The sequence below is a fragment of the Magallana gigas genome, chromosome 10 (genome assembly GCF_963853765.1).
Source record: "Magallana gigas chromosome 10, xbMagGiga1.1, whole genome shotgun sequence".
NCBI lineage: Eukaryota > Metazoa > Mollusca > Bivalvia > Ostreida > Ostreidae > Magallana > Magallana gigas.
Window position 1 is genome coordinate 15,100,282 of NC_088862.1, and position 72,089 is coordinate 15,172,370.

At 32.5% G+C, this 72,089-nt stretch overlaps 2 protein-coding genes and 4 long non-coding RNA genes across 8 annotated transcripts; all 6 read right to left on the bottom strand.

Annotated features, from left to right (window-relative positions):
• Positions 1-2,645: 2,645 nt before the first annotated feature.
• LOC136272117 (uncharacterized) lies at positions 2,646-34,145 on the bottom strand. 3 transcript variants are annotated; one of them, XR_010710020.1, is made up of 6 exons: positions 34,026-34,145; positions 7,804-7,862; positions 7,379-7,516; positions 4,468-5,067; positions 4,021-4,079; positions 2,646-3,632 (listed from the first exon to the last, which is right to left on the bottom strand). It is a non-coding gene; the product is annotated as an uncharacterized lncRNA (long non-coding RNA). The 3 variants fall into 3 exon arrangements; XR_010710022.1 differs by lacking the exons at positions 7,804-7,862; positions 34,026-34,145 and adding exons at positions 14,019-14,077; positions 14,273-14,400; XR_010710021.1 differs by lacking the exons at positions 7,804-7,862; positions 34,026-34,145 and adding an exon at positions 14,019-14,261.
• On the bottom strand, positions 9,590-11,233 carry LOC136272116 (uncharacterized). The gene is made up of 4 exons (XR_010710019.1): positions 11,028-11,233; positions 10,572-10,626; positions 10,215-10,273; positions 9,590-9,783 (listed from the first exon to the last, which is right to left on the bottom strand). It is a non-coding gene; the product is annotated as an uncharacterized lncRNA (long non-coding RNA).
• LOC136272327 (uncharacterized) lies at positions 26,438-29,570 on the bottom strand. The gene is made up of 3 exons (XR_010710306.1): positions 28,861-29,570; positions 27,574-27,632; positions 26,438-27,283 (listed from the first exon to the last, which is right to left on the bottom strand). It is a non-coding gene; the product is annotated as an uncharacterized lncRNA (long non-coding RNA).
• A 1,044-nt stretch (positions 34,146-35,189) lies between the features above and the next one.
• LOC109617754 (uncharacterized) lies at positions 35,190-36,868 on the bottom strand. The gene is made up of 4 exons (XR_010710023.1): positions 36,667-36,868; positions 36,209-36,262; positions 35,819-35,877; positions 35,190-35,383 (listed from the first exon to the last, which is right to left on the bottom strand). It is a non-coding gene; the product is annotated as an uncharacterized lncRNA (long non-coding RNA).
• Positions 36,869-44,038: 7,170 nt separating this feature from the next.
• LOC105321167 (protein AF-10) lies at positions 44,039-55,384 on the bottom strand. The gene is made up of 16 exons (XM_066073110.1): positions 55,173-55,384; positions 54,989-55,068; positions 53,894-53,948; positions 53,348-53,460; positions 53,073-53,176; positions 52,555-52,648; positions 51,749-51,856; positions 51,049-51,259; positions 50,129-50,405; positions 49,606-49,788; positions 49,012-49,206; positions 47,735-47,823; positions 47,063-47,271; positions 45,004-45,058; positions 44,663-44,721; positions 44,039-44,239 (listed from the first exon to the last, which is right to left on the bottom strand). Exons 1-16 carry the CDS (start codon positions 55,279-55,281, stop codon positions 44,138-44,140), a joined length of 2,043 nt encoding a protein of 680 aa, XP_065929182.1. The 5' UTR covers positions 55,282-55,384; the 3' UTR covers positions 44,039-44,137.
• Positions 55,385-65,267: 9,883 nt separating this feature from the next.
• Positions 65,268-68,758, bottom strand: LOC117682974 (uncharacterized). The gene is made up of 4 exons (XM_066073822.1): positions 68,528-68,758; positions 66,850-68,205; positions 66,531-66,681; positions 65,268-66,181 (listed from the first exon to the last, which is right to left on the bottom strand). The coding sequence occupies exons 1-4, from the start codon at positions 68,546-68,548 to the stop codon at positions 65,610-65,612; spliced, it is 2,100 nt and encodes a 699-aa protein (XP_065929894.1). The 5' UTR covers positions 68,549-68,758; the 3' UTR covers positions 65,268-65,609.
• Between the last annotated feature and the right edge of the window lie 3,331 nt (positions 68,759-72,089).

The window sequence follows — 72,089 nt, forward strand, 5'->3', positions numbered from 1 at the left end:
TGACATAAGAGTCGAGACCGACAGATCCAAGACTATTGTTCTTTATCCTGTGAGCTATATATTTAGACGAAATGACATACATACATGTAACAATTTAACATTATTATACTTTTTTATTTAGTCAAAACACTTTTTATCTTAAAAATAAAACAGTTAAATGCAAAGACAACTCAGTTATTAAGAAGTATAATCCTACCCAAATGCGTCCTGATCTTGTAAATTATTATTGCATATTTAATTATTCCCTTTGTTTTATAACTATAACAGCATTAATTGTCTTTTTTTTTATCAATTTCTAGGACTAAAAACCACGATATCGGTTTATAATGTTGTATGTACGTCTTGCGGATTTTTTTTTTTATTAGATTTTCATTTTTTAGAGCGAGAGAAAATTGAACAAATATTATGCATGATTTATGAATCCAAAATTGACTTTATTTATAATGTTTAAATAAGATGGAATTTCTATACCAATTTTGTTTTGAGTTGAAACGATTATGATGTCTCGTTGATATCTCATCTGTAAACGATTTGATTATTTTGTTTTAGCGAATTATAATCTCGTTGAAATGAATTTGTGGTTTGTTTTTTGTTTTTGTTTTTTGTTTTTTTTTCTCTTTGGTTATAAAGAGATAGCATAGTCATTTTGAACAAAGGGTTTAATAGAATAATATGAAAGGGAATAAATCTGTACTGTTCCATTAAATATATATGCGTTGCCCTAAGTTTCCATTTGAAAGCGTTTATCCTCTTTCGCCTGCCAGTACCTTCTGTGGTCAAAAGCATGAGCAACATTCGTTTCTCTATGTTTCAGGGCGTAGAAAAAAGCGCTAGCTTTATATACGCTTTAGTATTATAGTAAATGGCAAAATGATTAGGCAATAATATATATTATAGATTTCGTCCAAACATTTCTACAAATGATGTATAGCGCCTTTTCCCATTATTTCGCCTACACCTCTGTTTGGACGAAAAGTACCTGTTACTAAAAATAGCTTCAGGTACTTAGCGTTGCAATATGATATTCGAAACCTGGATTAATCATACACTCTACTGATTTTACAATGGTGTCTGTAACAACTGATTTGTTTCGGGAAGCTCTGTGATAACAGTAGTTGATATTCTAAACCGTGCGAAGTTCAAACAAAGTGCAATGGATCTTAGTGTAAACAGAGTACATGTACAGTGTTAATGAAGAGATCTGTTTATATTGGGTGTATTCATACTCAGACTGAATAAAACAAGATAATTTTTAAAAATACACCAAAAGATTAGATATGTTTAAATATGTGTAACTTAATCTCTCTATTCTGTTCATGTTTCAATTTAAGTGAAAAAAAAATACTACTCGATCCAGCGACCACAAAATCAAAAAGACCTCCGCATTACCACTAGGCCACGCATCTAACATTTTCAACAGATGCATTTTCAATATATATGGCTATAAACATGATTTTATTAGAAAAGACACTTATTGGTTCACTTAAGTGGTTCAAATAGTCAAATATCCCATTTCTTATCGTTTACTAACCAATTTCCTATATATCCCTAGCTAAACCTGAATATTTTAACGATGTCGTGTAAGATACTTAAGACTCTTAGAGCCTGGTGATTGTGTGATTTGCGTTTCTTTGAATATATTTAAACTAAATATTTATAATATTGAAAATGTCTGATGTTTGGAAAAGGCTATACATGTATTTGAGGCCAAATCGTATGTTAAGTGCGCTATACAGCTATACCTCTTTATGCCATCTCCGTACTGATGACGGAGTGCATTTAACCTCAGGTAAAATAAGATAATTTGCGTTTGAATTCATCGACCTCAGTTCATTAAATAACGTCGTTTTGAACCGTATTCGTACTGTTGTAAATATATATTTCCATATCCTTTAATTATATTGTTTATCATCTACATTAAATGTCTCTGTTTTTAATTTCATAACTTTATAATTATGTTCATGTATATAATGAAAAAAAAACACATTCACGTGTGAATTACTTGTAACACTGTTTTCTGACAGTTAAAGTGTATTGCGAATATAATTTAAACAATGCTGGACTTACTGGATGACTTTACTGTACATCCAGAAAAAAAAACTGCAATATTCTTTTGAACAGTTACACTCTTATGTGCATTTCCATCCATAACTTGGATAGACACACTGCCTGCTGCAATTAAGGTCTGAGTATCCAATTTTACACTCTGAAACAAAAGCACTCCTCTTTTATTATATTTCATATTTGGAGAAACAGCTTAAAAACAAGGTTTTTTTCAAATTTCATTTCAAAATCTGCTGATGATTTGGAATCTGTATATATATATATATATATATATATATATATATATATATATATATATATATATATATATATATATATATATATATATATATATATATATATATATATATGAAATATATGAAAAATCATGGAAAGTAACTTGCATAAAAATGCGTGTAATTTGAACTGTTAACGTAAAATATTACGTTTACAAGTAAAACACATTGTCTAAAAAACAGAGTGGAACAAGCTACATTTATTTGATTTAAAACAGGTCAATTAATTGTAATCAACCCCATTAGCAACCTGTACAGTTCCCTGTTTCTCTATTCCGTTCGTAACCAGGACAACAATCACCCTCGTATCTACAGAAATAATGTCTGTTTTAAGCAGTAAAAAAATAGTTGTATCTTTTATCAAATCGATGCATTGGATTTGAACTGTTCAACTACGCATTTTCTCTTCATTTCTGTAATTATCCCGAACATGTACAATGCAATTGCCTTACAAGTGAATTAAAACTAATTAAAATTATAACTGTGTATTTGTTTTAACCTTACCTGTAACAGTTTTCATCTGAATAGGAAACAGAAGTGATAGATGTATATCCCAAAAGTATTAGAGCATATGTCAACATCATTTTCCTCTATTCTCTATTTCATTATGAGACACAGACTGCTATTGCTATCTGGGGTAGATTGAGAACGTTTTAATTTCCTTCTTTCAGTGTATCACTAATTGGTCCCTAGTACAAGTTCTAAGTGATTTTGTTATGAAGGAAACTGTCATTCATGAAGTTGGTGTCATTCATATGTTGTTACAGTAAAGTGGTTTACTTATATGTGGTAATGCAATTGACTTCAAATTTGAACTCAAAATGAACGCTATTCTCATTATAAGTCATTATAGTAAATAAAGTAATTTTTTATAATGTTAATAATGAAAACTCACCTTAAATAAATGTAAAAATATATTTGTTCAACATGACTTAAATTGGCAAGGAAATTTTAATTATGGAGAGAATAGAATTCACAATTTTCAAATTCTTTGTAACACTATTCAAAGACTTTAAGTCGACCTTAGAGTCAAGATCCACAGATCCAAGACTCTTGTGCTTTCACATGTGAGCTATATATATTTAAACAAAAATGACATACATGTAACAATGTTTCAATTTTTATGCTGTGACCTCCTGACAAAAATATATAAATTAAAACAAGAGTCAATGGTACAAAAAGAAGTAGAGTTCATGTCACATCTGGTTTGCTTTTGTCCGGCGTTGATGATGAGGGGAGGGTGATCTCCATTGATGTTGGCGTACTGTCCACAGCCGACAGAGTATTGGATACCTGCAACATAGATTATCTGTTGGTCATGTATGCTTGTGTTAAGTAATGGATAATAATTACTTGACAATTTTAACCTCCACACTCAATTCATCGGACGCGAACAATTCATAATTCTCTCATGGAAAGGATATTTGAACCTTATGTTCAAACACAGAATATTTCTTTCTCTATACATGTACATAAACTTAATTTTTTCACAGGGGGAAGGGGGTGTTACTGGTTTTTTGTAACATTTTTTGCGGTAGGTACAAGTTACTATTTGTCAAAAGAACAAATAATCTGTGGGCATTTTTTTGTGAGGATGAAAGCTCATGGGTAACTGGTATTCACCAAATATTTATGAACATTAGGAAGTGGCAGAGTTAAAGTATTGGACAGCCATACTCACAGATGAGTTGAGTACTGAAGTCATGGGAGGCAGTGATGAGACACAGGGAACTGCTGGAACTGTGAGAAAGAGGGCACAACTATGTTCTTATTAAATTCATTCCTTAAACAATATCTATGAGTTTCTCTCTTTTTCTTTCTCTCCCCTCTCTCAAAATTTAAATGTTTTCTTTCATAAATTCATTCATCTCTCTCTCTCTCTCTCTCTCTCTCTCTCTCTCTCTCTCTCTCTCTCTCTCTCTCTCTCCTCTTATAATAATCATACTATATTACTGTTGCATGTATAATATATAATCTTCATAAAATTAGCAATGTGTCTTCATCAATATCCATAGAGTTTGAGCAATAGAGGTAAAAGTTGTTTTATGCCACAGATTATTCTTTTCATTTGCTTTTGAAAATGTTTCCTTTGCAGGCATTTCCTTTACCTGGATAGGTGAAATCTTACCTGTGGTAGAGTCTCCTGTCTGCACAAGATTATCAGCTGTTAAACAGGCCACATTCTACAGAAGAACACAGCAAATACTCCACCGTACAAAACTAACATGGCAATATCAAGAACCGGATTACATTTTCCTTAGTTAAGTCTTGTTCACCTTAAAAACACTTTGTCCGAAGTATAAATGTTACTTGTAAAGTAAAATCACTACTGCACCTACTTATTGTTCAATGAAAACATAATTACTTTTCGTAAACTTTTAATTGAAACCAATTCTTAGATCTGAATCAATGTTTTAATTGAACAGTAACAGGTGGTGGAAAATCGCATTCCATCTATCTAGTAAATCTTAACACGGAGAGTGAAAATACATTTTTTTTCTTGCATCAGATATGGCTCCGAGGTCTTTCCGTCAGTGGGTGTGTCCGATGAATTAGTTCGAATGAGGAATGAGTCCGGGCAGAGGGGTAGAGAACGGAATAGACAACCGGTCATTGACCGCCAGTAAGTGGACCCGCCCGCGTGACCAGCGACTTGATGTGACACCCCCCCCCCCCATTCGTTGGTTCTCCGATTTTAGCTGATGCAGACAATGAAGCAAGGAGGCAACTGAAGAAATTAAAAAACATACAGGAATTACTTTTAAAAAATGTTCATGAACTGGCCTTTAATCTACCGGTATTAGAGCGATACTATCATCAGAAGAAAAACGTTCCAATGTGAAATTGTTTTTTTAACTATTCTTAAAGTTATAATTGTAATAAACATCTGAATATCTTATTGAAAATAATGTTTACAATAACGATTCATGCAGTTGATATGTTACATCATTTCCAGTAAAGTATAAACGTAATATGCAGTACTTGTATAAGGAAAATTCCCATATTTTGACATATTTTAAGTTGATGCTTTGAATGTTAGCTAATCTGAGAGACAGAATCTGATATCAAAATAGCTGAATTATAATATCTAAAATTGCAGTCAAATATCTTTAATGCATCTTTACCACATCATGATAATGTATTTCCTCTTCCTGCCTTCATAACAAGAGGGATAAACATGATCATGAAATATGAAATATTTGTTAGTCATTTATGCTTAAGTGTTGAAAATTGGATCATAATTGATTATTCATGTTTATTGAACAATTTTGACCTCCATAATCAATTTATCAGACTAAACAATTCATATTTTTCTCATAAAAGGAAGATTTAAACATTGTTTTCAAACACAGCAACATATTTTTCAGTATACCTGTACATACACTTCATTTGTAAAGGCAGTTACTGGTTCATCGGGACAATAATTTTTGGGTAGGTACAAGTTACTATTTGTGATAGCGAAATATAATCTGTGCATTTTCCTGTTCATTCTTCCATTTGTAAACAGGACCGCAACATTTTTTTTCCACTTTTGATTAAATTAAACACACATTTATACTTTTTTTGTATTTCAGCGGAACATAGTTAATTAAACTGTTAAAGAACTATTTTTTCTTTTATTCATTTCTTATTACCACAATCATATTAATTATCATATGCACTCAAAACTATGGTGGCAAAACAGTTATCGAAATCATTATATATACTTCACAATTTTTTCATATGAATAGGATAAACATGTATAGCTCAACAGAAGTGGGGGAAGTAATTAAACTATTTCACTCTATCATTTAGGCTATATACCGTAAATTAATTCAGGCTGTTCCTGCAATCAAAATAGGATTCTCGTACATGAAAAACCACTGTTTAGTGTGCTTGTTTGTGTGTTAATCATTATTTGATTAAAACACTTTTTATCTTGAAATTAAAACAGTTGAATTCAAAGACTACTCAGTTAATAAGAAATATAATCCTTACCAAATGCGTCCTCATCTTGTAAATGATTATTGCATATTTGATTATTTCCTTTGTTTTATAAGTACAACGGCAACATTTATTGCTATTTTTTTTACTGAACACTTAGCAATTTCTAGGAGTAAAGACCACGGTAACGGATTCTCATGTTGTTTGTACGTCTCGCGTTTTGTTTATTTTTTTTTTCATATTCTCATTTTAACATTAATTTTACGAGTGATATGGTTAAAAGCGAGCGAAAATTGTGCAAATATTATGCATTGATTATGAATCCAAAAATGAATTTTTTTATTATGTTCATATAAGATGGAATTTTTATACCAATCTTGTTTCGAATTGAAACGAATGCAATATCTCGTTGATATCTCATATTAATCTATAGGTGATTTGATTATTTTGTTTTAGCGAATTGAGATTTCGTTAGAAGGAATTTATGACTTCTCATTGTAAAGAAATAGCGTAGTCATTTTGAGCAAAGGGTTTAATTTGAAAATATATTATGGATTGAATCTGTGCATATTCTATCAAATTGTGTGTTGCCATAAGTTTCCAAGGCGTTTTTCCCTTTCATCTGTTCGCATTTTCTATGGTCAATGGCGAGAAAAACATTTGTTTCTTTATGTCTCAGGGCTTAGCAATAAAAAGCGCACTTGCTATAAATACGATTTAGTACTAAATGGCAATGGCAAAATGATTAGGCAATAATATAATTATATTAAAGATTTCTACAAAACGTATCCCATGTCCTTACAGGTGACAAAGTGCGTTTAACGAAAATGAATTTATGTTTGAATTCATTGACTTCAGTTCACTAGATAACGTCGTTTTGAACTGTCTTCGTAATGTGTATACTATGAATGTATTGCCGTATCCTTTCATTGTATTGTTTACCTCCTATGCATTAAATTGTTTTGTTTATTTTTAAATTTCATAACTTTATAATTATGTTCATGTATATGTTGAAGAAAAAAAACACATCCACGTGTGCAATGCATGTAACTTTGTACTGTTGATAAACAGTTACAATGTATTTCGAATATAATTAATGATACTGTTTGACTTACAGAACGACTTTACCAGACATCCAGAAGAAAAGTTGCAATATTCTTTTGAACAGTTACATTCCAATGTGCATTTCCAACCATAACTCGGATAGAAACATCGCTTGCTGCATTTAACACCTGAGTATCCAATTTTACACTCTGAAACAAAAGCACCCTTCTTTAATAATAGCATTGCTCCTTATCAAAACAGCATAAAACCTGCTGATGATTTAGAAACTGTATGAATTAGGAAATATGAAAACATATGGAATATACGAAAAATCATGGAAAGTAATTTGCATGAAGATAGTTGTAACTTTATCTGTTTAGGTAAAAATGTTGCATTTACAAGTTATACGCAATGTCTAAAAATTTAGATCATGGGACAAACTAGTTTTATTTAATTTCAAACAGATCAATTGATTGTAATAAAACCCATTGACAACCTGTACAGTTTCCTAGTTCACTATTCCATTCGTAACCAGGACAACAGTCACCTTCATATCTGAAAAAAGAAAAGAACATTAAAGAAAGTTTTATTCTTTTTTCTATTGAATCGATGCATTCAGTTTTGCATTGTTTAGCTATGGTTTTTTTTCTCACTTCTGTTATTATCATAAAACAATGACAAAACAATTGCTTCACGAGCGAATTTAAACTAATCAAAATAAATACCGTTTCTTTCTTCAACCTTACCTTGAACAAATTTGATCTGAATTCAAAACAGATGTGATTATTGTATAGACCAGAAGATTTAAAGCAAGTGTTGACACCATTTTCTTGTATTTCAGTATAATTTCAAGACCTAGACTGCTCTTGCTATCTAAAGTAGGTTTGAGGAAGTTTTAACTGGGTTTTTTTTGTATCATTAATTGGTTCCTAGTACAGTTTCTAATGAGGCGCATTTAAGGAAACTGTCATTCATTAAGTTGTTGTCATTCCTAAAGTTATTATAGTAAAGTGGTTGACTTATATGTTGTAACGCATTGACTTCAAATTTGTTTGGAATGTTATTCTCTTTATAAATAAGTATATTAAATAAAGTATTTTTTTTCAAAATAATGAAAATGAAAAACTCACCTAACACATATGTTAAAATATAATTGTACTGCTTGACTTAAATTTACATGGAAAAGTTGCACTTATCGAGAGAATAAAAATCGTAAATTTCTTTGTACAGGTAACGCTATTCATAGACTAAGTTGACTTAAGAGTCGAGACCGACAGATCCAAGACTATTGTTCTTTATCCTGTGAGCTATATATTTAGACAAAATGACATACATACATGTAACAATTTAACATTATTACACTTTTCTGATAAATACTGAAATCTGATTGGTTTAGACGCAGTTGATAATCCGTTCTATTACTCTCATCGTTAGTAACACACTTGACAACGGGTTACACTATATCAATAGTGCCTGTTTGGGAGGGTAACTGTTGAAATTGACACCCCGAGGAAACCAATGTCAACCGACGGGAAGCGTCGGTTGACAATGGTTTTCGAGGGGTGTCAGATTCAACAGTTACCCTCTCAAACAGGCACTATTTATTTTATTATACTGAATGTCTGAATTTTAAAGAGAATTTTAGTGCTTTAAAATAGAAATTAAGTGAATTCTACGGCGAACCATACGCGCATAATTTACGCGCATGTAACAATTCGTTGTGTTACCCGTTGACAAGTGTGCTGCTAACACTGAGGGTATAAGAACGGATTACCAACTGCGTCTAAACCAATCAGATTTCAGTTTTTAACATGAAAGTATAAAACAACATATTGTTACATGCGCGTAAATTATGTGCGTACGGTTCGCCATAGAATTCACCTCATACTTATATAAAAGCTGTGAAGTTTCCTTTAAAATTAAGACATTCAGTATGCAATAAATAGTGCCTGTTTGGGAGGGTAACAGTTTAAATTGACACCCCGAGAAAACCATTGTCAACCGACGCTTCCCGTCGGTTGACATTGGTTTCCTCGGGTTGTCAATTTCAATTCTTACCCTCACAAACAGGCGGCATTTACATAATGTTTCATTATTCATGCTGTGACATCCTGAAAAAATATTTACAAGTCTTATCTTGAAGAAAACCTTATAACTTAGACTGTAATAGCTTTGGGCTCCTTCCCTGGCATGTCTTTATGAACCAGGATTTGAAATTGCAGCCACAGATCCAACATATTTGATTTTTTACGTTAAAAAAATCAGCAAATACCATATTTTTGTCAACTTTTTTATTAATACTTTAACATTAGTTCTGTGTATACATATATATATCTAGTTTAAAACAAGAGTCAATGGTACAATAAAAGTAGAGTTCAGGTCACATCGGGTTTGCTTTTGTCCGGCGTTGATGATGGGAGAGGGTGACCTCCATTGATGTGGGCGTGCTGTCCATAGCCGACAGAGTATTGGATACCTGCAACATAGATTATTTGTTGGTCATGTGTGCTTCACTGTTAAGTAATGGACTATAATTATTTATTCATGATTACAGCACAATTTTGACCTCCACAATCAATTCATTAGACTGAAAAATTCATATTTCTGTCATGAAAAAGATATTTTTACCTTATGTTCTAACACAGCAACTTCCTTTCAATGTACATCTGTACAACTACTAAAACTTCATTTTTAAAGAGGGAGGGAGGAGGTGTTACTAGTTCTCTAGAACATTATTTTGTTTGTAATTACATGTTTTACTATTTGTGATAAGAACAAAGAACACGTGGGCATTTCAAGAAAAAAGTTTTTCTGAGTATTTATGCTCATGGGTAACTGGTATTCACAACTATACATCTGTACATTGGCGATTGGGGCAAGCTTGAATGATTGGACAGCCATACTTACAGATAAGTTGAGTACTGAAGTCATGGGAGGCAGCGATGAGACACAGGTTACTGCTGGAACTGTGATAAAGAGGAGAAAAATATTTCTCTTCATAAATTCATTCCTTACAACAGTATCTTTGAGTCTCTCTCTCTCTCTCTCTCTCTCTCTCTCTCTCTCTCATAATAATCATACTATATTACTGTCACATGTATAATATATAATCTTGATAGAATTGGCTTTGTGTCTTCATTGATATCCATAGAATTTGAGCGATAGAGGTACACGTTTATTTTATGAAAAGATTCTTCTTTTCATTTTCTTTAACAAATGTTTCCTTCACAGGTATTTCCTTTACCTGGACAGGTGAGATCTTACCTGTGGTAGAGCCTCCTGCCTGTACAGGATTATCAGCTGTTAAACAAGCCACATCCTACAAAAGTACACATCATGTACTCAAGCGCACAAAACTAATATTGCAATACACAGACCTCTCTATCAAGAACCGGATTACATTTTCCTTACTCAAGTTTTATTCACCTTAAAAATACTTTGTCCAAAGTAAAAAAATATTATTTGTAAAGTAAAATCACCACTGCAGAACCCGACTTATTGTTCAGTAAAAACATTCATTTTTTGTAAAAAAAATAAAAAATAAATAAATAAATAAATTCTTAAACCAATTTCAAAATCAAGAAGTTTCTTTGAAGCCTTCACTGAAAAGCATTCTAAATCAACTTTCTTAATTAAAACAGTATCAGGTGGGAAAAAACAGCATTCCATCTAGCTAGTGTATCTTCACACAGAGAGAGAAAGTATATTTATTTTTATTACCTGCATCAAAGATGGCTGCGCGGTTTTTCCGTCAGTGAGTTTGTCCGAGGAGAGGAATAAGTCCGGGTGAAGGGGGAGGAGAACGGGATAGACAGCCTGGCGTTGACCGCCAGTAAGTGATCCCGCCGCGTGGCCAGCGACTTGATGTGACCCTCCAGTCTTTGGTTCTCCGATTTCAGCTGATGCAGACAATGAAGAAGGGAGGCAACTCAAGAATTAAAAAAAAAATACAGTAATTACTTTTTTAAAAATTTCATGAACTGTCATGACTTTTTATCTATTAGAGCAGTATTTTCACTGAAAGAAAGGCATTTAAATGTGAAATTGTTTTTAAACTATTCTTTAAGTTCTATTTGTATTAAACATCTATATATCTCTTTGAAAACAATGTTTGCAATAGCGATGCATGCAGTTTTAATAACTTTCACATCATTTCAAGTATAGTATAAACGTAATTAATATGCACTACCTTTATAACGAAAATTCCCATACATCATATTTTACGTTGATGGTTTGAATATCAGCTAATCCGAAAGACAAATATCAAAATGAATGTAACTGAATTATAATATTTAAAATTGCAACCAAGTATTTTTAATGCATCTTTACCACCTCATGTTAATGTATTTCCTCTTCCTGCATTCATAACTAGAGAGATAAACATGAAACATGGATTATTCGTTAGTAATTCATGCTCATGTGTTAAAAATTAGATCATAATTATTTACTCATGTTTATTGAACAATTTTGACCTCTATGATCAATTCATCAGACTAAACAATTCATATTTCTCTCATAAAAAGAAGATTTGAACCTTGTTTTCAAACACAGAAACATTTTTTCCGTATACCTGTACATACAATTCATTTTTGAAGGGTGTTACTGGTTCATTGGAACATTAATTTTTTGGTAGGTACAAGTTACTATTTATGAGAGAGACATATAACCCGTGAAAATGTAACAAAACCTAATCTGTGCATTTTCTTCTTCATTCTTTCATTTGTAAACAGGATGACAAAAGGTTTTTTTCAACTTTTGATTAAACACACATTGATACTTTTTTATTTTATTTTAGCGGAACATTGTTAATCAAACTGTTAAAGAACCATCTTTTTTTCTATCATTCATTTTTCATTACCACAATCATATTAATTATTATATGCACTCAAAACTATGGTGAGGAAACAGTTAAAGAAATCATTATATTTACTGCACAATGTTTTCATATGACTAGGATACACATTTTTAGCTCAAAAGAAGTGGGGGAAAATGTTTAAACTATTTCACTCTATCATTAGGGTTACATGCCTTAAATCAATTCAGGCTGTTCCTGCAATCGAAATAGGATACATGTACATGAATATCATAGTTTAGTGTGTGCTTTTGTGTGTTAATCATCATTTAATCAAAACACTTTTTATCTTGAAATTAAAACAGTTGAATTCAAAGACAACGCAGTTCTTTAAAATGATGATCCTTACCAAATGTGTCCTCATCTTGTAAATGATTATTGGATATTTAATTACTCCCTTTGTTTTATAATTACAGCAATTATACAGCCACATGTTTTGCCTTTTTTTAACAAAGACCTTTATCAATTTCTAAGACTAAACACCACGTTATCGGTTTATAATGTTGTTTGTATGTCTCGCGTTTTTTTTTTATCAGATTTTCATTTCAACATCAATTTTATGATTCATGTGGTTAAGAGCGAGAGCAAATTGTACAGATAGTATGCCTGATTTATTAATCCAAAAATGACTTTATTTATAATGTTCAAATAAGATGGAATTGCTATACCAATTAATTTTGTTTCGAGTTGAAACGAATGTGTTGTCTCGTTGATATATCATCTGTAAACGATTTGATTAATTTGTTTTAGCGAGTCATAATCTCGTAAAAATGAATTTGTGTTTTTTCTTTGTAAGGAGATAGCATAGTCATTTTAAACAAAGGGTTTAATTTAATAATATGAAATGGAATAAATCTGTACTGTTCCATTAAATACATATGTATGGTTCCAATGTGTTTATCCTCTTTCACCTGCCAGCACCTTCTGTGGTCAATGGCAAGAACAACGCTCGTTTCTCTATGTCTCAGGGTGTATAAAAAAGCGCGCTTGCTTTATATACGCTTTAGTAATATTTTAAATGGCAAAATGTTTAGACAATAACATGTATTAAAGATTTTGTCCAAAACATTTCTACAAAATTTATCCCATCTTTGTACAGATGACAAATGCATTTAACCTCAGGTAAAATAAAATAATTTGCGTTTTAATTCATCGACCTCAGTTCATTAAATAACGTCATTTTCTTCGTACTGTCGTAAATATATTTCCATATCCTTCAATTGTATTGTTTATCTTCTACATTAAATGTCTCTGTTTTTAATTTCATAACTTCATAATTATTTGCATGTATATAATGAAAAAAAAACCACATTCACAAGTGCAATACATGTTACACTTTTTTACTGACAAACAGTTAAAATGTATTGCGAATATAATTAAAACAATGTTGGACTTACTGGACGACTTTACCAGATATCCAGTAGAATAATTGCAATGTTCTTTTGAACAGTTACACTCCAATGTGCATTTCCATCCATAACTTGGATAGACACACTGCCTGCTGCAATTAGGGTCTGAGTATCCAATTTTACACTCTGAAACGAAAAGCACTCCTCTTTTGTTATATTTCATATTAGGAGAAACAACAGCTTAAAAACAAGGTTTTTTTCAAATTTAATTTCAAAATCTGCTGTTGATTTGGAATCTGTATGTATATATATATATATGGAATATATGTAAAATCATGGAAAATAACTTGCATAAAAATGATTGTAATTTGAACTGTTAACGTAAAATATTACATTTACAAGTAAAACACATTGTCCTAAAAAATTGTCTAAAAATTTCACAGAGTGGAACAAGCTACATTTATTTGATTTAAAACAGGTCAATTAATTGTAATCAACCCCATTAGCAACCTGTACAGTTCCCTGTTTCTCTATTCCGTTCGTAACCAGGACAACAACCACTCTTGTATCTACAAAAATTATGTCTGTTTTAAGCAGTAAAAAAATAGTTTTATCTTTTATCAAATCGATGCATTGGATTTGAAATGTTCAACTACGCATTTTCTCTTCATTTTTGTTATTATCCCGAACATGTACAATGCAATTGCCTTACAAGTGAATTAAAACTAACTAAAATTATAACTGTTTATTTGTTTTAACCTTACCTGTAACAGATTTCATCTGAATAGGAAACAGAAGTGATAAATGTATACCCCAAAAGTATTAGAGCATATGTCAACATCATTTTCCTCTATTCTCTATTTCATTATGAGACACAGACTGCTATTGCTATCTTGGGTAGATTGAGAACGTTTTAATTTCCTTTTTTTGTGTATCACTAGTTGGTTCCTAGTACAAGTTCTTAGTGATTTCGTTATGAAGGAAACTGTCATTCATGAGGTTTTTGTCATTCATATGTTGTTACAGTAAAGTGGTTTATTAAGGTTTTCCGCTGGGAGCGGAAAACCTTACTATTATTCTGAAAAATTTTCAAATTTCTTATTATTTTTTTTTTCTTCTAGACGCCAACTTTGATCCTTAATATCTCGCTCGTTTGTTCACCGATTGTTTTGAAATTTTCAGGACTGATAACATGCCGCGTGATGTTGTCGTTGCATATTTTAGTTGAGAAAAATCCCTATCCAGTTTTGAGTTATTCCCCTTTTAGTAAAATTTAACGACTTCTTTTGTCCAGGGGGTTTAGCTTTAACGACGACTGGCAGAGTCTCAAACATGGGATGGTTTGGAAGCTAATACATTGAATTTGTGCGAGATATATTTTATTTATTATTTAAATGCAAATAAAAGGGGTGGTATAGATGTTGAAAAAAAGGTAAGAAAAAAAATCAAAAAAAATTCGCGTATTTTCCGTGTTAGTTTTCTACCTGATAAAAAATTGTTATAACATGTATTTTAAAAGTTCTTGGTCTTACTCAGACCTTTCATTCGGTATGCCGAAAAAGGGCTGGCCCTTATAATTAGGGAGTTAGAGGCGTCCAAAGTTTCATGTCAATAACTTAAAAAGGAATAAAAATTTCTAATGCATTATTGAAGCAAAGTTGTAAAGAAATTAATTTTGAATCCTTTTATAGTATTCAATTTAATATTTTCGTAATTTATAGTCAGTATTTGCAGAAACAATTGTTATCAGTTCGGTCCATTTTTGTGGGGGTGCGCACGTTTATGAGGTTATGAAAGGGCTTCTTGTAATGCACTAACTGATACATGTAGTGCACAAAAATAATTCCACATAAAATTCCCAAATGTTTTTATTCATATGTACATTTTCATTTCATAGAGATGAACCTCTTTGACCTTATTTTTGTTGTTTGTTTCATAACTGTGCCCCTGTCTATATTTAGATGCATTACGAGACTCAGGTAACCGATCGATAGGAGAGTCGCTAGCTGTATTCAGGCCGTCGCCTAGACGATAGTGCATGTGCTTGTAGAGCTGGACGTACACGTTTAACGCCCCACTGTGTAACTGTAACAGAGACATTTTGAATTGTTTCAGTACCGGGACATATGTGTTAATAAAATGGTTCCAATGCATGGTAATTAAACTCAACTTTTCTACAATACGTATACACGGCCGTCTTATAAAGCACAATGTGTATTACTGACATGACAAATGTACGCTGGCAATTTAAACGAACGCGGGATTGCTCCCGATAGAACAATTCTTTTAGAGCAAGAAAAAAAATACTGATTTGCGATGGATATAATATAATTATCATCGTGGAGATGATTTTAAAAAGTGAACTTAATATTCGTATACGATAATATTTGAATCCAAAGCCGCTAGTTTTAAGTTACGGTTATTAGGGATATTAATTATGACTTGCCCCGCGTTTCAGGTTTTTTACTTGCAAAACATCTACAAACGAAAATACCAAACAACCTTCAGCAGCAACTTATAAATCATTTATTGCATACACAATTCTAAAGAGGTAATTAAATAGATTTTATAAATGCTTTATACTTGTATACATTCGCCATCTTCCATGGAAAAAAGTGGCATGGAAAAAATGTTCAATGTTCATCAAATACGCTGTAGCCTTAGCAATCGAAAATAATTAATAAACTGTATATTGATAGATTGACATATCAACAAACATTCAGACCCGCAATGTTTTTTTCTTTTACAAGTTCTATAAAATGTAGACTCAATGACTGAATTCTTTACCGTTTTCTGTTTTGGTTATTTTGAATCACGTGTGTACGTTATGTGTAGCCATATAGATGAACACTTTAAGTGTTTAATTTTTAAACGAAATTGTGTACATGCAGAGCAATACAATGCTAGGACAATTAAATTCCAACAATGTATACGGTGAGGCCGGTCAGACTGATACTGGTTCTGCTTGTTCTACAAATAGCGAATGTAAGACGAAGTATTTGGGTGTTATATTTTAAACAAATATAAGTATTGCTTTTTTAAAAGCTTGCATTACTCAACAAAGTATTTTATTGGAATCATTCTTCGTTACCTTAACTGCATATATGTACCACTCGGTCTGTATCCCGGAAAAATTGACTACCATCCGAAATTTTTCATATAAGGTCTACAGACTTGCAGCTAACATTACCTTTAAAAATACATTTTAGAATTTGCCGCTGTTTATAAATTCATTAAAAAGACGCGCAGAATCAAGTGGTAATATGTCGTTTGATATGGGATTTATGACGTCTATTTATATTGTTTTCATTAAAATTATTTCATTATTTCAACCTTGTGGGTGGAATGAAATCAGTTTCACATGTTATATGACATAAAGATGTTCTCTCCCCACTTTTTCTCGCAGCAGCTATTTTTTTTAAATTTACATAAAAAATTGAATTATCATGGAGTTGCCCCCCCCCCCCCCCCATTTTTGTACCATGTAAAAAAAAATGGTATGAAAATCATGAAATTATGATTGAAATTTTGAAAATTTTGGAAAATTCTAAAAAAAAAAATTCTATATTTGCTTGTCAAGATTTGTTGGATGAGTTCCCCCCTTCAAAAACGATGCTACGTGCTTGGAAATTACTCATTTCTTTATTCCCCTCTTTAATAAACAAAACAAACTAACAAACATAACCGATCCAGATAAATATAATTACATGTATCAAAAATAAACTTCAAAAATAAACTACACATTCATCCTTCACCCACAATATTGCCTTTTCAATATTTGTCATCGTTGTAGACCCTTGTAACAATCTGTTACATTATATATGTAAGTAGGTGCTTGCACGACAAAGAACCCCTTGCTGATCTACATTTTCATTAACGCATACAAAGAAAAAATATATTTTGATTTTTGAATTTCTTTTGATGTAAAAAAAAAAAAGAGAAGAAATTGGTTCTCAGTCTCTCTTTATGGCTGTTTGTTAGCGGTTAATCCAAGTTCATTTTAAATATCCTTTTGTAATTTAAAAAATGCGATGTAAATTTTTTTTCATGCAATATTTCGGATAAAGCAATGAAGAGTTGTTTGTTGAAATTTTATTAGACCATAAAATTGTAAAATGCTAACATTGAAAATTGTGCCCGATTTCTTTCTTTTTTTTAAGGTAAAACTTTATTGATTTAAAAAGATGATTCTTTGAGACAAACAAATTGACATAATCAATAAGAGTTTGACAATCTCTAACTGCAGGTCTGTAGCTTTTAGTCAGAAAAAGAATCGGATGGACGACCTAGGACACAGAACATCCATCCGAATTTCTTGAAAATTGCCATTATTTTCGTACGCGGACGCAATACTCACCGAGACTAAATGATTCGTATTTTAAGTTTTAACTGCTTTGAAAGGTAATATTGGTTTTCTAATAATTATGAACATGAATAATTAAATAAAAATGGTTAAATTTATAGTAAAATTACCGGCATCGGTCTTCTCCGTGCCGGATCTAGAAGGGGAAGGGTTCCAGACCCCCCCCCCCCAGCGAAATTTCTTTCAATTACGTGTACATTATAAACTTACCAAATATGCCTCGGACATCCCTTGGCAAACTCAAATAACCGTCTGACTTTTCAACCCCCACCCCGGAAAAATTTTCTGATCCGTGCATGTTCCCCCTCCTCGATATACAAAATTATTCTTCAAAACCCCTTGTAAAATTTCCAAAATCTCCGCATACATACTAAGAGATTCATTGGCGCTTGCGTTTGATAAAAATGCGTGTAAAACGTTTGCCAATGGTATTTTTACCTTCCTACCGGGCATAACCACAGTCCCACTCTGTGAATAAAATGCGGCGAATCAAACTAGAGACAACGTGTTAAGATCTGTATTTGCTTACAAACATGTAGTATCATCGTGCAAAATGCACTGTTCAATTATAATTTTTTTTTTACTTTACTTGTAAAATTCGTAATTTTTTCTCACAGTTTATTTCTTACAAAGTTACTTTTTTATTTAGTGGTTGACACTTTTCAGACTTTATATGTGATTTCAAAGAGACAGAGTGTCATGTCTCAAGGACTGTTAATCTCTTAAAACAACATTGTGCAATTATCAGATTTTCATTTCTTGGACATCAAAGACTCATTGAGTTTATTTAATTATTTTATATCTGTGAACCTTTCAATCAGCTTACTTATATCATTACCTGTCAATTTATACTCATTGTTAAGATTCTTATAAATAGTTATGTACAATTGTCAATGCGCAGTCTGGAATACGGCGGCCAGCCCCGGCCACGTCCGACTCTCTCAGAGTCTTGAGTCCGGAGGCCACTACTGGCCATATCCGAATTGTTTGTAACATGTCTGTTAAATTGTTTTAATGTTGCCATCGTTGAGTCTCGTCCAATAATGTGGAATCCTGCATCAATTGCCTGTTTATTTCTCTGGAACTGTATACTGGTGGACCTTCAGGAATACGGCAAACCTACCCTTTGTTTTAGCTTACGGCCCCCAGCGCGCCACAACCTTATACCTTATACACTTTACGCCAACATTCTTTCACCCCGTTCGTACTGCACACGACCGATGCAGATCCAGACGAATTCTCTATCACCGTAAAATCTACGCGGTCACAGAAATATAATACTTTGTTTCTCAGTGTTTACACATCTAAAATTGTACTATGGTCAGCTATCAATTTTTTGTAATACGTCACAAGTATGACGCAGCTGCGACGGAAAACCTAATCGTTGCTTGCAACGAGCTCGTCTCTAGTTTATATGTTGTAATGCAATTGACTTCCAATTTGAACTCAAAATGAACGCTATTCTCATTATAAGTCATCAAAGTAAATAAAGTAATTTTTTATAATGTTAATAATGAAAACTCACCTTAAATAAATGTAAAAATATATTTGTTCAACATGACTTAAATTGGCAAGGAAAGTTTAATTATGGAGAGAATAGGATTCACAAATTCCAAATTCTTTGTAACACTATTTAAAAAGACTTTAAGTCGACCTTAGAATCAAGATCCACAGATCCATGACTCTTGTGCTTTCACATGTGAGCTATATATATTTAAACAAAAATGACATACATGTAACAATGTTTCAATGCTGTGACCTCCTGACAAAAATATCTAATTTAAACAAGAGTCAATGGTACAATAAAACTAGAGTTCAGGTCACATCTGGTTTGCTTTTGTCCGGCGTTGATGATGAGGGGAGGGTGTCCTCCATTGATGTTGGCGTACTGTCCATAGCCGACAGAGTATTGGATACCTGCAACATATATTATCTGTTGGTCATGTATGCTTGTGTTAAGTAATGGATAATAATTACTTGACAATTTTAACCTCCACAATCAATTCATCGGAAGCGAACAATTCATAATTCTCTCATGTAAAGGATTTTTGAACCTTATGTTTAAAGACAGAAACTTTCTTTCTCTATACATGTACATAAACTTCATTTTTTACAGGGGAAAGGGGGTGTTACTGGTTTATTTTAACATTTTTTGTGGTAGGTACAAGTTACTATTTGTCAAAAGAACAAATAACCTGTGGGCATTTTAAAAAACAACCAGTTTTTTGTGAGGATGAAAGCTCATGGGTAACTGGTATTCACCAAATATTTATGAACATTAGGAAGTGGCAGAGTTAAAGTATTTGACAGCCATACTCACAGATGAGTTGAGTACTGAAGTCATGGGAGGCAGTGATGAGACACAGGGAACTGCTGGAATTGTGAGAAAGAGGGCACAACAATTTTTCTTATTAAATTCATTCCTTAAACAATATCTCCGAGTTTCTCTATTTTTCTTTCTCTCCCCTCTCTCAAAAATTTTTTCTCAATAAATTCATTCATCTGAGTCTCTCTCTCTCTCTCTCTCTCTCTCTCTCTCTCTCTCTCTCTCTCTCTCTCTTTTCAATTATACTATATTACTGTTGCATGTATAATATATAACCTTCATAAAATTAGCAATGTGTCTTCATCAATATCCATAGAGTTTGAGAAATAGAGGTAAAAGTTGTTTTTATGCAACAGATTATTCTTTTTATTTTCTTTTAAAAATGTTTCCTTTGCAGGCATTTCCTTCACCAGGATAGGTGAAATCTTACCTGTGGTACAGCCTCCTGTCTGCACAAGATTATCAGCCGTTAAACAGGCCACATCCTTCAAAAGTACACATCAGTTACTCAACTGGACAAAACTAGCATGGCAATACAAAGCTCTCAATATCAAGAACCGTATTACACTTTCCTTAGTTAAGTCTTGTTCACCTTAAAACACTTTGTCCGAATTAAAAATGTTACTTGTAAAGTAAAATCACTACTGCACCTACTTATTTTTCAATAAAAACATAATTATTTTTCGTAAATTATTAATTGAAATCAATTCTAAAATCAAGATATGTGTTCTGAATCAATATAATTTAATTGACAGTATCAGGTTGGAAAAAATAGCATTCCATCTATCTAGTAAATCATAACACAGAGAGTTAAAATACATTTTTTCTTGCAGCAGATATGGCTCCGAGGTTCTTCCGTCGGTAGGTTTGTCCGAGGAATTGGTCCGAATGAGGAATGAGTCCGGTTGGAGGGGGAGGAGAGCGGATAGACAGCCGGGCATTTGCATGTTTAAATAACGATGCATGCAGTTAATAACTTTCACATCATTTCCAGTAAAGTATAAACGTAATAGGCAGGACTTGTATAAGGAAAATTCCCATATTTGTTTTAATTTAATGTTGATGCTTTGATTGTTAGCTAACCTGAAAGACAGAATCTGATGTCAAAATAATTAAATTATGATATCTAAGATTGCAACCAAGTATTTTTAATGCACCTTATCACATCAATTTAATGTATTTACTCATCCCGCCTTAATAACAAGAGAGATAAACATGAAACATGGATTATTCGTTAGTCATTTATGCTCAAGTTTTCAAAATTGGATCATAATTGATTATTCATGATTATTGAACAATTTTGACCTCCATGATCAATTCATCAGACTAATAAATTCATGTTTCTCTCATAAAAAGAAGATTTAAACCTCGTTTTCAAACATAACAACAGCTTTCAGTATACCTGTACATACACTTCATTTTTAAAGGGTGTTACTGGTTCATTGGAACAATAATTTTGGGTAGGTAGAATTTACTGTTTGTGATAGAGAAATATAACCTGTAAAGATGTAAGAAGCAATCAGAAAATCTATGAATATAACAAAACCTTACCTGTGCATTTTCCTCTTCATTTTTCCATTGGTAAACAGGACGGCAAACATTTATTTCTCAACTTTTGATCAAATTAAACATATATTTTGACAAATCTGTTATTTCAGCGAAACATTGTAAATCAAACTGTTTTTAAGAACTAATTGTTCTTTTATTCATTTGTCATTATCCCAATCATGTTTGCTTTTATATGCACTCAATACTATAGTGGCAAAACAGTTAAAGAAATCATTATTTTACTTCACAATGTTTTCATATGAATAGGATATAGATGTATAGCTCAACAGAAGTGGTAGAAGTGTTTAAACTATTTCACTCTATCATTTGGGCTATATGCTTAAATCAATTCAGGCTGTTCCTGCAATCAAAATAGGATTCATGTACATAAATATCACTGTTTAGTGTGTTTGTTTGTGTGTTAATCATTATTTGATCAAACACTTTTTATCTTGAAAATAAGAAAAAGTTAAAATCAAAGACTACTCAGTTATTATAAGAATTATAATCCGAACCAAATGCATCCTCCCCTTGTAAATGATTATTGCATACATGTATCTAATTATTTCATTTGTTTTATAAGAACTACGGCAACATTTATTAACAATTTGTTGACCGAGCACGGAGTAAAAACCACGGTAACGGTTTATAGTGTTGTTTGTACGTCTCGCATTTTTTTTGTTGTTTTTTTTTGATATTTTCATTTTAACATTAATTTTACGAGTGATGTGGTTAAGAGCAGGCGAAAATTGTACAAATATTATGCATGATTTATGAATCCAAAAATGAATTTATTTATTATGTTCAAATAAGATGGAATTTTCATACCAATCTTGTTTCGAGTTGAAACGAATGCAATGTCTCGTTCATATCTCGATTTAATCTGTTGATGATTAGATTTTTTTTTTGTTTTAGCAAATTATAAATTCGTTCAAATGAACTTATGTCTTTTCGTTATAAAGAGATATCATAGTCATTTTGAGCAAAGGGTTTAAGTTGAAAATATAATATGGATTAAATCTGTGCGTATTCTATCAAATATTATATGTGTTGCCATAAGTTTCCAAAGCGTTTTCCCCTTTCATCTGTCCGCATTTTCTGTGGTCAATGGCAAGAAAAACATTTGTTTCTTTATGTATCAGGGCTTAGCAATAAAAAGCGCACTTGCTATAAATACGCTTTAGTACTAAATGGCAATGGCAAAATGATTAGGCAATAATATAATTATATTAAAGATTTCTACAAAATTTATCCCATCTCCATACAGGTGACGAAGTGCGTTTAACGAAAAGAAAATGAACTGATTTATGTTTGAATTCAGTGACTTCAGTTCACCAAATAACGTCGTTTTGAACTGTCTTCGTAATGTGAATACTCTGAATTTATTGCCGTATCCTTTAACTGTATTGTTTACCTCCTATGCATTAAATTGTTTTGTTTATTTTTTAAATTTCATAACTTTATAATTATGTTCATGTATATGTTGAAACAGATAAGTTGAGGACTGAAGTCATGGGAGGCAGCGATGAGACTCAGGTTACTGCTGGAACTGTGAGAAAGGACACAAAATATATTTTTCTTATTAAATCCATTCCTTACAACAGTATCTTTGAGTTTCTCTCTTTTTCTTTCTCTCCCCTCTCTCAAAAATATTATTCTTAATAAATTCACCCAACTGAGTCTCTCTCTCTCTCTCTCTCTCTCTCTCTCTCTCTCTCTCTCTCTCTCTCTCTCTCCATTCAGACTTCATTACTGTTGAATGTATAATATTTAACCTTGATAAAATTAGTAATGTGTCTTCATCGATATCCATAGAGTTTGAGCAATAGAGGTAAAAGTTGTTTTTTATGCAACAGATTCTTCTTTTCATTTTCTTTAAAAAACGTTTCCTTTGCAGGAATTCCCTTTACCTGGATAGGTGAAATCTTACCTGTGCTAGAGCCTCTTGTTTGCATAAGATTATCAGCTGTTAAACAGGCCACATCCTACAAAAGAACACATTGAATACTCTACCAGACAAAACTAACATTGCAATATACAGACCTCTCAATATCAAGAACCGGATTACATTTTCCTTAGAGAAGTCTTATTCACCATAAAACACTTTGCTGGAAGTAAAAAATGTTACTTCTAAAGTAAAATCACTACTGCACCTACTTATTGTTCAATAAAAACATAATTACTTTTCGTAAACTTTTAATTGAAACCAATTCTTAAATCTGAATCAATTTCTTTAATTGAACAGTATCAGGTGGGGAAAAAAAATAGCACTCCATCTATCTAGTAAATCTTAACACAGAGAATGAAAACACCTTTCTTTCTTGCATCAGATATTGCTCCGAGGTCTTTCCGTCGGTGGGTTTGTCCGAGGAATTAGTTCGAATGAGGAATGAGTCCGGGCAGAGGGGTAGAGAACGGAATAGACAACCGGTCATTGACCGGACCGCCAGTAAGTTTACCCGCCTGCGTGGCCCGCGAATTGATGTGACCCCCCCCCCCCCACCAGTCGTTAGTTCTCCGACTTTAGCTGATGCAGACAATGGAGCAAGGAGGCAACTGAATAAATTTTAAAAAATACAGGAATTACTTTTAAAAAATGTTCATGAACTGGCCATTAATCTACCGGTATTAGAGCGATACTATCATCAGAAGAAAAACATTCCAATGTGAAATTGTGTTTTTTTTTACTATTCTTAAAGTTATATTTGTAATTAATAAACTTCTGAATATCTTATTTAAAATAATGTTTGCTATAACGATTCATGCAGTTAATAACTTTTACATCATTTCCAGTGAAGTATAAACGTAATATGCAGTACTTTTATAAGGAAAATTCCAATATGTTGTCATATTTTAAGTTGATGCTTTGAATGTTAGCTAATCTGAAAGACAGAATCTGATATCAAAATAACTGAATTATAATATTTAAAATTGCAATCAAGTATTTTTAATGCATCTTAACCACATCATGTTAATGTATTTCCTCTTCCTGCCTTCATAACAAGAGGGATAAACGTGAAACATGGATTATTTGTTAGTCATTTATGCTTAAGTGTTGAAAATTGGATCATAATTAATTATTCATGTTTATTGAACAATTTTGACCTCCATGATCAATTCATCAGACCAAACAATTCATATTTTTTCTCATGAAAAGAAGATTTGAATCTTGTTTTCAAACACAGTAACATACATGTATTTTTCAGTATTCCTGTACTTACACTTTATTTTTAAAGGCAATTACTGGTTCATTGGAACAATAATTTTTGGGTAGGTACAAGTTACTATCTGTGATAGAGAAATATAACCTGTGAGAGTGTAAATTGTAATCACAAATTAAATTACTATAATAAAACCTAACCTGTGCATTTTTCCTCTTCATTCTTCCATTTGTAAACAGGACGACAAATGGTTTTTTTCCAACTTTTGATTCAATTAAACACACATTATTTTAGCGGAACATAGTTAATTAAACTGTTTAAGAACTTTTTTTTCTTTTATTCATCTCTTATTACCACAATCATATTAATTATTATATGCACTCAAAACTATTGTGGCAAAACAGTTTATGAAATCATTCTATTTACTTCACAATGTTTTCATAAGTATAGGATAAACATGTATAGCTCAACAGAAGTGGGGGAAGTGTTTAAACTATTTCACTCTATCATTTAGGATTATACCTTAAAGGGACTTGAACACGATTTGAGATCAAAAATTGTATTTTTATTTTTTGTGTATAAAATGGTTTACTTGTGCATTCTAAATGATTGACCAAAATATTAAATGTTAAAATCAAGTTACAAGCGAGATACAGACGAAAGAATTGATAGTTATGTAAACAAAGCTCGAGTCTTATATAGTTGTTTACAAAAAATGAAATATAGAATTTCATCATTTCTTAGACAAAATGATATGTAAAAAACAATTTAAACTAATTAAATATCTTCATAAATACTTTTATCAACAAAAGAAAGTTACATTTGATTAAAACTTACACCAATACAACACATTATATGCAAAAATGGCAATATTCGAGCTTTGTTTACAAAACAAAGAATTATAAACTCTTTATTTTGCTTATAACTTGATATTTGAGTTTCAAATTTTGACATAGTATTATAAACTTCTATATTTATCAGTATAAACATTGAAAGTGGAAAAACAAAATAGGATTTATGTACATAAATATCACTGTTAAGTGTGTTTGTGTGTTAATCATTATTTGATTAAAACACTTTTTATCTTGAAATTAAAACAGTTCAATTCAAAGACTACTCAGTGATTAAGAATTATAATCCTTACCAAATGCGTCCTCATCTTGAAAATGATTATTGCATATTCAATTATTTCCTTTGTTTTATAAGTACAACGGCAACATTAATTGCCATTTTTTAACAAAGACCGAACACTCAGAAATTTCTTGGGGAAAAAACCACGGTACCGGTTATAAAGTTGTTTGTACGTCTCGCTGTTTTTTTTTTTTTTTATCATATTTTCATTTTAACATTAATTTTACGAATGATGTGGTTTAGAGCGAGCGAAAATTGTACAAATATTATGCATGATTTATGAATCCACAAATGACTTTATTTATCATGTTCAGATAAGATGGCATTTTTATACCAATCTTGTTTCGAATTAAAACGAATGCAATGTCGCGTTGATATCTTATATTAATCTGTAGACGAATTGATTATTTTGTTTTAGATTATAATTTCGTTAACATGAATTTATGTCTTCTCCTTATAAAGAGATATCATAGTCATTTTGAGGAAAGGGTTTAAGTTGGAAATATATTATGTATGTGCGTATTATATCAAATATAATGAAAATATATTATGTATGTGCGTATGCTATCAAATATAATATGCGTTGCCATAAGTTTCCAGGGCCTTTCCCCTTTCATCTGTTCGCATTTTCCGTGGTCAATGGCAAGAAAAACATTTGTTTCTTTATGTCTCATGGCTTAGCAAAAAAAGCGCACTTGCTATAAATACGCTTTTGTACTAAATGGCAATGACAAAATGATTAGGCAATAATATATTAAATATATTAAAGATTTCTTACAATACATTTCTACAAAATTTATCCCATCTCCATACCGCTGACGAAGTGTGTTTAACCAAAATGTTTGAATTCATTGACTTCAGTTCACTAGATAACGTCGTTTGAACTGTCATCGTAATGTGAATGCTCTGAATGAATTGCCGTGTCATTTAATTGTATTGTTTACCTCCTATGCATTAAATTGTTTTGTTTTATTTTTTTTAATTTCATAACTTTATATTTATGTATATGTTGAAAAAATACATCCACGTGTGCAATACATGTAACATTATACTGTTGATAAACAGTTACAATGTATTGCGAATATAACTAAAACACTGTTTGACTTACAGAACGACTTTACCAGACATCCTGTAGAAAAATTGCAATTTTCTTTTGAACAGTTACATTCCAATGTGCACTTCCATCCATAACTTGGATAGACACACTGCCTGCTGCAATTAGGACCTGAGTATCCAATATTACACTCTGAAACAAAAGCACTCCTCTTTTGTTATATTTCATATTTGGATAAACAATAGCCTAAAAACGAGGTATTTTTAAAATTTCATTTCAAAATCTGATGATGATTTGGAATCTGTATATATATATTGAATATATGAAAAATCATGGAAAGTAACTTGTATAAAAATTTGAACTGTTAACGTAAAATATAACGTTTACAAGTAAAACACATTGTCTAATATCAAAGAGTGGAACAAGCTACATTTATTTGATTTAAAACAGGTCAATTAATTGTAATCAACCCCATTAGCAACCTGTACAGTTCCCTGTTTCTCTATTCCGTTCGTAACCAGGACAACAACCACTCTCGTATCTACAAAAATTATGTCTGCTTTAAGCAGTAAAAAAATAGTTTTATCTTTTATCAAATCGATGCATTGGATTTGAAATGTTCAACTACGCATTTTCTCTTCATTTCTGTTATTATCCCAAACATGTACAATGCAATTGCTTTAAAAGTGAATTATACGAGGGTTGTCCCAAAATAGCGTAGACAAGTGGCGTTATTCAGTTAATCGAAGACAAAGGAAGATGAAATTTGTGCCACAAAGGGTTCAAGAAATTTGCATTCAAATAATGTTTTAAAATCGAATATTGTTTGAGATTAAATTAGTGAAATGAAAGCATGTTAGATCAGAAATTCTACATGCGGCGCAACATAATGAATTGAAAATTGGGCGGAAAAGTACTTTTCGAATGAAAAAATTCAAATAAAATATACACCGATATTTGATAATAATTATATTATTTACTCTGAAAATGTTTTGGCGATAACAAAACTTTTAAATATTTTATAACGCGTTTTGTGACAAGTTGAAAATTAAGTGGTAATAAAATGACGTTTTCAGCGTTTAAGACGGCGCAGCAGTAACTGATACAATTTTGTAAAGACCATCAAATAAATCCTAAGCGGCTTTGGAAGTAAATGAAATTAACAGAATCGATGAGAAATGCGTTTTGTGAATTAGTTAAACAATATTGAAAATATTTAAACAAGTATGATGACCATAAGTGGAAAAAAGAAACCCCGAACGATATCAATGGACGTCAAAATGTTGAACGACACATTTCGGTAAGACGGACGTTAGACAACAAGTAATACAGGGCAAGTTTGGAGCCGACAGATCGTTTGTACTTAGAAAATATTTAAAAACAAAACAAACTAGAAATATATATTGAATGTGCACGCAGAGTACATGTTCAAAGATAATATTTTTCTAAGACATTTTCGGAAATAAAACGTAAATGTTGTCGTGAACGATGTGGAGGGTTTAGCAACAACGTAAAACTGGAAATTTTTGACGTCGCACATTGCGCCGCCTGATAAAACTTGTTGTTACTAATTATTCATTTTCTCGAGAAATAAATAAAGTACAGATTTGAACTTTTCAGCATTGTTTGCCAAAGGGTCATTGAAGAAAACATAGAAGTCTAATGAAATTGCAGTGAACAGATTATAAATTATGTGTCCTGTCTACATTTTTTTGGGACAACCCTCGTAACTAATCGAAATTATAACTGTTTATTTGTTTTAACCTTACCTGTCACAGTTTTCATCTGAATAGGAAACAGAAGTGATAAATGTATATCCCAAAAGTATTAGAGCATATGTCAACATCATTTTCCTCTATTCTCTATTTCATTATGATTTATGAGACACAGACTGCTTTTGCTATCTTGGGTAGATTGAGAACGTTTTAATTTCCTTCTTTTTTTTGTATCACTAATTGGTTCCTAGTACAAGTTCTAAGTGATTTTGTTATGAAGGAAACTGTCATTCATGAAGTTGGTGTCATTCATATGTTGTTACAGTAAAGTGGTTTACTTTTATGTTGTAATGCAATTGACTTCAAATTTGAACTCAAAATGAACGCTATTCTCATTATAAGTCATTATAGTAAATAAAGTAATTTTTTTATAATGTTAAAAATGAAAAACTCACTTAAATATGTGTAAAAATATAATTGTTCAACATGACTTAAATTGGCAAGGAAAGTTTAATCATGGAGAGAATAGAATTCACAAATTGCAAATTCTTTGTAACACTATTCAAAGACTTTAAGTCGACTTAAGAGTCAAGATCCACAGATCCAAGACTCTTGTGCTTTCACATATGAGCTTTATATATATTTTAAAAAAATGACATACATGTAACAATGTTTCAATTTTTATGCTGTGACCTCCTGACAAAAATATCTCAAGATATATCTTCAAGGAAACCTAATAACTTAGATTTCAATGTCTTTGGACTCTTTCCCTGGTATGTCTTTATGAACCATGATTTGACACTGCAGCTTCTGATCCAATATATCTGATTTTTACGATAAAAAAAACCCAACAAGTATCATATTTGTGTCAAAATTTTTATTCATTTCTTAACATTTATTTTGTGTGTGTGTGTGTGTGTGTGTGTGTGTGTGTGTGTGTGTGTGTGTATATGTATATATATATATATATATATATATATATATATATATATATATATATATATATATATATATATATATATATATATATATATATATATATATATATATATATATATATATATATATATATATATAATAAAATACTTTTAAAACAGTTTCAAAATATTTCGGCCGTGTTCATATATATATATAACCTTATGTTCAAACACAGAATATTTCTTTCTCTATACATGTACATAAACATAAACCTTTTTTTACAGGGGAAAGGGGGTGTTACTGGTTCATTGGAACATTTTTTGCGGTAGGTACAAGTTACTATTTGTGAAAAGATCATTTAATCTGTGGGCATTTTTTGTGAGGATGAAAGCTCATGGGTAACTGGTATTCACCAAATATTTCTGAACATTAGGAAGTGGCAGAGTTTAAGTATTGGAGAGCCATACTCACAGATGAGTTGATTACTGAAGTCATGGGAGGCAGTGATGAGACACAGGGAACTGCTGGAAATGTGAGAAAGATGGCACAAAATTTTTTCTTATTAAATTCATTCCTTAAACAATATCTATGAGTTTCTCTCTTTTTCTTTCTCTCCCCTCTCTCAAAATTTTTTTCTTAATAAATTCATTCAACTGAGTCTCTCTCTCTCTCTCTCTCTCTCTCTCTCTCTCTCTCTCTCTCTCTCTCTCTCTCTCTCTCTCTCTCTTCAATCGTACTATATTTCTGTTGCATGTATAATATATAACCTTCATAAAATTAGCTATGTGTCTTCATCAACATCCATAGAGTTTGAGCAATACAGGTAAAAGTTGTGTTTATTCAACAGATTATGCTTTTTATTTTTGTTTCCTTAAGTTTACAGATATTTCCTTCACCAGGATAGGTGAACTCTTACCTGTGGTAGAGCCTTCTGTCTGCACAAGATTATCAGCTGTTAAAACAGACCACACGCTTCAAAAGTACTTATCAATTACTCCACCGGAAAAAACAAACATGGCAATACAGAGCTCTCAATATCAAGAACTGGATTACATTTTCGTTTGTTAAGTCTTATTCACCTTAAAAACACTCTGTCCGAAGCAAAAATGTTACTTGTAAAGTAAAATCACTACTGCATCTACTTATTGTTCAATAAAAACATAATTTTTTTTCGTAAATTATAAATTGAAATTAATTATAAAATCAAGATATGTGTTCTGAATCAATTTCTTTTATTGACAGTATCAGGTAGAAAAAAAAACAGTATTTCATCTATCTAGAAAATCATAACACAGAGAGTTAAAATACATTTTTTTTCTTGCATCAGATATGGCTCCGAAGTTTTTCCGTCGGTAGGTTTGTCCGAGGAATTGGTCCGAATAAGGAATGAGTCCGGGTGGAGGGAAGGAGAATGCATAGACAGCCGGGCATCTGCATGTTTACAATAACGATGCATGCAGTAAATAACTTTCACACCATTTTCAGTAAAGTATAAATGTTATATGCAGTACTTGTATAGGGGAAATTCCAATATTTGTTTATATTTTCAGTTGATGCTTTGATTGATATCTAACCTGAAAGACAGAATCTGATATCAAAATAATTCAATTATGATATTTAAGATTGCAACCAAGTATTTTTAATGCATCTTTATCACATCAATTTAATGTATTTCCTCATCCCGCCTTCATAACAAGAGAGATGAACATGAAACATGGATTATTCGTTAGTCATTTATGCTCAAGTTTTCAAAATTGGATCATAATTGATTATTCATGATTATTGAACAATTTTGACCTCCATGATCAATTCATCAGACTAATGAATTCATGTTTCTCTCATAAAAAGAAGATTTAAACCTCGTTTTCAAACATAACAACAGCTTTCAGTATACCTGTACATACACTTCATTTTTAAAGGGTGTTACTGGATCATTGGAACAATAATTTTGGGTAGGTAGAATTTACTATTTGTGATAGAGAAATATAACCTGTAAAGATGTAAGAAGCAATCAGAAAATCTATGAATATAACAAAACCTTACCTGTGCATTTTCCTCTTCATTTTTCCATTGGTAAACAGAACGGCAAACATTTATTTCTCAACTTTTGATCAAATAAAACATATATTTTGATAAATCTGTTATTTCAGCGAAACATTGTAAATTTAACTGTTTTTAAGAACTAATTGTTCTTTTATTCATTTGTCATTATCCCAATCATGTTTGTTTTTCTATGCACTCAAAACTATAGAGGCAAAACAGTTAAAGTAATCATTATTTTTACGTCACAATGTTTTCATATGAATAGGATATAGATGTACAGCTCAACAGAAAGGGATGAAGTGTTTAAACTATTTCACTCTAGCATTTAGGCCATATCCCTTAAGTCAATTCAGGCTGTTCAAAATAGGATTCTCGTACATGAATATCACTGTTAAGTGTGTTTGTTTGTGTGTTAATCATTATTTGATCAAAACACTTTTTATCTTGAAATTAAAACAGTTAAATTCAAAGACTACTCAATTATGAAGAATTATAATCCTCACCAAATGCGTCCTCATCTTGTAAATGATTATTGCATATTCAATTATTTTTTTTGTTTTATAAGTACAACGGCAACATTTATTGCTATTTTTGACCGAACACTTAGCAATTTCTAGGAGTAAAAACCACGGTAACGGATTCTCATGTTGCTTGTACGTCTCGCGTTTTTTTTTTTATCATATTTTCATTTTAACATTGATTTTACGAATGATGTGGTTAAGAGCGAGCGAAAATTGTACAGATATTATGCATGATTTATGAATCCAAAAATGACTTTATTTATCATGTTCAGATAAGATGGAATTTTTATACCAATCTTGTTTCGAGTTGAAACGAATTCAATGTCTCGTTGATATCTTATATCAATCTGTAGACGATTTGATTATTTTGTTTTAGAGAATTATAATTTCCTTAAAATGAATTTATGTCTTCTCCTTATAAAGAGATATCATAGTCATTTTGAGCAAAGGGTTTAAGTTGAAAATATAGTATGTATGTGCGTATTCTATCAAATATAATGAAAATATATCATATATGTACGTATTCTATCAAATATAATATGCGTTGCCATAAGTCTCCAAGGCCTTTCCCCTTTCATCATTTTCTGTGGTGAATGGCAAGAAAAACATTTGTTTCTTTATGTCTCAGGGCTTAGCAAAAAAAAGGCACTTGCTATAAATCCGCTTTAGTATTAAATGGCAATGGCAAAATGATTGGGCAATAATATATTAATTATATTAAAGATTTCTTCAAATACATTTCTACAAAATTTATCCCATCTCCATGCAGGCGTTTAACCAAAATGTTTGAATTCATTGACCAGTTCACTAGATAACGTCGTTTTGAACTGTCTTCGTAATGTGTATACTATGAATGTATTGCCGTATCCTTTAATTGTATTGTTTACCTCCAATGCATTAAATTGTTTTGTTTATTTTTTAAATTTCATAACTTTATAATTATGTTCATGTATATGTTGAAAAAAAAAAACACATCCACGTGTGCAATACATGTAACATTGTACTGTTGATAAACAGTTACAATGTATTGCGAATATAATTAAAACAATGTTGGACTTACAGAACGACTTTACCAGACATCCAGTAGAAAAATTGCAATCTTCTTTTGAACAGTTACACTCCAATACGCATTTCCATCCATAATTTGGATAGACACATTGCTTGCTGCAATTAAGGCCTGTGTATCCAATATTACACTCTGAAACAATAGCATTGCTCCTTATCATAACAGTATAAAAAAAACGGAGATTTTGCATGTTTCATTTCAATTCTGCTGATAATTTGGAATCTGTATGAATTTGTAAACATGAAAACATATGGAATATACCAAATAATCATAAGTAGTTTATATTTATAAAGATACGTGTATCTTTATCTGTCGCCGTAAATATGTTACAAGTTAAACACAATGTCTAAAAATTTAGATCATGTGACAAACTCTTTAATTTAATTTGAAACAAATCAATTGTAATAAAACCAATTAACAACCTGTACAGTTTTCTTGTTCATTATTCCATTCGTAACCAGGACAACAACCACCTTCATAATTGATAAAAGAAAAGGATATTAAAGGAATTTTTATTCCTTTTTTATTGAATCGATGCATTAAGTTTTGCATTGTTTCACTATGTTTTTTCTTCTCATTTCTGTTATTATCATAAAACATGTACAATAGAATTGCTTCACGAGCGAATTTAAACCAATCAAAATAAACACTGTTTCTTTTTTCAACCTTACCTTGAACAGTTTTCATCTGAATTCGAAACAGATGTGATTAATGTATAGGCCAAAAGAATTAAAGCAGATGTTGACACCATTTCCCTCTATTTCAATATGGTATGAAGACCTAGACTGCTTTTGCTATCTGAAGTAATTTGAGGAAGTTTTCATAGGGTGGTTTTTTTTTTGTATCACTAATTGGTTCCTAGTACAGTTTCTAAGAGGTTTTTTAAGGAAACTGTCATTCATTATGTTGTTGTCATTCCTATGCTTTTATAGTAAAGTGATTCACTTGTATGTTGTAATGCATTGACTTCAAATTTGTTTGGAATGTTATTCTCTTTATCAATAAAATAAATAAACTTTAAGTATTTTTTTTTTCAGAATGTTGAAAATGAAAAACTCACGTAACACATATGTTTAAATTTAATTGTACTGCATGACTTAAATTTACATGAAAAAGTTGCACTTATCGAGAGAATAAAAATCGTAAATTTCAAATTCATTGTAACGCTATTCATAGACTAAGTTGACTTTAGAGTCGAGACCGATTGTACTTTATCCTGTTAGCTATATATTTAGACAAAATGACATACATACATCTAACAATTTAACATTATTATACTTCTCTGATAAATACTGAAATCTGATTGGTTTAGACGCAGTTGATAATCCGTTCTATTACTCTCATCGTCAGTAACACACTTGGCAACGGGTAACACAACATATTGTTACATGCGCGTAACTTATGTGCGTACGGTTCGTCATAGAATTCACGTCATTCCAATACAAAAGCAGTAAAGTTTTCTTTAAAATTAAGACATTCAGTATAATGAATTACATAGTGCATGTTTTAGAGGGCAAGAGTTGAAATTGACACCCCGAGAAAACCATTGTCAACCGACGCTTCCCGTCGGTTGACAATGGTTTCCTCGGGGTGTCAATTTCAATTCTTACCCTCCCAAACAGGCACTATTTACATAATGTTTCATTTTTCAGGCTGTGACCTCCTGACAAAATATTTACAAGTCTTATCTTGAAGAAAACCTTATAACTTAGATTGTAATAGCTTTGGGCTCCTTCCCTGGCATGTCTTTATGAACCATGATTTGAAATTGCAGCCATTGATCCAATATACTTGATTTTTACGATAAAAAAAATCATTAAGTATCATATTTTTGTCAATCTTTTTATTAATATCTTAACATTAGTTCTGTGTATACATATATATATCTAATTTAAAACAAGAGTCAATGGTACAATAAAAGTAGAGTTCAGGTCACATCTGGTTTGCTTTTGTCCGGCGTTGATGATGAGGGGAGGATGACCTCCATTGATGTTGGCGTACTGTCCATAGCCGACAGAGTATTGGATACCTGCAACATAAATTATTTGTTGGTCATGTGTGCTTCTGTGTTAAGTAATGGACTATAAATATTTATTCATGATAACAGCACAACTTTGACCTCCACAATCAATTTATTAGACTGAAAAATTCATATTTCTGTCATGAAAAAGATATTTTAACTTTATGTTCAAACACAGCAACTTCCTTCCAATGTACATCTGTACAACTACTTACATTTCATTTTTAAAGAGGGAGGGAGGAGGTGTTACTAGTTCTTTAGAACATTATTTTGTTTGTAGTTACATGTTTTACTATTTGTGATAAGAACAAAGAACACGTGGGCATTTAAAGAAAAAAGTTTTTGTGAGGATGTATGCTCATGGCCATGGGTAACTGGTATTCACAACTATACATCTGGACATTGGAGAGTGGCAAGCTTGAAGGATTGGACAGCCATACTTACAGATAAGTTGAGTACTGAAGTCATGGGAGGCAGCGATGAGACACAGGTGACTGCCGGAACTGTGATATTTAAGAGGAGAAAAATATTTTTCTTGAAGTTCATAAATTCATTCATTACAACAGTATCTTTGAGTTTCTCTCTCTCTCTCTCTCTCTCTCTCTCTCTCTCTCTCTCTCTCTCTCTCTCTCTCTCATAATAATCATACTATATTACTGTCACATATATGATATAAAATCTTGATAGAATTAGATGTGTTTCTTCATTGTTATCCATAGAATTTGAGCGGTAGAGGTACACATTTATTTTATGCAATAAATTCTTCTTTTCATTTTCTTTCAAAAAATGTTTCCTTTGCAGGTATTTTCTTTACCTGGATAGGTGAGATCTTACCTGTGGTAGAGCCTCCTGCCTGTACAGGATTAACAGCTGTTAAACGGGCACATCCTACAGAAGTACACATCAAATACTCAACCGCACAAAACTAACATTGCAATATACAGACCTCTCCATATCAAGAACCGGATTACATTTTCCTTAGTCAAATTTTATTCACATTAGAAACACTTTGTCCATAGTAAAAAATATTATTTGTAAAGTAAAATCACCACTGCAAAACCCGACTTATTGTTCAGTAAAAACATATTCATTTTTTGTAAAAAAAAAAAAAAAAAAAAAAAAAAAAAAAAAAAATTCTTCAACCAATTTCAAAATCAAGAAGTTTCTATGAAACCTTCACTGAAAAGCATTCTAAATCAACTTTCTTAATTAAAACAGTATCAGGTGGGGAAAAGATTGCATTCCATATAGCTAGTAGATCTTCATTCAGAGAGTGAATATACATTTTTTACCTGCATAAGAGATGGCTCCGAGGTTTTTCCATCAGTGGGTTTGTCCGAGGAGAGGAATGAGTCCGGGTGGAGGGGGAGGAGAACGGGATAGACAGCCTGGCGTTGACCGCTAGTAAGTGATCCCGCCGCGTGGCCAGCGACTTGATGTAACCCTCCAGTGTATGGTTCTCTGATTTCAGCTGATGCAGACAATGAAGAAGACAGGCAACTGAAGAATTAAAAAAACATACAGTAATTACTTTTTGAAAAATTTCATGAACTGACTTTTTATCTATTAGATCTGTATTATCACCAAAAGAAAGGCATTCTAATAATAAATTGTTTTTAAACTATTCTTTAAGTTCTATTTGTATTAAACATCTAAATATCTTATTGAAAATAATGTTTGAAATAGCGATGCATGCAGTTTTAATAATTTTCACAGGATGAATGACCATCTTTAAGTCCTCCTTAAAGATAGCTTAAAGGTGTTTAAAGGTAGCTTAAAGACGATCTTTAAGCCACCTTTAAGCTACCTTTAAGCTATAAGTATTGCTTAAAGGTGGCTTAAAGAAAGCATAAAGATGGCTTAAAGGCAGCTTAAAGACTATCTTTAAGCCACCTTTAAGCCACCTTTAAGGACAACTTATAGGTCCTCAATGTCCAAACTTCTTTAAGCCACCTTTAAGCCACCTTTAAGCTACCTTTAAGCCACCTTTAAGCCACCTTTAAGCCATTAAAAAAAATTTAATTCAATATTGTGCTTAATTTCCAACAAAATGTATTAACTTTATGAAAGAAAAGGTATTAAAACGGTTTTTGTTCTAGAAAGAAAAATGAAAAAAAAACCCACAAAAAACCGGCCACGGCGAGAATTATACCCGGGACCCTTAGTTTACTAGCATCTCCACACATCCTCTGCGCCACGGCAACTTACATATAAATGAGCGTTTTTATATCCTATATATCAGTGGATATTGAATCACTGTATTGAATGTGTTTACTTGAAAAGATTTTGACAAACCATTCAGTTTGTAACAATCAATTATATCTAATTTATAAATTACATGCATGCATGTATTTAGAATGAAATACGGAACTTGGTCTTCAGTGAACAAAAATATATTATACCTAAATGGAAACCGTTAGGTTCACTATAGTAGGCTTTCTTAGTTAATAAATTTAAACCGAGTAGATATACGTTCATCTAATTTATAACTATAAAAATGTAGAAAGAAAATGAAATCATTTCTTTTATTAAATGCATTGATACTATTAGGGTATTTGTTCAATTTCCCGCAATTTCCCGGTTTTCATGATCGCGGCGCCGTTCCAATATGTTTAAATATTTACATGTAATTGTATGTACATGTACATGATTTTTAAACTATCAATTCTATAACAAACAAAATTACCAATTACCGGTGACGTATTTACTGCATGTGGCAATTGCAAATGACTTGTACATACAATTGAATGATGTGCCAGGCCGGGTATATTTGACATATTTACCCTTATACATATATTTAAATAATCAACCCCTATTTATGATCACCGGTACATTAATTAATTAGCCTCAAGATTTTACTCTTACATACATGTATCGTTAATTTGTAGACGTAACATCTTTGAAACCCAGAGCTAGGAAATAATACTTTGAAAATGAATTACAAATGTAAATTAACTTTTATTCACTAGACTTATCGTATACTCGTACATACTAAGATTCAACGCCTTTAGAAACCCTGACGTGCACCTGGGCACACGACACACCTGTTGTGTATATCTTGTATATTCTGTGTTAGTTCCAGGGGTTTTCTTAAGTTGGACAAACAATAGACTCTAATTAGATATACACAAACGAACAAAACTATGTCTAGACAAACAAAGCAGTAATATCCTGCCCGATATAACAAAGGCAGTTGAGAGTCTTTTCATCTTTAACATGTATCTAGCAGATCTAGAGTTAGAAATAATGAAAATTGAAAAAAAAAATACAAACCTTAAACCGATTAACAAATTAAATCATGCATTTTTGGTTCATTATCTTTATTTTGTTTAATAACCGGATGAACTGAGAGAGAGAGAGAGAGAGAGAGAGAGAGAGAGAGAGAGATTTTTTTCACCGATTAATTTATAATAGGAATCAAACATACTTTAATTAGTTTTATGCACATATTAAGATACAGAGACTGCGCTCATACCTACAATAATTTTGAAACCCCCAAAAATTATAAAGAATTTTATAACGGCAATCTGTGTCCATCAGAGCGGTGCTGATGATAGCGATTTGTGTTTAATGGAGCGACGATTAAAACCGCCTGGAACACCCCCCCCCCTTCCTTGGAAATTATATTATCACTCGGATGACCCCCTCCCATCTCTATAAAAGAGCTTTTGCATTTAATATATGTTTTTATTGTTCAGCTTGATCAATATTGACTTAAAGGCCACTTAAAGACAGTGTAAAGGCAGTGTAAAGAGAGCGTAAATGCCACTTAAAGATGCTTAAAGGTGGCTTAAAGGTGGCTTAAAGGTAGCTTAAAGAAGTTTGGACATTAAGGACCTATAAGCACCTGCTTAAAGGTGACTTAAAGGCGGCTTAAAGGTTGTATAGCCTTTAAGCTCCTTTAAGTCACCTTTAAGCCACCTTTAAGGACTTGCTTAAAGATGGTTTTTCGCCCTGTGTTTCACATCATTTTCAGTAAAGTATAAACGTAACATGCAGTATTTTATAAGGAAAAAATGACAATAACAAACCGTCAACCTTCTCAAAAATCCATAAAACGAAATACAAATTCAAAGCGGAGCAACACGGACCTCCAAAAATATAGAGGTAGGATCAAGTGCCTAGGAGGAGTGAGCATCTTCTGCTGACCGGTCACACCCGCCGTGTGCTCTCTGACGTAATCGGAAAAAAAACAGAAAAGTCCGTAGACAATCTGGTGATTAATCATGGTCCATAGTCTGTCCCAAGTTATTGCTTCCACCAATTTTTTATGATTTAAAAAAAAAACCACACATACCTGTGAAAGAAACACAATTGAAATCGATGAAAGGGAATATATCCAAGATATCTTAATTAAACAATTATTCTTTTTCACTCATAAAATTTCACAAGAACGAAAACAATTTTCTTACGGAGATTTGTAATGGGAAATGTTTACATCTCTTCTCCATTCGGAATACACTCGGAATACATCGCGCAATTTTTTAACATTATCATCCGGGCTTATTAATGGCTGATGCAATGCAAAATCTCCGTAGACTTTCAATTGTTGGATGTGTATTGAAACCTGAAGCGGTAGAGGGGGCGTTTCGAAACAAATAATCTGGACATTTTTCATATAAGTAGATGAACGTAGTTTGAGCACAAAGTATTTACTATTATTGAAATATCAAGCAAAAAGTGGTGGAAGCAAAAACTCGGGATTGAGTATAACAATTAGTATGAAAACGTCAGTCAGCATGCGACCCAGTGGAAGATTGTATTTCATATTCTAAGTTTCTGGTTTGAATGTTAGCTTATCTGAAAAAAATATCAATATAACTTAGTTATAATATTTAAAATTTCAACCAGGTATTTTTATCATGTTAATGTATTTCCAATTCCTGTCTTCATAACAAGAGGGATAAACATGAAACATGGATTATTTGTCAGTCATTTATGCTTAAGTGTTGAAAATTGGATCATAATTGATTATTCATGTTTATTGAACAATTTTGACCTCCATAATCAATTTATCAGACTAAACAATTCAAATCTTCCTTTTATGAGAAAAATATGAATTGTTTATCAGACTAGACAATTCATATTTTTCTCATAAAAGGAAGATTTGAACATTGTTTTCAAACACAGCAACAGCTTTCAGTATACCTGTACATACACTTCATTTTTAAAGGCAGTTACTGGTTCATTGGAACAATAATTTTTGGGTAGGTACAAGTTACTATTTGTGATAGAGAAATATAACCTGTGCATTTTCCTGTTCATTCTTCCATTTGTAAACAGGACCGCAAAAGTTGTTTTTTCCCCTTTGATTAAATTAAACACACATTTATACTTTTTTGTATTTTAGCGGAACATAGTCAATTAAATTGTTAAAAAACTATGTTTTTCTTTTATTCATTTCTTATTACCACAATCATATTAATTATTACATGGACTCAAAGCTATAATGGCAAAACAGTTATCGAAATCATTATATTTACTTCACAATGTTTTCATATGACTAGGATAAAGATGTATAGCTCAACAGAAGTTGGAAAAGTGTTTAAACTATTTCACTCTATCATTTAGGCTATATACCTTAAATCAATTCAGGCTGTTCCTGCAATCAAAATAGGACTTTCGTACATAAATATCACTGTTAATTGTGTTTGTTTGTGTGTTAATCATTATTTGATTAAAACTCTTTTTATCTTGTTATTAAAACAGTTAAATTCAAAGACTACTCACTTATTAAGAATTACAATCCTTACCAAATGCGTCATCTTGTAAATGATTCTCGCATATTTAATTATTTCCTTTGTTTTATAAGTACAACGAAAACATTTTTTGCTATTTTGTTTTTACTGAACACTCAGCAATTTCTAGGAGTAAAAACCACGGTAAGGGATTCTCATGTTGCTTGTACGTCTCGCGTTTTGTTTATTTTTTTTCATATTCTCATTTTAACATTAATTTTACGAGTTGTATGGTTAAGAGCGAGCGAAAATTGTACAAATATTATGCATGATTTATGAATCCAAAAATGACTTTATCTATCACGTTCAAATAAGATGGAATTTTTATACCAATTTTGTTTCAAATTGTAACGAATGCAATGTCTCGTTGATATCTTATATTAATCTGTAGACGAATTGATTATTTTGTTTTAGAGAATTATAATTTCCTTAAAATGAATTTATGTCTTCTCCTTATAAAGAGATATCATAGTCATTTTGAGCAAAGGATTTAAGTTGAAAATATATTATGTATGTGCGTATTATATCATATATAATGAAAATATATAATGTATGTGCGTATTCTATCAAATATAATATGCGTTGCCATAAGTTTCCAAGGCCTTTCCCCTTTCATCTATCCGCATTTTCTGTGGTCAATGGCAAGAAAAACATTTGTTTCTTTATGTCTCATGGCTTAGCAAAAAAGCGCACTTGCTATAAATACGCTTTAATACTAAATGGCAATGACAAAATGATTAGGCAATAATATATTAATTATATAAAAGATGTCTTACAATACATTTCTACAAAATTTATCCCATCTCCATACCGCTGACGAAGTGCGCTTAACCAAAATGTTTGAATTCATTGTCTTCAGTTCACTAGATAACGTCGTTTTGAACTGTCTTCGTAATGTGTATACTATGAATGAACTGCCGTGTCCTTTAATTGTATTGTTTACCTCCTATACATTAAATTGTTTTGTTTTATTTTTTTTAATTTCATAACTTTATAATTATGTATATGTTCAAAAAAATACATCCACGTGTGCAATACATGTAACATTGTACTGTTGATAAACAGTTACAATGTATTGCGAATATAACTAAAACACTGTTTGACTTACAGAACGACTTTACCAGACATCCTGTAGAAAAATTGCAATCTTCTTTTGAACAGTTACACTCCAATACGCATTTCCATCCATAGCTTGGATAGACGCATTGCTTGCTGCAATCAGGGCCTGAGTATCCAATGTTACACTCTGAAACAAAAGCATTGCTCTTTATCATTACGGAATTAAAAAAAACGGAGATTTTGCATGTTTCATTTCAATTCTGCTGATAATTTAGAATCTGTATGAATTTGGAAACATGAAAACATATGGAATATACCAAAAAATCATAAGTAATTTATATATATATAAAGATACGTGTATCTTTATCTGTCGCCGTAAATATGTCACAAGTTAAACACAATGTCTAAAAATTTAGATCATGGGACAAACTCTTTAATTTAATTTGAAACAAATCAATTGTAATAAAACCCATTAACAACCTGTACATTTTTCTAGTTCATTATTCCATTCGTAACCAGGACAACAACCACCTTCATAACTGATAAAAGAAAAGGATATTAAAGGAATTTTTATTCTTTTTTTATTAAATCGATGCATTACGTTTTGCATTGTTTAGCTATGTTTTTTTCTTCTCATTTCTGTTATTATCGAAAAAGATAATGACAAAACAATTGCTTCACGAGCGAATTTAAACTAATCAAAATAAATACCGTTTCTTTCAACCTTACCTTGAACAAATTTCATCTGAATTCGAAACAGATGTGATTAATGTATAGGCCAGAAGAATTAAAGCAGATGTTGACACCATTTCCCTCTATTTCAATATGCTATGAAGACCTAGACTGCTTTTGCTATCTGAAGTAATTTGAGAAAGTTTTAATAGGGTGGGTTTTTTTTTTTTGGTATCACTAATTGGTCCCTAGTACAAGTTCTAAGTGATTTTGTTATGAAGGAAACTGTCATTCATTAAGTTGGAGTCATTCATATGTTGTTACAGTAAAGTGGTTGACTTATATGTTGTAATGCATTGACTTCAAATTTGTTTGGAGTGTTTTTCTCTTTATCATTAATTGTAATAAATAAACTAAGTATATTTTTTCAGAATGTTGAAAATGAGAAAATCACGTAACACATGTGTAAATATAATTGTACTGCATGACTTAAATTTACATGGAAAAGTTGCACTTATCGAGAGAATAAAATTTCAAATTCATTGTAACGCTATTCATAGACTTAGTTGACTTTAGAGTCGAGACCTATTGTACGTTATCCTGTTAGCTATATATTTAGACAAAATGACATACATATATGTAAAAATTTAACATTATTATACTTCTCTGATAAATACTGAAATCTGATTGGTTAAGACGCAGTTGATAATCCGTTCTATTACTCTCATCGTTAGTAACACACTTGGCAACGGGTAACACAACATATTGTTACATGCGCGTAACTTATGTGCGTACGGTTCGTCATAGAATTCACGTCATTCCTATATAAAAGCAGTAAAGTTTTCTTTAAAATTAAAACATTCAATAATGAATTACATAGTGCATGTTTGGGAGGGCATGAGTTGAAATTGACACCCTGAGAAAACCATTGTCAACCAACGCTTCCCGTCGGTTGACAATGGTTTCCTCTGGGTGTCAATTTCAATTCTTACCCTCCCAAACAGGCACTATTTACATAATGTTTCATTTTTCAGGCTGTGACCTCCGGACAAAATATTTACAAGTCTTATCTTGAAGAAAACCTTATAACTTAGATTGTAATAGCTTTGGGCTCCTTCCCTGGCATGTCTTTATGAACCATGATTTGAAATTGCAGCCATTGATTTTTACGATAAAAAAATCACTAAGTATCATATTTTTGTCAATCTTTTTATTAATATCTTAACATTAGTTCTGTGTATACATATATATATCTAATTTAAAACAAGAGTCAATGGTACAATAAAAGTAGAGTTCAGGTCACATCTGGTTTGCTTTTGTCCGGCGTTGATGATGAGGGGAGGGTGACCTCCATTGATGTGGGCGTACTGTCCATAGCCGACAGAGTATTGGATACCTGCAAGATAGAATATTTGTTGGTCATGTGTGCTTCTGTGTTCAGTAATGGACTATAATTATTTATTCAGGATTACAGCACAATTTTGACCTCCACAATCAATTCATTAGCCTGAAAAATTCATATTTCTGTCATGAAAAAGATACCTTATGTTCAAACACAGCAACTTCCTTTCAATGTATATCTTTACAACTACTAACATTTCATATTTAAAGAGGGAGGGAGGAGGTGTTACTAGTTCTTTAGAACATTATTTTGTTTGTAGTTACATGTTTTACTATTTGTAATAAGAACAAAGAACACGTGGGCATTTAAAGAAAAAAGTTTTTGTGATGATGTATGCTCATGGGTAACTGGTATTCACAACTATATTTCTGGACATTGGAGAGTGGCAAGCTTGAAGGATTATACAGCCATACTTACAGATAAGTTGAGTACTGAAGTCATGGGAGGCAGCGATGAGACACAGGTTACTGCCGGAACTGTGATAAAGAAGAGAAAAATATTTTCATAAATTCATTCCTTACAACAGTATCTTTGATTTCTATCTCTCTCTCTCTCTCTCTTATAATAATCATACTATATTACTGTCACATGTATAATATATAATCTTGATAGAATTAGCTGTGTGTCTTCATTGATATCAATAGAATTTGAGCGATAGAGGCACACGTTCATTTTATGCAATAGATTCTTCTTTTCATTTTCTTTAAAACATGTTTCCTTCGCAGGCATTTCCTTTACCTGGATAGGTGAGATCTTACCTGTGGTAGAGCCTCCTGCCTGTACAGGATTATCAGCTGTTAAACAGGCCACATCCTACAAAAGTACACATCATATATTCACCCGCACAAAACTAACATTGCAATGCACAGAGCTCTCTATATCAAGAACCGGATTACATTTTCCTTAGTCAAGTTTTATTCACCTTAAAAACACTTTGTCCGAAGTAAAAAATATTATTTGTAAAGTAAAATCACCACTGCAGGACCCGACTTATTGTTCAGTAAAAACATATTCATTGTTTGTATAAAAAAAAAAAAAATTCTTTAACCAATTTCAAAATCGAGAAGTTTCTTTGAAACCTTCACTGAAAAGCATTCTAAATCAACTTTCTTAATTCAAACAGTATCAGGTGGGAAAAAAACATCATTCCATCTAGCTAGTGTATCTTCACACAGAGAGTGATAATATATTTTTTATTAGGCCAAAAAAAATTAATGATTTGTTTCTCAGGCACCGCCGCATCAGTAAAATCATCGCCGCATCAAACTTTTTTATCGTTATTTTTCCGGATTTTTTATATCTTATCATTTTCGGTTTTCTCTATTATGGAATCCATGTAAACAAAAGCACAGAACAAATGCTTGTCTCTGTCAGTGAAAAACGTTATTTTATCTGAAACATCTACCCAGTGACCAACCTAGGGGGCTACCTGGGCTAAATACAACTTTATGTAAATATAATTACTCGCTTTGTGGTCGGTAACTTCACCAGAATTTCCTAAGAAAGAGAGGTTGAAGTTGCCCTGTATTCTGAGTTCACGATCGTGAAAATTAACTCCAAATGCAATAAAATGATAATCATCTAATTCAAAAGACATTTTCATAGCCTAAGTTAACCCCTGTTGTGATTAATAACTAGCGACTGTCTTATCTTCAGAGGTTATAAATACGGTTGATGCAACCACATACTGTGCACTGAAAATTACAACCAATGTTTATAACTTTAGGTGCTGATATTACAATTAGTTGGTAACTTGTAATTAATTAATAATTATGCCAAGTTAGTGCTAAAATAATCATGAAACCGTTTGTCTACAGTTATCTTTAACTAAAAAATTCTGTACAACCAACTATATGACGGTTGTAATTGGGTCAAAGGTTTGGACTAATACCTCCAAAATACACCTTAACACATAGACTGATTTTATTTGTCATTTAGCCAACACAATTACGAAACATTTCAGATACAAAATGTATGAATACAAATAATAAATTGAATTAAAAAAATTGGATAAGATTTTAAATTTTTTAGGAGTTGTTTTATTTTTAATTGACTTGCTTCTAATCAAATTCAAATAAAGGTTGAATCTGTGTATAAATGTATTATCATTAGCATTATGCCATTGTCAAAGAATGGAAGTCTACCTGATTTCTCAAATTTCTCCCTATTTTTCTGTGAGGGAGAACTTCAGAAGTGAAGTCTCCCTAAACTAAGTTTGCTCTGGGTTGGTCCCTGTTAACACAACCACTGAAATTTCTTTGTTATCTTTAGAAATTGAAGCCTCTGTGATATTGCATAGAAACAGGAATAAAGGACATTTTATGATGACTTATTTACTTTTCCTTGATTTCTGTCCTCAAGGCACTGAAGATTGATAAGAAAACACCCCCAGATGAATGCTTTATTTAATAAATTTTTATGGCAAATTCAACTAGTAAAATGCCATAAGAAGTCCCCTATTTCAGTTTAGACTTATGTTATTACTGTGGAGGGGAAAGATAGGCCGCAAAATGAAGCAGGTGCATAAACCATTTGTCTTGTTTCTTCATACGTAAAAACTCAACCTTATAAAAGGAAACAGAACAGTTTAAACTAAAAAGAACAAATTAAAACAAATGTTTAAACTTTGCCAATGTATGAGCTTGATGAATATCTGCTAATGAGTACACAAATAAATCATATAATATGGGTTACCGTCATTGTAAATTTTGTCTTTTAAAAAAAAAAAAAAAAAAAAAAAAAAAAAAACCTGCCTGCCTCATCAAAATTTCAAAATTTTGGCCCGAGAAACTAATGATTAATTTTTTTTTGCCTTACCTGCATCAAAGATGGCTCCACAGTTTTTCCATCAGTGGGTTTGTCCGAGGAGAGGAATGAGTCCGGGTGGAGGGGGGAGGAGAACGGGATAGACAGCCTGGCATTGACCGCCAGTAAGTGATCCCGCCGTGTGGCCAGCGACTTGATGTGACCCTCCAGTCGATGGTTCTCTGATTTCAGCTGATGCAGACAATGAAGAAGGGAGGCAACTGAAGTAATAAAAAAAAAAAAGAATATATGAATTACTTGAAGACTTTTTCATGACCTGACTTTTTATCTATTAGACCAATATTATGATCAGAAGAAAAATATTCCAATCTGACATCTTTTTTTAAACTATTCTTTTAAGATTTGTAATAAACATGTTGAAAATAATTTAGCAATCTAAATGCATGCAGATCACAGCTTTCACATCACTCCTAGTGAAGTTTAAACATATATGCAATACATGTAAAGGAAAAATCTTCTTTTTGATCACGTTTTAAGTGGATGTATTAAATGTTAGCAAATTTGTAAGATGGATAACAAAACTACTAAAAATAATTGTCAGATCTGCAACCAAGTTACAATTTTCCGGTATTTTTAAACTTCATACCCTTATCTTATCTATTGTTATATATATTTTCTTCCTGCTTTCATAACATGAGAGATAAAAACAGTAGGTTCACATACTGTCAAAATGTTCGCCTTGCTTCATCAGGAACTGTGAGCCCTGTTCCCATTGTCTCTCCAACAGCTGTTCCAAGGATGTCGGAAACTCCCTGTAAACACATGTACATTTACAATTATAACATGCCTGGATCCCCAAATTCTAACTGTTTGTAATCAAAATTAGAGTATTATTATAGAATATATTGAGATTTTCTTGCTTGTAGAAAAATTTAAGTTATCAGACTTTGAATTTAGTGAAGCAACTTCGATTACATCAGAGGTGTTCCGAGTTTAAAAACGAGGGAAATCAAATGCTGTTGGTGAATAGTTTTGATGGCTATTCAACTTGGGTGAATAGCACATTAATTTATTTCACAATTAGATAGAATAGCTTGTTTATCCATTGTAATTTTACATAGACAAGAATAGAATTCCTGGGTCCCCCGCCGGTCAAGCAGTATACTATTATCGAGTCTATCGACCAATGCTGATTTTCGAACTTGACCAAGGTATTAGTAGCATAAACATTTGGTATAAATTTAATGAAAATCCGTCAAAATTTGTAGGCATGAGAGCGCTTACAAGGTCAATTTTTGGATAAAACGGAGTCATTATTGTGGTCAGAGTCCCATAACTCCAGCAAAAAGTATCGACCAATGCTAATTTTCGAACTTGACCAAGGTAATAGGTGTATAAACATTTGGTATAAATTTAATGAAAATCCGTCAAAATTTGTAGGCATGAGAGCGCTTACAAGGTCAATTTTTGGATAAAACAGAGTCATTATTGTGGTCAAAGTCCCATAACTCCAACAAAAAGTATCGACCAATGCTGATTTTTGAACTTGACCAAGGTATTAGTGGTATAAACATTTGGTATAAATTTAATGAAAATCCGTCAAAATTTGTAGGCATGAGAGCGCTTACAAAAAAGTGTGACGGACGGACCCACGGACACAAGGACCCACGGACACAAGGACCCACGGACACACGGATGGACGGAAGCCCGGCATTTCTATGTCCCTGCTCCGCGTTGCGGCGGGGGACAAAAATAGTCCCACAGGTATAATAAATCAATATGTGTAATATATACATCTAATAATTATATTAAAATTCTCATCATCAATTATGAAATAAAGGGCTTAAAACTGGCCAAAGTTAAATTTGATGGAGGATAGAAGGGGAAACAGTACATTTACACTCTTAGTCTTTCCTCGTCTAATGACGTTACATGTAAAATACACTAGGAATTTCGAAATAGAATTTTATATTCAACTTTTTAATGAAATGGTACCCTACCCATTAGGTGGTTCCTTCTGTGGTGACTGCTGACTAGGAAATATCTTGGGTGGTCCACAGGCCCCTTCTGTGAGATCATTACATGACCCGAGGCCAGAGCCCGAGTTGTTTTGAGTAAATGAGAAAGTGAGGGGTCCTGGAACTCCGATACTCTGAAAATGTGGGCTGCCTCCAAACACAGAGAAACTGTTTAAACTGCAACACAAGATATACATGAAGTTACAACATAAATAGATCTAATAAGACTTCATCAAAACATGGCAATATTTTTATTAATGGAAACTCTTTAGATTCATTAATCTATGAATACTATGTCCAGAAAAATTTTTCTCTCAGGCATAGTAAAGAAGAAAATTTGTTAATTGCATGTCAAATTCAACACAACGACTTTTCATTTATCATTTACAGTCAAAAATAGGATTTTCAGAATCGGCCAACATGGAAGTTATGAGATCCTTTAAAACTCTTAATCTGGGTCAGATGTAGTCAGACCTGGCTTCTTTCATCAATATTACCCTTCTACAACACAAGTTGTCAGTTTCGAACATATATCTGGGAGATTTCTGTCCAAAAGACTCCGTTAGTACAATTTACCTGACATTATTCGAGTTGGTCCCAATACTGGGAGTCGTCAGCTCCGGTTTTCTGCGGACTTTCCGGGATCCGGTAGGGGATGTGTCCTTACTCTCTGTAGAACCATTCCTGCTGAGTTTCTTGTTACCCAAGGTGTTCAGCTGTTTTGTTCTTTTCATCTTTTTCTCAAATTTCTCTTGGGATCTAGCAAATCAATTTTTCAAACAAAATCTTATTAATCAATTCTTCTCGACTATAGGGTTGACATACATGTACAAAGAGCTGCTATTGAGCATATGATATAAACTGTGCATAAAGAAACAAATCTATACACAATCAAATATAAAGAAAAATTGTACAATAAGGAAGTAAAAATTTTACATATACAACATCTGTTGATCCCATCTACCGGTAACCTCTGATCAAATCATGATACATATTGTTTGCCACACACACTGAGCATTTTAAATGCATTACTCAGAAAAAACTATCAGAACATCATATTTCCTTGAAAAAAGAATTTTAGCAACAGATGTATACTTACTTCGACCTTGACCTCTTAGCCGCTTGGTCGATTTCGTTATCGCTCTGTGAGGCAGTTCGCCCTAGCGAGGATATCTTGTTCGTGGATCCAGTCATGAAACTGTCTAACGATCCGGTGAAGCTTCCACTCAACGCCTCACCGCTCAGACCAGCCGAGGGTGAAAACATTGGTCCCGCCTCACTGGCTAATCTCAGATCTGCACTTTGTACTGAATACAGGCTTCCTGATGACACTGATCGGTGCAAAGCATGATTATCATTAAGAGAGGGCTGAGACACTGAAAAACAAAAATCAAAGAAAATGAACGAAATGGAAATATCTTGATTCATTTGGTATACTATAACTTGAGTGCAAATTTCATTTTCAGGAAGGGTCGACACACTGTAAAATATATAAATTAAAAAAAAATTGGACACAAATATCCCGTGCTAGTCAATTTCATGAGTGCAAATGAAATTTCAAAGAACTGATGTCATTACTATCTTTGTCAAAAATTTATACACATATGCCAATAATTAGCAAAGGTGCAATGTGTCAAAAACAGAAGCAGCTTTGGAAGATATTCTCACTGTGTAATGATGTGACTCTGATCAATACAATGTATGCATGTAATATACATTCATCTGTAACTGTACTATTGTGACTTTATTTAAAATATTTATTGATATTTCACAGAAAAATATTATATTAAATTTGTATGTTCATGTTCATGAATTGGTGAATGTTCCCGATTTATTCCTTATAGTTATTGGTTACTTGGCCCTCATTTGAATCTGCAAGGAGTGAGGGAACCTTCTTCTGATCACCTTTAAATCTACAGTTGTTGGAAATTTCCATATTGGTTTGTACATGCAACTCACTGAAGAACCCCACTCCAGTTAATGGAGATTCCCCTAATCTATTTTTATCACATGACATACTTGGGAAACTCCTGTTTTCGTTGTCCTCTTCCTCCTGGTTTGGGGACTCGGTGGGGCTGATGGTGGAGGTTTCTGACAGGGTGGACGTCCCTATCCCACTGCTGGCGTTAGACAAGGGGGGAGTGGCGGGCTGCTTCTCTTTGTCTTGACCCCCCAACAGCTGGTTCTGTGCAGGGTTGTAACTCTCTTTGTTTTCTGCCTTGTTCCCTCTCTGCAAAATCAAGCAATATTAAATTGCCGAAAATACCTGAAAAAATAAAGATAAATTCTATTTTGCATTACGCAAAATAGAATTTATCTTTATTTTTTTCAGGTCAGTATTTTTCATATATTATTTGGCAGACTGGTACCCAGTTCTTTATTATTTTAATAGCAAGATTTGAAAAGGGGAATAATAATACATTTTTTTAAGGGGGGGGGGGTCTTTTAAAAGTGGTTTTTTTTTTTTTACATGCAACCAAAAGAATCAATGCTGCAGTATTTTGCACGATGCTGCAGTGCTTAATAAACGAATTAAAGTTATTTTTATAGCCCCAAATAAATATTTTTTTTTTTAAGAAAGTGATGATGTAAATATTTCAGTTATTTTCAACTTTGTCTTTGCGAGGTCTATAAAAACATCAACAGAATTTTACACTGATGTCAGTGATACACCAATGTAATTATTCTGATTGTACATATATATAATAGGAAGACCCACCTTAAACATTCGAGTATCTGTGGTCAAAGTATTCCCCTTCTCTGGACTAGCATTGTCTGCAGGGATTGGCTTAAAAGCTGGAATTTGTTTTATGTTGGCATCCCTCTTCTACAATCATCAAAAGTGATCGGTGCAGAGACATTCAAATGTAGAGATCAATAACAAACTCCTTCAATTTTAAATAGTATTAAAACAGCTATGTTCTAGAATATCTAACAGACATTTTCAGATATCAGTGGTTAACTCCTTTATAATCCAGATTATTAATTAGTACAAATTGTAGATACATGTAAATTTTAGATACATGTAAATTCTAGATACATGTAAATTCTAGATACAGTAAAACACGCTTATAACGAAGTCCCAGGGACGGCCAATTTAACTTCGTTATAAACGTAATTCGTTATATTCGTCAAGTTTTCAACATGAAATAGAGACTTGGGGAATGAAATTCACTTCGCTGTAAGCGTCAATTCATTATAAGCGTGTTCGCTATAACCGTGTTTTACTGTACATGTAAATTTTTGATACATGTAAATTTTAGATACATGTAAATTCTTGATACATGTAATTTTTAGATACATGTAATTCTAGATACATATAAATTTTTGATACATGTAAATTTTAGTTACATGTAAATTCTAGATACATGTAAATTTTAGATACATGTAAATTCTAGATACATGTAAATTTTTGATACATGTAAAATTTAGATACATGTAAATTTTAGATACATGTAAATTCTAGATTACATGTAAATTCAAGATACATGTAAATTTTAGATACATGTAAATTCAGTGACCTACCAGCTTCTTGTAGTGGTGGACACAATAGCCACAGTACTTGACATTGTCGCCATAATTACCCGCCTCTTCGCAGAGAAGTCCTTGCGCCTGAGCACTGAAGAAAAAAATTAAAAATTATTTTTAGATTTCTAATTCTCCGTCAACCCAGGAAAGGAGGGAGGATAAAAATCACTAGATTGGTCTTGCAGTCCAGGTGAACTCAAAGTTTGTGTGACGGGTTCAATATACAATGGATATTCAACAATCCTAACATAAGTTGAGAGTTCTAAGGGTTCGTACATTTAAGGTATTGTAGGTATCTCCACGGATTATTTACATGTATCGGATGGACAAATGTATTTGCCACATAAATATATTATTTTGCGAACCAGATATACTTATTGAAATTTGCAAATAATGATGAAACTTTCTTACAAGAGGAGAAGGATATTTTCCATCCTTTATTGGCAGCCATCACTTACATTTTATCATTTAAATTTTAATGGAAATAACCCCCAAATCTACAGAAATTGACCTACCAAGTAACATGGAAATTCATCTTACAACCATTTCTGTTACACTGCATACAGGCTCCAGAATTGGATCTCGTTGCTCGTCCATTTTCTTCACAAATATAACACACCTGAAAAATACCAATACAATCCTTAAGATGAAGATTCATAAAATTAGAGTTACACAAATGAAACTAAAAGCATCTGGAAAATAATGCTGGGTAATAGTTTCATAAAACTGCAGTGAATTTTACATTTAATACTTGAAATTATTGATAAAATTTGCTTTTTTTTTTTATTACCTTATTAAATCTCTCTGGTGGAACATTCTTTAACACAATTGGTTCCATTGTCTGAACGTTAGCAAACCACGCTTCAGGGATAAACAGTGCACAAACCACGTGGCACCAAGCAACTAAAAGAAGATAGCTTTAGAAGTCATAACGAATTGTCACAATTTTAGATTTTTCACTTTAAATAATAAATCTAGCTGTATTTTATCTAGTGTGTACATAAAATATTATTTAGCAGACAATGATTTTCATAAGATTAGGCCCATTTTTTGATGCACCTAATATATGTTTGACATTTGGTGATGTACTTGATTTAGCCAAAAAGATTAATAGAATACACACCTAAATGCAATTTTTACAGTTACAGGGATAGGAGAAATACACAAGTCATCACTTCGAAAATGTTGAAATTACAATAAAATTTGACCTAGAATTATCTACATTCCTGGCATGCCATTACAAAGTGTGTACTCATCTATCAGGGCCAACCTAAATCCACTGTCCATAAATCCCATTCTATTACATGTACATCAAATTAATTTGACTAATACATACCACCTGTGTCTGTTCGCTTCAGAGCACCATCCCTTTGGGGACACAACTCGCACTTCTGAAATTGGATAGAATGTTCTATCGTTGAAATGAAAGATGTCTACTGACTGGTTTAATGATAGAATTCGTCCCATATTCTCGCTTTGTAGCATATATATAAAAAAAAAATGCACTGTATCTCGCCTAAATTTTCATATGATTGGTCCCAAATACCTATAATTATGATCTTTTATGATCCCATTTTAAGAATGATTAATTGTTTTTGCAATGAAATCACTGCCACTTTTAACAGCATGTTTGAATGATGATGTTACGGCCGCCATGTTAATAATAAAATCGAAGATATTCTGAGTGTAATTTCCGACAAATTGGCAGGCAAATTTAAATGTGTTTATTAACAAAATGCTTTGTTACGAATCATAAAATGGATATTTTGAGGACTTAACTACATATGCATGTTCCAAAAGGTTTGTAATACATTAAAATGTGTTTTTTACTCATGCAGATTATTTTTAACTGTCTTAAAATCGAAGTGAAGCAGACCCGCTTCATGACTTTTACATTGCAAGTATATGGCACAAATTCTTACTGTGACCCAAGCGTAGCCTGGTCATGGTAAGATTATTCTCTCTATTCTGAAATATACAGCGATTAAAGATGCCACAGTATTTTACCCAATAATTCTGAGTAATATTTGTATAACATGTATAATTAAAGCATATATATATAAAATAAATCTGGACCAGATGATTATAGATTCAAATTAAATTTTGAAAATTAAGTTTCGTCACTGTTCAGATTCATGACAAGTCTGATAGAACATCACAAACAATATCAAGCATAATTTAAATCATCATTTTCATAAGGTCATTAATCTAAATCAATTAACATAATGCCAAGTAAAATGAAGAAATTCATATTCTATATCAGTAAACTAATGACAAACGTTACAATTGTTTCTGTCTTATGTGATTAAAATAAGATTAATTCAATGTCCATCTGATCGAGATGACAATCTTCTCTGGCGCTAAGTTACTCAGGGATGTTTACGCAGAAAAACGTGCATCGGTTTAATTTCAAAATGGCCGCGAAACTTACAACTCTCGCCGATCGCTCCTGTGATTCGCACTTTCTGCAATACCAAGGTCCTTTCGGCACGTGAACAATCCCGTAACAAGCTGTTAAAAGTAAAAATATTACGCATAAATAAGATAAAAGGCGATCGCGGTTGTCATAATGTTGTTTACAACATATTTACATTGCATCCCCCCCCCCCACGTACCTTGATGAACAGCTACGTTACACCCCTGACCGTCGCAGTAAACTAGCGGGTTTTCAGCCCACCCTCTTTCGTCTGAACAAACACAACAACCGCCGAGCATCTCCTTCATCGTGGAAACATTCAAGGAATTAACCCTTGAAAACGAAAGACTATCATTGTTTTGCCGACATATTTACCATGTTCCAGCGGAAAGGGTCATGACGCATGCGCAGGAAAAAATAAACACGGTGCCTCATTAAATCGATCCTTGTGAAATTTAGCGGTTTAGTAAATAAATTTTAAAATCTTCATAAGCCTTTAAATCAGATCAGATAGACGACGTTCATATATACATACAGTACATGTATAATAATTAGAAGGATCAAAGAATAGGACCTGGTGATATTTTTCTGCGAAATTAAGTTAATGTCTTAAAATGAGTATTCAGCGGATCCTGCATATGATAAGATTGGTTAAAATGTGTATTAATACGACGTCGAATTTCCTTTTTAAAAAGCAACAACACCGTTGAACAAATATATTTTTATATTTAAGTAATCTTATAATAATCTGTTTAATTACATATCATTTACAGCGGATCGGGGGAGGGGGGCTCTGAACCATGTAGGAGATAGTAAACTTACCGAAAATAGGTCTCGTCGCCCCCCCTCCCCCCCCCCCCCCCCCCCCCCCCCGCCGTGGAAAAATTTTCTGGAAAAAAAAATGAGAACTTAAATCAGGGTTGCAATATTTAACAAAGTAAAGTTTAAAATTAATCAAATTAATGTCAGTTAATTATAAATATTTCATATGTTTGGTAACTCATTGCTATTTCTATCCTTTAGAATTAAATTAAATTAAATTACTTTCCATTCAACATCAAACTTATACCAGTAGTTTGGACACATGCACAAGAGATTATAAATTACATCGATATGTTAAGAGTTCTTACAAATTTTTTTTCATTGATTGTATATTAGGAATAAGGAATCATTCTTTGAGTATTATGAGGTGATAATTTTGGTCGGGGCGTGATCAAATGCAATAAAGCCCGAAGGGCTTTATGATAGATTTGATCACGCCCGACCGAAATTATCACCTCATAATATTCAAAGAATGATTCCTTATTACTTATATTTATATAATTTTAGGCCATCGTACGATTAAATCTTTAAATATAAATAAGCAAACCCTGCCGGCGCCTCAATTTGGCGTCATATGTATTATTGGTTATATAGTACAAAATCGATACGTAATGTTATCACAGACAAAGACACTGGATAATGTAAATGTATGGGCATCTCCTTTATTCGGTTTAAAGAAACCGTGCCATTGACAAGTAATTTTATCTACCTGTATTCTGTAATTTGTTACATGATAATCACCCCCCCCCACACACACACACACACACACACCTACACATGCACACAAACTTTTAATTTTGGAGGGGGGAAGGGTGTCCCACGTTAACGATGTGAAAGGTAACAATTATCATTTTCTCTGAATTCTTATTCAGGAAACAAACTGGTTTTAAGGTGGCTCACTACACCTTGAAATATTTACTCAAATCAGCAGAAAATTACTTCATTGTGATATATATCATAATGGATAAGAATTATTTCAGTCAAATAGGTAAAAAATGTGCAATTTTGGATGAAAAATTACATTTTCGAAAATTTAATTCAGTAAACATGAACAAAAGCTCCAGGCGGATTCGAACTCAAGATCTTCGGTTCAGAAACCCATTCCTTTAACCACTGACCTTGTACGATATGCAACCTTATCGAACGATTTAAACAGTTTAACAAAACATTTAAATCGCAATCTTGTCACCGGTAGTGTCATGAAAAGTATAAGAGTCATATGAAACGATTTTTAACACTATGATTTTCTTTCATAAATATAAAGCTTGGTTTAAACAAATGTTAAAATACGTGATGCAAGACTGAGAAATAACCGTGAAAACTGAGCACCTGAAAAAATTCTTCCCCGCTTATCGTTCTTGATTTCGTGGATTTATGACGTCACACAGACCCACCGATGTAAACAATGCATCAAAACAAGTGTAATTTTACAGTAGTTTATCGATTAAATTTAGTAATTTTTGCATATATGAACGTGTCATTCTATTCAAATGAGATCATTTGATTTCGTAGTAGCCTACAGATGACTTAGTTTTAATTGGTCGTTATAATGAATAAATCTAATATCAGCTTCTCACCAGAGTAAAATCATGACGAAGATCCCGTACTGCATGCTGCAGTGGGAATTTAACGAAAGAAATTCTCCAACATTAACAGCTGATTAATGAATTATCCTTATCCTTTTGAAATAGAAACATCATTTTCTTCTTCGGTACGTATAATGATTGAGCTACATTTAAAGGGAATTAAAGCATTTTAATTGATTCGATTTATTTTGTCACATAAAAAAGTATAAGGCAGGCCAATGAAAATGAGGCATTGTGTACATACATGTAGTTTGTATTTTAGAGCTGCTGTAAAATGCCGCAAAATTATTCTTAAATTTTATTTTGAAATAATATAATTTTCTGACTTATTGATATATACATGTAGTAATATCTTTAGAAAATACTTTGTGTACACGTGTATATATTAACGTTTTATTAAATCAGATCGCGGAAATATGGCATTTAAGGATTTAGAAATGTATCGGTAAAATAAATCGGTTGTTTGATAAAAATAGTTGTGAACGAATGTGAAGATAATCAACAGATTTTTATTAAGAACAAGCATCAACAATGATAAAAAAACGAAAGAAAAAATTGCGGAAGAAAGTGAGATAGAAGGGATCTGTGAGTAAACACCGCATATACACGTTGTAAAATCAAAACACTGCACATACAACTACACGTTTCAAAAACAAAACATTTGAAGAAATTTTTCTTAGACTGAAAATAATTAAATGGTAACATATTTGTGAATTTGAAAGCGAAACAAACAATATAATCGTGAATCGAATGAGGCACCACGAGTTGTTTATAGAAAAAAAAATCTTAATGAAATTGCATGAACGTGCAAATGGGAAAAAACGATCAGTTTTTTTGAATTTGTCAATTTCATTAAAAAGATCGAAATAAAACATATATACATGCATATATTAAAATTATATTATACTTGCATGTGGATCTATGAAGAAAATCATTCATTCTCCGTGCAGTCTCGAAACTGAATATGTGCACGCTATTAAATATAAACGCACACGATTTCATTTCTTGAGAGAACAAATACTGACGTGGTTGATTATTGTATAATTATAAAACTTTTTATGTAAAATAGTATTTTTTTCTTTTAAAATGCTGCAAAATGACATGGATATTTCTATTCACAACATAGCTTTATATGGCTATTGGGTCTTACTGACGTCATAAGCAAGGGAGGTAAGCCGCGTAAGTCAATGTTCCTTTTCCCGATTAAGTGATTTTGATCAACTGTGGCGCTCACATTTTGCATAAAATATTCAAAAAACAATGTCAGTCTTATTAAATAGGCACTTATGAACTCATTCCCGTATATAACTCAATATGGTTAGGATATCCTTCTGAGAATTTATGAAAGAGTTATCTTTCGTCCTTGCTTTAAAAAATGCAAATATATAAACAGCACTTCAAGGAATATATATTATCATTATACTATTAAAGTTTGAAAAAAATGAATAAAACGCATAAATATTTATAAAATATATTATATCAAAAACGAATGTTATTCCTTTCAGATAAAAGAAAAAAATAAATATAACATGTAGCGTATTGTGATAAAACCACAATTAATTTTAAAATACAAGTTGGTGCACACTTTATGTAAATCTCATATCAAATAAACTTTATGAATTAAAGAGATTTCTAATAAAAAAAATTCAGGTTGATTACTTTATCAATGCTTGTTTTAGATTTATTTATTAATTTTTTTTTTTAGGGGGGGGGGGGGGGGTCGTGTGTATGTACATCGTTTTTTATGCATTTGCTACCTATAATTTATGTATTATACACACATAAGAAAAATACGGCATCGAATCATTTGTTTAAGGTGGTAAAAGCTTAAAACGGTTCAAATGACATTTAACTGTAGATGAATCGGAATACTATATCTCTATTTTCAAATTATGACCATCGTTTAAAAATTATCAAATTGTACAACTGTACTATTGGCCATAGAATGCATTTTAGAGATAAAATGTAGAGTCGTAAAATGCTTGTTGGTTTCAAATTTTATGATTTTCAGATCAAAAGCTGATTATTTTTTTCAACCACGCTACGCAGTCAGACAACAAGAAAAGAAATGTATACAATATTATTTAGATAATTAATTAAAGCTGTTGTTAATTTTATTGTTCATTTTTTGAAAAGACAGAAAATAAGGGTGATTTTAAATAAAAACTTTATATAAATTTGAGTTGTTAAATAAATGAAGAATCATGGAAAATCAAAATGTTACAAACACCAGCTAGATAGGATTTTTGAAAATGGTCGTTTCAAAAGACTACAACTTAACTTGAGCCTATAAAACTATTTGATTTAATTTCATCTTAATTACTTAAAGTAAAACAGTTTATTAATTTGAAAGATAAACAAAAATCATTTCGGATTTTAAACTGTGAAGAATTACACATATTAAACTCTCTTGGTAAATGTTTACAGAAGACATTGCCTTATACAATTTATGTTTTATAAATTACAGTTTCTCTTCATGGTAACAAGTCATTTAAGATTTGTATGTATGCTGGCATATGTATATATGAATTTTACATGTATTTATAAATATATATTCATATGAAGCATATAGATAAAGATACATATATGCATATACAAATGTTTAAGGTTGTCTCCATTCAATCATACAACTGCATGTGTATATCCATTTGGTATATATGTGTTTATTGAGCATTTCCTTAAAATTTCATTGAAAAATAAAGAAAACATATCTTAAAATAATAACAAGAAACAGAGCGTTTTGTTTTTTATTGAATAAAATATTTAATGTTCCGATCAGAAACAATTCTTTAAGTTATCAAATTTTTCTCTCCATTAAAACATCGGTATTCTTCTTCGTTTTCTAGCGCTAGCATGCTTCAATGTAAAAAAAGAAAAGAAAAGAAAAGTGGAATAAATGTATAGTAAGCAAAATAAATACAATACATTAATCAAAGTACTGAGGAACTGACGGGAGTTGATTTTGTCGATGTTTAATTATTTTAAAATCAATGATATGTTATTTTGCATGACAAGTACATGTAGTTTCTATTTTGTATTTGAATTACGCACATTTTTATAATATGAATTTTTGGATTTTTCTCGACAAGAATGTCGAGAAACCCCCATGCATATGAATCATGTTAAACAATATTTAAAGATAAAATTAATTCAATCAAACTATGTATCAGTAATAGAAATATTTCTCGAAAATTGTATGGATCCAAGCAATATTGAACTCTAGTCTCGTTCAACCAAACGCTCGGCTGACACCGTAAATCTCCGACAAGCAATAGAGACTCTCTGCTTGTCGGAGATTTACGGAGACAGCCGAGCGTCGAGTTGAGCGAGACTATATTGAACTCTGGCGTAGGAATACATACGACTACAAAAATATCTAAATTGTTCGTACCATTTAAAATCTGACTATTTTCAAGGTATTTATAAATAAGTTTCCTTGAAAAACAATGCTTTAGCTTACATTACATCGAATTTATCAATTATTTTCAAGAACTAAGTCTTGTCAGCAGCGATGATTTGTGCTGAGGTCCAAACATTGTTTCACTTTCGGTTTGTCCGAGTAACTGCATAGGAGAGTTGATTAAAATCAACTCCCAAAAATAGAAATGGCATTTATTTTTCCAACATGCATTTTAATGAGACATGTTAATTATCGTTTGTTTGTATTAATTTATCATAGGTACTAGAGCACGTGTTATTAATATATGTTTTGGGTTTCTATATTTGAACCTGTAGCCATTGGCTACTATTTATAGCATATAACCTGTATAGAACAGGTAATCAGATTCAGCGCGATCTTCACTCATGCGAGGGATTTTTTTTTTTTTGCCTCACTTACACTATCCCCACCCCACCCATCCACTTATCATTTCAGTGACATCTAAAAATCAAAGGACTGGGCATGATAAAATGTAATTTTCTTTATTTCAGAAAGAAAGTTTACAGAATCTTTATATGTATTTGTACGTGTAAATAAATGCGGCAAATAAGCGCTTCCTTCACTAATCACATGTTTTGTTATCGTTGTAAATAATTTATGTTCGGTTGAGTGAAACGAATAAGGGTACGCAACCCAGAAAAAATGCCCTTTCCGTAGTTAATTTTTTGTCTTGTTAGATAACAATCACTTTTCCACCATTTTTCATAACAAGTATATTTGAAGTACTATGATTATATATCAGCTACCAAAAGATATAAGTTTTAATACATTATTCACAGTGTCACTCAAACAGCTGAACTGCTAGCTTTCTACAACTATTTTTTATTTTGTACATAAATAATACCCGGTACAAGCATCTTGATTCCACTTATTTTTCCTTTGTTTTTCTCTACTATATTCTATTGTTACATTGTACCATCAATGTTTGTCAAATTGACTGTTAAAGGAGAGGGCTCAAATAGGCAGATTGCCTGCTGCCCAATCCTATTATGTAATATTTTTTACATAATAAAATAAAGAAGTACTATCAACGATATATTTGCCACTGAATTGGATCTTGAATCTAGATATTAATTAATTCGTTGTAATGGAACGGAGGTAAACTATATGTATTTTTTACCTTCTTCTTTTCTTAAACATCTTGAAACAATTTTATTCCTCGTATTAAGTTATTGCTCTCTTTTCGTCAGTTATAAATTCCATGTTGCATGGTACAGGTAGTAATTGGCATTGGTTTAAATGAAACAGGCACGTAGCATCGTTTTTGAAAGTGGGGGCCAGACTCATCCAAAAAATCTTGACATTCATGCAAAAAAAAAAAAGGGGGGGGGGGGGGGGTTACTTTCCAAAATCCTGAAAATCCTAGTCCGTGGAGGGGGGGGGGGGGCAAGTACACCTTTAACTTCAATTTCACTGTTTATTTCCTTATTTTCAATTCAATTTTTACATCATGACCCAATAACAACCCCCCCCCCCCCCCACCCCTGGATGCTACGTGCCTGTGAAATACTGCGGTTTCGTTGAATACCAATTTTCCTGGATCACTGCCTAGAGAGTAACCTATCCTTTCACTAATTTCACGAAAGTTGATGCCCATGAATATGAATGAAACTATAGTATGCACAATGATTTTTATGCAACATCGGGTTGAAAGGCTTTTCTAACTCTTTTGTCAATGAAGTTAGTTTACTCATCATCTCGTGTACGTCACAATATCTGACCTGCGTAAAAAACTTACCACTCCGCTCGACATATCAATACAATAAAACATTCTACAACAATTTATTGCCATGATTTTGCTACATGTATGTATATGACGAATCGGCGTAAACTGCCCAAATCCGGTTCATACAAAATAAAACAGTAAATATGCAAATCGCGACAAAATAAAAAAGCAAGTAAACAAATGAACAAAGACAACGCTCCCCAACCCAAGGAATTCGCGAACCACCAAGAGATGAAACAAACCTTTGGTGATATCATTGGATTAATAACGTGTAAGAGATAAAATCTACATGGTAGAACGCGCAAAGAAAAAATTCTGGCGCTCGCTGGAACGACATTATGTTGGCATATAACTGTCAGAACAGGGACTTTGATGAAGGTGTAACATTTGAAAGCGTATGCTGCTTAATATGTGGCAAGGTGCTTTCCTGAAATTGGGCACCATCAGAAAATACAACTTATATAATGCACTTGTTCTAATAGATGGTTTTCAAAAGAGATGAAGTTTAATTGCAACGGTATTAAGCACACAGTGTTTATACGTTTGTTGGTGGTTATGATAATATGAACTGCAATGGGTCTCCTGGCATGGATAATGCGCATCTTGGAGTTTGCCAGCAAAACAATTATATATAGTTTCATGTTCTCCATGTTCTTTGATTAAGCTTTATCTGTTGCAGTCGCTTACGTAGCCATAGTCTGTACTTCAAATAGATGTACATGTCCCTGGCGTCGGAAGCAAATTGAAAGTGGGGGTGGGGGGGGGGGGCTAGACTAATCCTCAGAAATATTGAGAAAAAAGTAATTCCCAAAATCATGGAAATCCTAATCCGGGGGGGGGGTGTCTATCTTTAAGGTAAAGGACCTGGTTCACTTCCCTTAAAAATTGGCCCTCTTTCAAATTAGCTAATTTTATTACAATATCGACTCAAGAACGTGTAGAATAAGAATTTATCAAAATAAATTTAGTCAGACATTTAGTCACCCCACATAATGTTGTTGAATATAGCATGGTTACGATATCGTTACGTCGCATATTTGCAACGTCATGACGTCACATATCTTTAAGACCTTGGCAATTTAAGAAGGTGGAATGTTATATAAATCCATACTTAATTTGAAATAGATTCATTTTGTTTCCAAATTAACAGTTCACAGTTTAATTTTTTTATTTCAACAATTTAAATTTTAAAGACTTATCAGCCAAAAAGTCGGGATAAGTATCAAGAACTAACAAAAGAATCAAAATAACACAGACCTCCATCAAATCTTTTCTATCAAGTCAACAACAGTTTGTTGGGATTATTTTTATTAATATTTAAACAAGTTAGATTTAACAATTTTCAAGACTCACAATCAAAAAACATTATTCCATATTATATTGATTCTGTTTTTAGAAAAATACAGCTATAAATGGAATCTTTGTTAGAGCACAAATGACATTTTTATTTAATCAAAGAACTTCTTTTGGGGTTTTTTCCGTCGAGAATAACAGAAGTTTTCTTGTGGTTGATGGATGTTCAACTGCCAACAGAAAGCTTTGGAACTTATGGCGCATGTTTGGTTCAAGTCATTAAAACATTTGAGAGACATTCTTACTAAAATACTAGCTATAGTTACATATGCAAGTCAAACTTCACAAAATTCTTGATATATATCAATGATTTTAAGTACTTTTATTTCAAATAAGCCCAAATCAAGATCAGATAGACAATATATTTACACGCCTATATGTTTTTTTGAACATGCTCAAAAGAAAAACCAGTACCTATGCCAAAAAGCATTTTAAAGTTTAATTTATATTATACTGTATACAGTCTTTTTTTTCAATGCGATACATGAGCCAAATAAATATGAAATTCGTACCTCTAGTCAAGATATGAGGTTTGATAGACAAATGGACAAACAGTCGGTCTACATGTATATGTTGCTCTGAAGTCAACAATGTAATATAACAAAATAATCCATGAAATCTAAAAGTGATTATCCTTTAACTATTTCCAACAAAGTGCGGAATGAAAATGAAAGGCTAGGCCCTATGAAGTGCTTAATTTTCTCAGCGCATGTAACATATCCATGTGTACCTTTTAAGGTACAATTCTGAGTAAACTGGCACATATCACTACAAAATGTGTGATCATGGTGATAGCAAAGATAAATTAAACATGCTTCATCTCCCCAAAAACATAGTCAATAAAGATGATCAAATCATTTGTAGTTTCTAACCAATTGTAAAATAATTTAATTAACATGCTTACAAAAAAGCTGTCTTGTTGAATTTTAAAAAGTCTGAATAAGTTCATATTATTCGATTCCTTCACTGTTAGCAAAACTACTATGAGGAAACAACCTTGGGGGATGAAATAATTATTTTATGCATAAAACTGAGGATTAAACAAGATACAGTGTATCAAGAAAATTATCACTGTACAAATAAATTATTTAGTTGAAATGTGCGTGTTTAAAGAAAAACTACAAAGAAAGTTTATACTACTACAATTTTTTTTTTGTAACACACACAACATTAATTGAAAAAAAAATCATACCTCTATGAAAAATGACAATAACAAACTGTCAGAATGTTAGCAAAATTAATTTGGTAATTAAACAGTTTACTTTCAAGAGTAATACCATAATTAGTGCAATTCCAATTTAAATACATGTACTGGGTAACTGCATTAGATATTTTGAGTACATGAATTACACAAAAAAAATAAATTGACATTGATTAAACTTATTGCATATCTATACTTATGGTTGGCCAATTTCCGCCTTTGACATAAAACCACACTAGCTAATTTACTTGAAAAAAAACTGTTGTTTACATCTGGGGCAGATTATTTCTGCATGCATCCAACATTAAACTCACACAAAAGTTTTCATGTAAATCCGCTTCCCTAAATGAATTAAGGTTAATATTAATTAAGTCTACTTAAACAAAATAGACTGCAGAATATTATAACAATAACTGAATAGATCATAATAAAAATTGGGGCAATTGGCAATGCAGGTAGCATGTATATACATGTATGGTACACATTTATATCTATGAAGAACAGGCAGTCTATTGTTCATTCAAGCACTCTGAGGAATCATCCTCTGATTCTGACTCATCAATTGCATCTGGAATAACAGCTGCATCATCAATGAACTTGCTCCAGTCCCTTACAGATCTTAAGGACTCCATGTCACGTCCTAAACCAATATACCATAAAACTGCGGCAATGTGGGCACACATACCCACTACTCTTGCCCCAGCACGACATCTACAATACCATCCAATCACGCTTCCCTCATCATATCGTATCCAAAGAAGGTAGGACTTTGAGGAAATATGCCGGCTCCTAATCCTGACTCTTATCAAGGACGGGTCTTCTTTATGAACCATGATATCACATCCATTCCCAAAGTGTTCCTCTGCGTAACTACTAGCAAGCTTCACTTGATATGTGCCACAGGTCAACTCTCGAAGTTGATCTTCATCAAGACGAGGAAAATCCTGAAGCTCGTCAGGGTGTTTCCAGATCGCTGAGCGGGTATCCAGTTTCCTTTCTTCTACTTCCTCTTTTAGTTGATTGATTTGTCTGGACAGGTACTGCATCTTAGCTGCTACAAGAGAGTCTTCCTCAGTGCAACCTAAAGATAATTCATGAAATGTAATATACATGTACATGTAACAAAAAACTAAGAGATCTAACAGTGTGGGTCCTAACAGACACTGAATATAGCATACTCTACAATTGATACACACAATTACATGTAAAGATGAAACAAAATATTAAACTGATAGGTGATATATGTTTATACCCAAAACCAAGTAAAATCGGATGATCAGGGATAAACAAAATACTGTAATACACTCACATTTCTTCACTAGCATCGTGTACACTTAACAATATTATACTTGTAGTGACTTAATTAAGTGACTTAAATATAAAAAAGTTCCATTATTCATGCCTATCATTTTCAAAGCATATATACATACCAGTTGACAAAGGTGGAAAGTACTTGTTTGATATTCCACACACAATCTTGAGGAAGTCACTAATGAATGGCACCTGGGACGAAGGAAGGACACGGTCAAAAAACTTCCACCTCTTTATCCTCGCATTAGCAGATTCTACCACCCAGCGTATCTGTAACATAATTAATAAAAGAGATCAACTCTATGTGAATATACTAATATATAGCAACTCTCTCTTTCTCTCTCTCTTGCTCTCTCTCTCTCTCTCTCTCTCTCTCTCTCTCTCTCTCCTGATTCTTTCTTATTAAATTAGAATAATGCTGTATATAGCATACCTTACCTTGGTCACTAAACGGCTTGTATTTGCATCTACTGTTGACATTTGCTTTTCACCTTTCTTCATAAATGCAGGCATGGCAGATACTAATCCAAGGTCTTCAAGTAATGTCAAGGAATCCCGAAAGCCTCTGTCTACAACAAACACATCTCTCTCTTCGATCCACTTCAACACATCTTCTTTGTTAGTCTTCATGATGTGGTTCAAGATTGCAGCATCATTGTTCTTCGCTACATATGGTCCAAGAACAGAGAGGTAATAGCCACTAGTTGTTACAACAATCATTGGCTTCACCAATGGACGACCCTTATGCATGCTATATGATTTCCTTTGAAAGGCAAAGTTCATACTTTTTTGTATATAAATGTATGTGCCGTCTAAAACAAGAATGGCTTGGGTGCCAGTACCACCAAAAAGAGACTCTGCTAATGGCCTGGTATGCTTATTTATAACATCCTCTCTGGAGATGTGCTTAAACCCAACATTGTTTGGTACAAATGTCTCCATCAGTGTTCTCCTCACTACCGAGATGGCGCGACGAATGCTTGACTTTGAAACATTTAATAGTGTTGACAGCATTTCATTGGACAGACCACATCTCATCTTAAGAAGAAAAATTCCAAGGCTGGTTCTAACACTGCGAGTGGATGTGTTCTTTACCTTTCCATCTACAGCTGATAGCAGATCATCAAAGGAGACTTTATTTATTCCAGTGAGGTTGACATACTCTTGGTCACTCAATGCATTTGGATCATCAAAGTCTATTCTTTTCCCTCCATTTAGCAGAGCAATCTCCCTTAGATACATAAGCATATCAACAATAGATGTCCTGTTAAGTGTAGATGTTTCTGAAAATGAAGAAATTTTTTCTAGTGCCTCTTCAGTGAATCTTCCATTGGGGAGATGACGTGTGCAGCATCTTGAACCTGGCGGAATCAATACTCCTTGTTGTAAAAAAACAGAGTGACGTTCATTTGATGACACCACAACCAACTTTGGCCCAGGTTTTCTGCAGATGAAGCAGCTGGAATGACTGGAAGATGTGGAGGGCACTGTCAGGGTTACTGATGGAGGACTGTGAATGGCAGCATTCCTAGCATTAATTTGCTTCCTTTCTGGAGGAGAGAAGGGAGCTGTGTCTCTTAACTCATGCTCCAAGTTTTGTTGTTCACTTTTCCTCCGCTTAAGATGAGAATGTACCTTCACTCGACACAAACTACACAACACCTCATCCTCAGACACATCGCCTACAGTCCACTTCTGGAGAACTAGTCGTTGTGCAGCTGTCACAGTACGTCGATCTCTCTGGTTTGTTCGTTTCTTACAGCAAACACAAGGATATTCTCTTTTCCTCATATGCTATTAAATATAATAAGCAGTAAATTAATTAATTTGTGCACCACTATAATAAGCAAGTTTACCAAAGTCTGTTGACAAATATGTAAGCAGATGTACTAATAATTATATAATGCATTAATTATGATTAATGTTAAATATTGGCAAGATTGTATATAACCAATGGGCCACAGCAACTCAGTTGGTCATGCAATTTAATTGGCTTGCTGTATTTTTGATACTTTTTCTTCTTATATTCTTATATTTTTTTTCTTCAATAATGGCTTAATTACACTTTAGATTTTTTTTTTTTTTACAAAAAATAATTATATTAATAATATCCTACCTTAAAGAGTTCTTTTCCCATGCCTAGGTGAAACTATTGTACTCTAGTTGTTGTGGCAGTCATATCTTTCTTAGCTAGGCCATGGTCATGTATTGAATAAACTTGAATCTACAATACCCAATATTGCCCTTTACAATTCATAAATATAATGAACCAAATAAACAGTTTATTAGTTTTTTTTTTCATTTTCTATGTAATTTTTGATCATTGTCAAACTTTCCTTTAATCGCCTAACCTACCAGGGGCCAAGATTAAAGCAAATTTAAGTTTAGATATATTTTTTGAAGTGTCTCATACATTAACATATGTACATTCACATGTTAAAATGCTCACACAATTAATGTACATGACTCAATATGGGACATCATAGACAATACAATATTAAAACTTCATAATATTTTGTCTTTTCATTCGTTAATACATATAGCTATTAAAAAAATAATTTGTATCAAGTGTTCTAACAGCTACGTACCGGTATACACACGTACAGATATGACATAATATCTTTAGCAAATATATCCAGATATAATTCTAGTTTTAACAGTTTAAAGCTGTAAAATAACTTGTAACCTTAAAAACAAATTATCTATTTGACCATTAACATGAGTATATTTTTCATCACATACCAAAGTTCGTATAAAAGTAGTTCCACAAATCTATTTTATAAAGTTGACTACCTAAATTCAATACGCCAAGTAAATCTATTTATAGTAACAGGTACTTTCCAATTGTTTATAGGGAAACACACGGTGCATGTGTGAAATGTGCTATATACCTCTCATAATGAACAAATTATAAAAAAAAATATGACCAAACGTCCATTGATAAACTGTGATCAAGTCCACAAATTCACAACTGACGACGAAAATTGTCCATTATTGTTATAGGCCTACCCTAAACTGCTACTGGCGTACCAGTACTGTACGAGTGCATATCGATATACATGTACATCTGTAACCTTCAAATTGACCATTAAAAATGCATGTATATGTAATCATACTGAATAAAATGTTCTATTTAATGAGTGTATTAATTACACAATGTAGGTGGATTACTAAATACTAGTGAAATCGCTTACAGTGTGTTACAGTACCAGGAGACGATTTTAATTGTGTGCATTTTGTGTTCAAGTCGTCTCTACATGCAAATGAAGAAGAGGGACAGGTTTAGTTCTTTTTTTCATGGCAGTTTGACACTGTACAATTCTATGGATTTAAACTTACCTATAAACAAAAGTGGCAGTCTTGGATTTCTCCAAATTAAACTCGGACACCTCGATCATTCGTCTGCGTTTGTCACTACGGTGACGTCATACTGTTTACACAGCGAAAGGGAAACAACTAAAAAATTTGTTTTTTTTTTTTAGAAATAACATATAGTGCGCAGAATTTTACCATCGTGATTTTCGGCATGGAAGTCGCTCCTATAGAGTTTTATTTTTTGGCAAAGTAAGAACTTGGTAAATCAATGCGCACACAGTAAAATCCTGAATTATACTGCCGATTTTACCAATTTTTTCCGGAAATTGTAATTCCGCCGGAGAATTTCACGTAAAAAAACCACCTTCGAGGCAATATCGGCAAAATTTTATTCTATATTTAAATAATACATATATTAAATATATATTTACGGTACAATTTATTTTTCAAGAGTGCAGTTAATTTTTTGGTAAATTTGAGGGCGTAATATCACATCAAATGAATCAAGTTCTTTAGGAACAATTATCTTTCCTACGACAAAAAGTGGGTGCCTGAATCCTCTATCATGCTATGTTTCTAATGGTTAGGTATAACTTTGCAAAAAAAGTGCGGGGGCTAAGCCCCCCCCCCTAGCCCCCCCCCCCCCCCCCCCCCGGTTCCGACGCCTATGCATGTATAATAATTAGCATGAAACAACCATATAAGGCCAAAGGTTGTTTTCAAAGTGTATGATATGTATGTCTACTTTTTAACATTAGGGAAGTTATTAATATATGACGAATCAAGTTTTCTGAAATCAGTTTTATACAGTTGTATACAATTACTATGCATAGCCCATCGAATATGGATTTAGCGCAGCAAAGATTTGTCTTAAATTTACATTAAAAAAATTGAATTAATATGGAGTTGGTCCCCACTTTTATGGGACCATGTAAAAAAAATTAGGATTAGGATTTTCAGAAAGTTTGAAAAGTTTTGTTTGAAAGTATATAATCTTTTTCCCTTTTGTTTTTTGCTTGTCAAGATTTTTTTTGGATGAGTCTCCCCCCCCCCCCCCCCCCACTTTCGAAACCGATCCTACGTGCCTGTCCAAGGTCAAGTATATGAATAGTATATATATACAGTTGCCCGGATAAGCAATTTTACCAACTGGCCCCTACACCCTTCACCTCAATACATAATAAAAGAAAAGTCACCACTTGGCATATATGAGAAATGTGTATACATTGTAATAAGCCTTTCGTGGATGTGGGTTGTTATTAAATCATACACATCATTATGAAACTATCAGGAGTACATGCCGGTCCTATAATAAACCAAAAGAGCATAAAATACGGATCATTCACAAACGTCATCATCCCTACTCGTCATGAATAATTCAAATAGCTGCCAGGGTGACCCAATATTGCTTGTAGGTGTCCATGTGTTTTATCGGTGTTGTACTATCATCTGCAATTCATTCTGTTTATCTTTTTCTTTCCTTCTTTTATTTTTTTTTTCGTTTCATGCCATCTAGTTTGGATCTCTGTCTCTCTACGTCTCTGTCTCTCTCTGTCTTGTCTTTTCTCTCCTCCTCCCCTCTCTCTCTCTCTCTCTCTCTCTCTCTCTCTCTCTCTCTCTGTCTTCTCTCTGTCTTCTCTCTCTCTCTCTGTCTGTCCGTCCGTCCCCTCTCTGTCTCTCTCTCGATCTGTCTTCTCTCTCGATCTGTCTTCTCTCTCTCTCTCTCTCTCTCTCTCTCTCTCTCTCTCTCTCTCTCTCTCTCTCTCTCTCTCTTCGTATCTCCTTCCACCCCTCTCTAAAATAAATCCCAAGTCTTTATACAGCACAATAATGATCTGTCAAAGGCGTTAGACAAACGATACCATTTTATCAAATATTATAAAACATTTCGGGCCGCAGACGTGATTCTCATAAAACAATATAACATGCATTAGCATGCAGACGATGTTTATATAAACTTATTGCAAAGTCTAACGATATAAGTAGCACCGTATACGGCTCCTTAATGTCACAGGGGAGTAACAAATGATGCCAAAAAACTGCAGCCGTCTGATAGGATAATTAACAGATTCTACAGAAAACCTATCACGGACTTGTACTGCATCCATAACATTCAACAACAAAATCAGTTATTATAGTTCCTCTTTTTTTTTTTACCATAAATGTCCATGGGCGGTGGAAAAGGCAATAATAATACCTTGTACATGAACATTTATTTCATATCGCAACTTCACGGGGTTTTCCGACAATCTCTGCCGAAAAGGACAGAAAAGTTGCGAATGCACTCATTTCATATCTAGGTTTTTTTATGCTATCAAAAATCGGCCTTATATATGTACCCTTCCAGGACGCATATACTTGTA

Bases quoted from the DNA above. Each gene is read 5' to 3' on its own strand.
- LOC117682974 (XM_066073822.1), bottom strand. From the start codon at position 68,548: ATGGGAAAAGAACTCTTTAAG. The intron at 68,206-68,527 runs GTAGGATATTAT...TATATTTAATAG, and splicing joins TGGGAAAAGAACTCTTTAAG to CATATGAGGAAAAGAGAATA. The intron at 66,682-66,849 runs GTAAGGTATGCT...ATTATGTTACAG, and splicing joins CAAGCCGTTTAGTGACCAAG to ATACGCTGGGTGGTAGAATC.
- LOC105321167 (XM_066073110.1), bottom strand. From the start codon at position 55,281: ATGAAGGAGATGCTCGGCGGTTGTTGTGTTTGTTCAGACGAAAGAGGG. The intron at 55,069-55,172 runs GTACGTGGGGGG...TACTTTTAACAG, and splicing joins TAACGTAGCTGTTCATCAAG to CTTGTTACGGGATTGTTCAC. The intron at 44,240-44,662 runs GTAAGTATGGCT...TCTATCTTGCAG, and splicing joins CTTCAGTACTCAACTTATCT to GTATCCAATACTCTGTCGGC.